This window comes from Coptis chinensis, chromosome 3 (assembly GCF_015680905.1).
Source record: "Coptis chinensis isolate HL-2020 chromosome 3, ASM1568090v1, whole genome shotgun sequence".
In the NCBI taxonomy this organism is placed as follows: Eukaryota; Viridiplantae; Streptophyta; class Magnoliopsida; order Ranunculales; family Ranunculaceae; genus Coptis; species Coptis chinensis.
In genome coordinates, this window is record NC_141458.1 from 10,447,825 (window position 1) to 10,519,913 (window position 72,089).

The 72,089-nt window shown below is 35.7% G+C and overlaps 4 protein-coding genes, 3 long non-coding RNA genes and 1 other non-coding gene across 13 annotated transcripts; 5 read left to right on the forward strand and 3 right to left on the reverse strand.

The window, feature by feature from the left end:
- Positions 1–789: 789 nt before the first annotated feature.
- Positions 790–949, reverse strand: LOC147507850 (U4 spliceosomal RNA). The gene has a single exon (XR_015219601.1). It is a non-coding gene; the product is annotated as a U4 spliceosomal RNA (small nuclear RNA).
- Positions 950–6,372: 5,423 nt separating this feature from the next.
- LOC147507851 (uncharacterized) lies at positions 6,373–8,468 on the forward strand. Its single transcript, XR_015216250.1, has 3 exons — positions 6,373–6,607; positions 8,147–8,219; positions 8,383–8,468. It is a non-coding gene; the product is annotated as an uncharacterized LOC147507851 (long non-coding RNA).
- A 3,778-nt stretch (positions 8,469–12,246) lies between these two features.
- Positions 12,247–14,200, reverse strand: LOC147507852 (uncharacterized). Its single transcript, XR_015216251.1, has 3 exons — positions 13,391–14,200; positions 13,038–13,241; positions 12,247–12,523 (listed from the first exon to the last, which is right to left on the reverse strand). It is a non-coding gene; the product is annotated as an uncharacterized LOC147507852 (long non-coding RNA).
- Positions 14,201–22,992: 8,792 nt separating this feature from the next.
- On the forward strand, positions 22,993–26,137 carry LOC147507853 (vesicle-associated membrane protein 711-like). The gene is made up of 4 exons (XM_086600520.1): positions 22,993–23,459; positions 25,188–25,378; positions 25,486–25,649; positions 25,816–26,137. Exons 1-4 carry the CDS (start codon positions 23,243–23,245, stop codon positions 25,904–25,906), a joined length of 663 nt encoding a protein of 220 aa, XP_086456646.1. The 5' UTR covers positions 22,993–23,242; the 3' UTR covers positions 25,907–26,137.
- Positions 26,138–26,829: 692 nt separating this feature from the next.
- On the forward strand, positions 26,830–37,384 carry LOC147507854 (uncharacterized). 5 transcript variants are annotated; one of them, XM_086600513.1, is made up of 6 exons: positions 26,830–27,310; positions 30,989–31,138; positions 32,030–33,394; positions 34,684–34,804; positions 35,596–35,655; positions 35,759–37,384. In XM_086600513.1, the coding sequence occupies exons 3-6, from the start codon at positions 32,103–32,105 to the stop codon at positions 36,059–36,061; spliced, it is 1,776 nt and encodes a 591-aa protein (XP_086456639.1). In that variant the 5' UTR covers positions 26,830–27,310; positions 30,989–31,138; positions 32,030–32,102; the 3' UTR covers positions 36,062–37,384. The 5 variants fall into 5 exon arrangements, with proteins under 5 accessions (XP_086456639.1, XP_086456640.1, XP_086456641.1 ...); XM_086600514.1 differs by having other exon boundaries at positions 31,025–31,138; XM_086600515.1 differs by lacking the exon at positions 30,989–31,138 and adding an exon at positions 34,950–34,986.
- Positions 37,385–38,361: 977 nt separating this feature from the next.
- On the forward strand, positions 38,362–40,141 carry LOC147507855 (GDSL esterase/lipase 5-like). Its single transcript, XM_086600519.1, is given in 6 exon segments — positions 38,362–38,679; positions 38,779–38,897; positions 38,989–39,009; positions 39,011–39,220; positions 39,305–39,563; positions 39,763–40,141. Coding segments are annotated over 6 exon segments (1,161 nt in total). The 5' UTR covers positions 38,362–38,411; the 3' UTR covers positions 40,047–40,141.
- Positions 40,142–57,836: 17,695 nt separating this feature from the next.
- On the reverse strand, positions 57,837–59,457 carry LOC147507856 (uncharacterized). 2 transcript variants are annotated; one of them, XR_015216253.1, is made up of 4 exons: positions 59,055–59,457; positions 58,829–58,916; positions 58,535–58,702; positions 57,837–58,421 (listed from the first exon to the last, which is right to left on the reverse strand). It is a non-coding gene; the product is annotated as an uncharacterized LOC147507856 (long non-coding RNA). The 2 variants fall into 2 exon arrangements; XR_015216252.1 differs by having other exon boundaries at positions 58,535–58,720; positions 59,055–59,168.
- Positions 59,458–65,302: 5,845 nt separating this feature from the next.
- LOC147507857 (GDSL esterase/lipase 5-like) lies at positions 65,303–67,116 on the forward strand. The gene is given in 7 exon segments (XM_086600521.1): positions 65,303–65,644; positions 65,744–65,862; positions 65,965–66,195; positions 66,280–66,322; positions 66,325–66,486; positions 66,489–66,536; positions 66,736–67,116. Coding segments are annotated over 7 exon segments (1,155 nt in total). The 5' UTR covers positions 65,303–65,376; the 3' UTR covers positions 67,020–67,116.
- The last annotated feature ends 4,973 nt before the right edge of the window (positions 67,117–72,089 follow it).

Genomic DNA, 72,089 nt, shown 5'->3' on the forward strand with positions numbered 1-72,089 from the left:
CTAATATCTCTATTTTTTAGCTAAACAGTTTTGCTGTAAAGGGTAATTCCATTTCGTATTATTTGCAAGAGAAGGTTACAACTTACAAGGGCAGAGAAAAGAAAAATAATGGCAAAAACTAAATGAATGGTCTGATAACTTTCGGCACATTTAAGTATTTATTTTTTCTTTTAAATTGAATTTGAGGTCGGGAAATATTGAATCTGAAGTTCCAAGTATTTGCCAAGGAACTAAACCTTTTTTTTAATTTCTTACTGTTTCATTTCAATTTTATATTACCAGGGAATGTTTAAACTTCAGAATTTTACCTCGGTATTTATGATGTATCAGAGTTTTCGAAAGAAACTAAAATAAAAAAAAAAAAAATTGTTACCTTTCTTTGCCTTGTATTATGTCTCCACATGAAGGAAAAGTGGAGGCTCAAATTTGTTCCAACTTCTAAGATCAAATCAATAGGATTTCTCTATGTGAAGGTTGTGGCTCTCAGTTAAAGATTGGATGGGAAGAGGATTTTTTTGATTTGGTGGTTCTGCACCTGTGCTTGCTCTATCACCCCTCTCCTATACGAGACCACTCAGGCACTGGATTTTTATTTTTGAGGTTGTGAACTTGTGATTTTGCACGGTGCAGAAATTCTACAGTACCGCAGTAGTAGGTCCATTATGCTATCCGTATGCGGTTGTGAACTAAAACGTTCCATAGTAAGTTTACATTCACAGATGCTATGCGTGTTCATGAGTCACTTACTTTGAAGTGGCAACTGCATTTTTTTTGAAACATGGTTTATGGGGCTTTACCCTTGCTTGTTTAGAGGGAGCCCCTCCAAAAATTCTCAATGGCACTAGGATGAACCCGGGCCAAAGAGGGGGTTTGGAAATAGTTTTCAACCAGCAATTGACGCGCCTCGGTTAGACCTCACTAGCTGCGTCATTGCCCCAAGCGCAATGATGCATTTCTTTGAAGCTAAATCTCCCTTCTTATTCTTTCACTACCGCCTCGTGCATCAAGTCTCTTTCCATATGGGACTAAAAGCTTCGTCGAAAATGTAGTTTTTTTACTTTGGATCAAGTCCATAAAATTATTTTCTTACTAGCAACAGTTACACATGTAGCGTCCTTACTATTAACATGAGACATGATTAAATTGTTCTCAACATTTGAAGCAATGTTTCTAACAGACTGGCTTATATGCACCTGTAATAGCAAGTCCAATTTCAATAGGACTGCTAAAAAGGTCTTAAATTTGGAAGCTTAGAGAATCCAGATATAAGAGAATTTTGTACCTCAATTTCCATAGAAAAGGCTTAAACATATTGGACCTAGAAAAGGCATGGAGTGACTGCCAAGACGCTGCCAACGTGACAATGTCTCGTGTTATTCAACTTTAAGTCTGCTGCTGCTGCTGCAACGTGGCAACCTTGCCGGAACAGTTAGTACATCACGTAGGTAGTGTACTCAAAATTTTTATTTTTATAATTTCACTTATTAATTTATGCAAGTCTCGTGCAAAGTAGTCTGTGCATTGAAGGTTGTTACTGTTACTGCAAAGCAAACTGTTCTGTCATTTTGTAGACTGCCGATCAGGGAACTTAATCCAGCCCGGGTGGTGCTTAACCCCTATTGTAACCTTATTATTATTATATATAATATTCACATTTTGCCTGAAAAAAAAAACCAGGAGACCACGAGTTCTTAAAGTTGCGTAACACCAAGCAAAATTTCCAAAATCCGTTGCCACATATAGCAGCAGTGGAGATTAAGCATTTAATCGTACTGACCTTAGCTAGGCACGCTGTTACAATAATTTAAAATGAACAAATTAAAATACCCTCCCTTCTCCCAAAAACAAGACACTACAAAATCCTGCATGACTCGACAACAGCAACAACACACTAACAATACACAACTCCACAATTCTGGTTCTAATTTTGACATTGAAAATTACACTACATTAATGAACTTGTTAGCATAACAAAACCTTCTAGGCACAATTGAAGCTTGGAGGGATAGACTTCCCGCAAGTGTCAATCAGCAACTTAATGCTCACGGACCATTGTATGTTGATACCAAGCAAGTTGGCCTTAAGAGCTTCACAAATGCATGTAACTGCACCTAAATCATCTAAACCATCAAACAATGCGCAACATTGGCTAGAAGGTTGACCTCCAACAACCAAGTTACGTAAGCCGCTATTCAGTAAGTTCCCACACATACCCAACTTCAATATGTCCATTGGACAGAAGAGGTCAGATGGAGGGCTAGAAGGAGAAACTTTTGATGGAGGTGAACTGGTTTTGCATGTGTTACAAGCACTTGTGAAAGTTGCTATGAAAATGAGAAATAGTAGAGCTATAGCCGAGATGTTGCTAGCCATGGTTTAATTGTATAGTTCAAAGGTTTTTTTTATGGTGGTGGGGGAGTTGAAGCTAGGGGAACTCCCCTTTTAAATATGTACTAACGTAGTAATGTGTGAAGAGAAAATTGTGGTTGGTAGGGACTAGGGTGAGAGGAATCAGTGAGCACTGAGCAGTACGTGATAATGTTGGTTATTTTTGTGGGTGGTTTTCTGCTTTATATTGAGGATCTTGTTTGGTAACGTGTTATGGAAAATATGTTGAATCATGAGGCGTCAGATGCTTGAGAATGATATGGGCGCAATATATCATAACGAATTTCATTCGTACAATAGCACTCCACCATATTCGACCACTATATAATAAGCATATATAATCAACAAGTTTATAAGTGTATTAACAGGCGCGATCGAATCCACATAATATAGTAGTCATCACTCATCAAAGGTGCAATGCAGCAGGAAAAAAAAAGGCTTGCATATTTGCAGCATCACATCGTCAATTTCAAGAGCCATGCCTTATGATTTACATTCAGAAGTGCTATAGCTGATCTATGAGAAACACCTTTTTGTCGTACACAAGGAATAAGTATAATATAATTCTTCTCTACCAGTGAGCTCCATCCTAATTCCCTACTTTCACAATTCCCTCGCAACAAGCAGATGAAATTTTCTCCCACGTTTACCACAAACTTGGTTAGAGCAAGTCCAATGGGAGGCTATATATATGGGTTGCTAAAGGCAAATATAATACCCCAACCACAAAAACATCATTCCAATAGGGCTGCTAAAAGGGTCTTAAATTTGGAATGAGCCAAAACCCCAGCTAAAGTCAAGACCTTGGCTAGCAGTTGCCATAATAAGTTCTGAGATACGGACGACATAGTTTTTGTCGTCTGTTTGTTATTTATGTACAGACGGCAGAAACTATGACGTCCGTATCCCATTTTAATTAAATGGATGGACGACAAAAACTCTGTCGTCTATACCTGGCAAACTTGAGAAACCAAGAAATTTATTTTCCACTAAAATTTATGTACAGAAAACCATTAAGTTTCATCGTTTTCTTGCTCAGCATTAAGTTTCATCGTTTTCTTGCTAATCACCATTAAATTTCATCGTTTTCTTACTAATCACCATTAAGTTTCATCGTTTTCTTACTAATAATCACCATTAAGTTTTATCGTTTTCTTGCTAATCACCATTAAATTTTCTTGTTTGTACAACTTTTTTGCTTATATAAACCATCCTCAAACTATATGAGATTAACTAAAAAAAACAATGTCTCCTCTCACATATTTCTTCGTTTCTTTAGTTGCTTTCATGGCTCTCCCCGAATGGCCTCACTGGTTGGATTGCCCTACCAGTGGCTTCGAGACCTATACTGTTATGAAAAGGATAATGACGAAACTGATGAAGATGAAGATGATGAGGCAGATGATGAGAATGAAGATGATGAAAATGAAGATGAAGATGATGAGGATGAAGATTGATCCTCTGTTTTAATGTTCTATTTTAATGTTAATGTTTTGTTTCTTTGTAAAAAGTTTTAATAATAAAACAATGTTAATGTCCAGTTTAATGTTCTGTTTAATGTTTTGTTAATGTTCTTAATGTCATGTTTAATGTTCTGGTAATGTTCTATTCTATTTTATTTTCCTAATAATATGGTGAGGAATTGAGGAATTGAAGGAGTCTTAATAATATGGTGAGGGATTGAATGAGGAATTGAAAGAGTGATGAATTGAGAAGAGATTCGTACGTTATAGCGTCTGAAGTGTACAGACGACAGAGTTTATGCCGTCCATTTCAATTTAACGTACAGACAGCAAAAACTTCACCGTCTGTCTCCCGAGCTAAAAAGTGTGATTAGAATGATTTTTTTTTGTTTTGGACTGCTAAATATGGCTGGGCCTGCTAAAAAACATATGTGGCACCTTTTAGCAGCCCTCCATTGGACTTGCTCTTACACATAAAACCATGGCTCAACATACATGATTGAATTACGCTAACTGTGGTGATGCCAGAGATTCTCTGTTTACTTACTAGACAAGTATGCAAACCTTGCTACGCATTGGTTTTTTTAAGTCTTGAAACCCGTCCCTCGATATCGATAGTTAGTATGGTTTTTTTGGATTCTAATTGTAAATGGTAATTGTAATTATATAGGAGAGACTCATCTATTTATTTATTTTTAAACAAAATGGGAGATAATTATGTTATTTAAGTGATATTAGGGAGGTTCTTTTAAATTATCAATAATAAAATAGGGTTTGTTTTAATTTTAATGTGGAAAATGGGGGTAATTATTTAATTTAAGTGACATTATAGAGGTGTTTCTAAATTATTAATAAAAAAGAGACCTTGTTCAAATTATATTAATAAAAGTGGGGCTTATTCTAAATTTAGTGAGGGAGGTGTTTCTAAATTAAATAAATAAGAAGAACTTAAATTGCCTATTCAATATTGGGAAGGGTATTCGGAAGACCCGGCTATCATATATAGTGTAGATATAGGTAATTTTTGTTCTAGCGGAGCTGATATATAGTATTCAGGGATTACAGCCCAATAATAGTTTCGCAATAAGTCCGAGACCGAATTGAATTTCGGCTCAAGGTTTGTCATAAATAGCAAAATGTATTTCAATTTTATGACATGAGCCCAATTGATTTCGGCTCAAGGATAAAACTAGGCTCACGTCAGCAATATTCACTAATAATTTCGATTTTATGGCAAATCTTCATGAATAATTTCGGCTTAAGGACAAACCTGATTGACATAATCATATGTAAATATGTATTTATATAGGGGTGTAAAACGGGCTGGGCCGTGCCAGGCCGACCCTCAAACCATGAAGGCCATATGACTTGAGGGTCGGGTTGGGCCGCCCTCTCATGTAGTGAAGGGCGAGCTTATGAGGGCCAATGCTAAAATTGTGAAGCCCTAACCCTCACCTGGTCAACCTTCTTTTTAGAGAATTGAGGGGTTGGCCCAGAGGGCTGGGTTTGATTAATTACTCTCTTAAACTCTTTATTTACAGTATAATCTTGCTAAATTGATACGCGATAAATTAATTATCACGTTTAAAAAATAGGTTTTCTCAATCTTGACTTTGTTTAATGTACTTAATTAATAAATTGGCTAAAATATGTAAGATGATAAAATTCAAAAGTTTCGTTCTTAGGTTTTATGTGTCGATGTATTCTACGAATCAATAAGAAATGTATATGAGACCAAAAATATGATGTGGTGTTGTAGGTTGTAGAATAACTTGTGTTTAATTTGCCACTAAATTACTATAAATCTAAGAAAACTATTATACAAGCTAGATCAAGTTTGAGGTAATTTTATTTGAAAATTATGGATTAATATCCTAAACCACAAAGTGAAGAGGCTATCTCAATTTGATCTCTTAGTTCCCAAGTACTTATGCACCATAATCGCTGCTCATTAACGTATTTTGGTTTATTTTCAATAAAAATATATTCTGATTCGAAAATTTGTATGTGACATTTTGTAAAGCCTTTTAAGCACACAAAATATTTAATAGATCCCGAGCGTATGCCCGGGTCCAAAATCTAGTATATATATATAAGGGTGGAACTCGGGCGGATTGGGTCGGGTTGAGATATAACCCGAGCCCGAGACCAAGCTCTAGTCGGTCCTTAAATTTTCAGCCCAAGCCTTAGCCCGACCAATTCGAGTTGGGTCGGGTTGGTCAAACTTCTCTAGTTTTTTTGGAACACTACACCATAACTGTATTTTTGTGACAGAGGCTTTTGGGGATTTGTGTCGCCAAAATGGCATCAGAAATTTTGTGACGCCAATTAGGCGTCAATATTCGGTGTTTAGCATCACAATAAATCAAAAAGTTGTTTTATTTTTTTCAAGAAAATACTGAAAAAAATAGTGACGACATATAAGCGTCAAAGGTATAAATATTTTAGCTAATAAAAAATTAAAACAAACGCACGTGTTCGCACATGAGGCGTCACACCCAAAAGACTTCGGTTTCTTCTCGATCTCAACTCTCTGTCTACACTTGACTTCTCAAATAAGCCCTAGGGCTTTTAGTAGAAGAATGGAAAATTGATTGTGCGAACATGAAAAGTTCAAACTCATATTCGTCGATCAGTTTGAAGCTAAGCTTCTATTATTATTTGCTCTCAAGCGTTCAATGATCTTCCCACTCATTGTAGCCCTCTCAATTTTTCAGGTGGGTTTCGTTGTGGATCATGGACAACAAGAGTTCAAGGTAACTATTTCTTCAATTTCCCCCAAATTTTCTTCAATCAGTTGTTGGGGTTTTCAATTAAGCTCAAGAAATAGCAAACGAAACCGAAAAACAAGTAATTTTTTTTGTATTTTTTGATTCGTAGAGTTATTTTTATAAATTGATTTGGTGTTATGAAATTCACTGAATTGGGGGGTTTTGCTTCACTGTGGGTTTGGCACTGCAAGTGGAATTGGATTTTGTATAGTTCTGAAAAAATTTCAATGTTATGTACTTCTATTGAAGAGTTTTATACTCTATATTTGGGAATATTTTTGAACTATATAATCACTTTGCTTGAACCTAGAGCTGCAAATCATATATCCAATTTTGGATCGATTATACAATTTTCAAGCTAGTGCACATGTAGGTATTATGAAAAAAATGTAACTATTTGAACTGCAACTTAAATGTTTATATTAATTAGGTGGAGATTGCTCTGTATTATGTAATAATCTACATTAATTAGGTGGAGATTACTCTGCTCATTTAGAGGTAGGGATGGTAAATTAGTAGAGCTACTCAAGCTTGGTCCCTTTGTTAGCTCGCTCAAACTCAACTCGACCGTGTTATGATATGCGCAGAGTATGAACATATTTTAAATCTTGTACGTCTAAAACAAGTCAAACACTCGAACCTGAAAATATTGAAACTCATCGACTACCATCCTACAACAATAGACTAACTGAGATACTTGAGCTCAGTCTAGCTCGGATACTATCTAGCTCACTTGAACTAGTGCCAATTACATAATGAGTCGAGAGCCTCAACATACTTGTGTCGTAAACCAAACAATAATTATATGGTTGTAAATCAGAATATGCCTGTAAATCATCGAATGATCTTTGTGGACCCAAAGCCTTTATTTATTTTTCAAAATTTTAGTTGCTTGAAGGTATGTTTTTTGAACTTCTAACATTACTTTTCTACTTAAAGCATGTTTCTTTATTATTATAATCTGATGTCTAGTTTCCTTTCTTCTATTTTGGTTTTTGTATAGTTTGTTTACTGTATAAGCATTGAGTTTGTGTTTTTCTTTACAGTGATATATTACAAGTTATTGATATTGTCCAACTAGTATTGTTCGATTGAGAATTATAGTTAGTTTTGATATCCTTTGTTTCAATGTGTGTTCATATCAATGTTGAAACCAGCCACTTTTGATTACTTCTTTTCCTTCAAAAATTGGAATCTTTAGCGGCATTTTCATTCGTGGGTGTGCATTATATTTTACGCAAATGAATCTATAGATAAGTATGCAGTTGATCATGTTGTGTAGTATGTTCATACTATGTAAATCTAGATCATTCCTAAAGGTTATCACTTAGAACTTATATAATTTGGCATTAAGATGACCTAAATGGCATAAATATGGTATTGAGGTAATAGGCACAAATTGTCTATTGTTATTGGATTGCTTCAAGTTTAGTTGTTTCATTGACGATGCTTAGTGTAGTGGCTGTTTACGGATTTCAAACTTTGGTTAGATATTGTTCTTTTAATCCTTTATTTTTTGGTCAGGATGCTAAAGGAGATAATGTGTATTTAAGCTTTTGGAAGGGATAGGTGTTATTAATTGTCAATGTTTTTCAAGGTACTTCATATTCTTATTTATGTCTGTATTAAGAAAATTTTCTCCATGTAGTTGATTGGGCTTGGTCATATTACAAGTGTACGTACAACTTGATTCTACCAATACTTGGATGACATCCGTGAAAGTTATATATTTTAAAATCAAGTTGTGTTTATAAATTCAGATTTTTGGTGACACACATCTACTAAGGAAGTCTCGACATATCCAGTGGCTACAATGTGTTGATTGGGTTTGGTCAGTTGCACAAGGTATATATTTCTTATTGCAAAATTTAGGTTCAGTTCGGGGCTTACCACTCGAATATGTAGACCAGTTTGTCATTTAATGTTTACTACTTAAAATGTTTTTATTGTGATGACATCCATGTATCTTTAAGTTCAATAACATTGAACAAAAAAAAAAGGAAAAGAGAAAGGGAGAGAATACGCTCGGCCTCCTCTCTCGCTCTCGGTCTCTCAATCTCTCTCCGGAAATTGGGGAGGTTTCTCTTCCTTGGTCTTCCTCTCACAATTTTGAGGGTACACTCATCCACCTCGTACAATACAAGCTAGGGTTTTTAGTGGGGTGTTGAATTGGAAGTGAATTATAAGGAATTTCATGAAATTGGAGTAATTAAGCACCGCAGGAGTTAAGTTAAGTAATCTTTACCAATATTTTTTTTATTGGTAAGCCTGTTTTTAAATGAGATCAGTAACTCTTTGATGCTGGTGTGGTCCGAGCCCCAGACCTCTGGTATCATCACCTAAAGGTTTTACCGACTTTGCTAGTCGGCACCTACAAGTAATCTCTACCATAAATCCTCTTAAATTTAATCAGAATTTGATATTGTTAAGGGTAGGAATATAGTTATGTATATATTACTTATTATTTGTCGCAGGTTAAGTATTTAACCTTTGTTGTTATTTTATTAACGTTCATGACGTGATTTGTATTAATATGTAAATTGCTAAGATTAGCAAATTGTTTCTATTAGTATCAAATGAATTTTGGGGTTTGGTGTAGGCTATATAGGTATACGTTATATGAAGAATTTGGAAGAACTACGTATGGATTGATCCCTTTAAGGATACGTAGGCAACCACTCGGCACAACCACTTTATGATAAGAAGTATTGGTTGTCTTTGTAGATATTTAATCATTGTTTGATTTTAGTTGCATTGTATAAGACGTGTATTAGGGTTCTTGGGATGTTGTTTGTATATTTATAGTTTTCTTATTTTAGTAGTTGGGTTTAGGACTGAGGTATCTTTTAGCAGTTGTTTGTATCTTTTAGTAGTTTGGTTTAGGACTGAGGTATGAAGTTTTATATTTGGTTGGGATGTATTATTATTAAATTTTCAGGTTATGACAGGTTTTATATTTATAAAATGTCGATAATACAGAGGAGACTTTGTCGAATTTTTTTCCAGAAAAAATCACATATCTTAGGTATATATTTGTTTGGGATTTGGGGCGTTACATCTACTTAGATCTAATTTCACATGTTCCTTTTTATTGAGTACCATTATTGACATAGCTAGAACCTTAGGTAACAATGCATAAAATAAGTCAACGTTTTTGCGTATTGTTATTTTTTGTTACTCATTTATTTTATCTGTTTTTATGCATATATGAACAGTTTCTCCAAATAGTTAATTATGTCTTTTCATGTTGTGTCACTAACTATTTAATTCACCTGCCTTTTAATTTTGTAGTTATATAGTTTGGTAGTTTATCTGTTTTAGTCCTTTTTTATATGGTGGGTACTTATATCGGTTTGAAGTTGACTGAAAAAACGATATGATTAGGTCTTTCATATCATTTTTTAGCCGATATAAAAGGGTGTTTTTTTTTAGTAGTGAGTCTTTCTAAACTCTCTTGTTAAATGAAATAGGCAACGTATATGACATTTGTTTGTTGCCTTGAAGAATGGAGGTAGTCCATACTGCAACAACTTGAAAACTTTCTAACACAATTTTCTTTTTAGGTAGTTGTAAGCTCAATGTAATGTATTTTTTGTATTGTACTTTTTGTTTGGAAAATGTAAGTACTTTGTTTACTAGTGACTAGAGAACTTTAACAGTGATAGAATGAATGTTATATTTTTGAATAAGAATTATGGTGTACTTGTGCATTTTATGAAGTAATTTGTTTTTTAAATTTGTTGTCTTCGCCAGTTCTACAGGGGTATATGTATGAATAGCAAATAATAATATATATTTTTTAAAATCTAAAATCAGATTAGTGACGCCAAAATGATGTCACAATTATTTGTGCCGCCAAAATGATGTCACAAATTTGTGATGCCAAAATGCCGTCACAAAAAATAGTGACGCCAAAATGTCGTTACAAAAAGTAGTGACGCCACAAAAAAAAATGACGCCAAATTGTGACACCATATTTGTGATGCCAAAATAACGTCACAAAAATTATTTGTGACGCCAAAATGGCGTCACAAAAAGGCTGTTATGGTGTTATAACAATCCTATTTTTCATTCCCATTTTTATTAAATATATATAAAATTAAATAATAATAAAAAGAAAAGATAAAGATAGAGATAAAGATAGAATCATAAAAACGGGGGAAGTGGGATTAGTAGTTGCTGGAAATAAGGGATGGGGGTTTCGGGTGTTTTGGTTTTACCAAATACTCGTTCTTGTTTTTGGAGAGAGTTTTTTTTAAAAGAAAAAGAAAATAAAAAGAGAAGAGACGTGCTCTAAAAGGGAGAGAGAGTTCTAGGTTTAAAAACAAAGAGAAAAGAAAATGGAAGAAGAAGAGGTATTGGCGGCCTCGGTGCGGCATCACTTTCCGATTTTCTTTACCAGACTCTAACTAATGTTTTTGCAATCTCGGATGAGTAGCCTAAACTCTAAACCGTATCTCTTTAAAACCTTGATATTGATTAATATATATTTTTCTATTAGTAATTTAGTTCGTTGATTTATTGGAACCTTAAGATGGAACCAAGTATTGTTAGTTTGATCGATCATATCGTGTTACTAAACTTCTATCGTGTTTCCTTTCTCTTTACATACAATATGTGTTTCGTGGGGTATATGCATGTGTAGATGCTAACTGTTGGTCATTCATTGACTTAGAATCTTAGAGGTGTACTATCATAACTTTTTATACCAAAGCGAAGTTGTGCACTATCCTTTCAAACCCTCTCCTGATATTACAAATCCGCTGATAATAAGTTAATAATCGAGAGTTCGAGACTATAAATAAAAGAGTTGTACAACCAACACTAAACAACGATTCAGCCACTACAAGAAAAGTGTTGCGACCTTTGCGTTTTTTTTTTTTGTGGTCATGTAATCATGTAGGTACTGTTTATATATATGATAGTAGCTTCAGCCTTCAAGTACCTTTTTCTTTTATTACTAGGGTTTGCCCGTGCCCTCCGGCACACATGAACCGACCACACCTGTGGCACCACCTTCGAGCTTCTGATAGAGGGCTAGTGTACCACAACGTATCAAGTATAAAAACTTTGTTGCAATCTTTTATCAGTTTCCAGAATTTTGGAGACACCTAGAAATTTATAAACCTTTCAGAAGATATAAATTTGAAAGAGAATTTGTAAACAAAAAATTACTGATCAGTGCAATAAAAATGGGTCATACTTGATTCAAAACCTGACTAACCCACAATTAAAGTTTCACGGAAATGGGTCATCCTTCAACTGAACCTAAGGCTGTGATTGTTAACTTTGTGAATTTATTTCAGCTAAAACAGGGGATAATGGAAGGACTTGTAGGTGGTTCTACAATCAAAACCTGTATCAAAGTAGAAGTATACATATCCAGTGAAACTTTTGGTGTTTATCTGAATTTGCATCTTCTTTCTAGAGATTTTGGTGGTGGAACCACCTACCAAGCAAAAATAGGATATTACAGTCACCATAATAAAGGGCAGGTCATTTACAAAGGTTTTGGTAGAATATGGATTTAACTTTAAAGGAGGCAATCCTTTATGGCTGGTTACAAGTATCTTCAGATTTTCTTTTGATAATAGAAAAAGCATGCAATATGTATCAAATCATTACGCTAAAATAAGGTGCCGGTGAAACTCACTGGCAATACTTCATTAGCCATGTCAAGTACGACAGCATTTGCATCTGCAAAAGGTAATAGACCCGCCTAAGAACCCCTCCCTGCCATGCGAAAACGCCTTGAGTTGTACATGACTATCAAATCTACCCCACCTGCTTCCTCAAACTTTGCAGATATGCCCGTCCCTGCACCAGCCCCTATTATCGGCATTCCTTTATTTATTTGATGTCTCAATTGTTGAAGTATTTCCCTAGTTCTTTGTAGTGTTTCTGTTAGGACAATTAACACTATAGTTGGCAAGTATTGAAACTAATTTCTTCTTTACACACAGCACAAACACAAAAAATAAAAAATAAAAAAGATGACATGACCAGGTTATATGGTAGACTGAAAAAATATTTAAACAGGCAACCAACATGATGCAAACCACCTTCCAAGACTGGTACTAGCAATGCATTTAATAGACAGAGTTGTTGTCACCGAAGCTAAAATAATAAAGAAATAGACAAGCCAAATAGACCAAATTTTTTTTTTACAAACATACTAACAGCCAGCCACCTCTTCACCAAAAGGAATATTAGAAGCAATCAAAAAGATGGTAGGGACAAACGGAAGAATATATGTAAGCGTGAAAGTAGCTCGTTATAGTCATTTATCATAGTGTTTCACAAAATAAACATAAAGATTTTAAAGGTGCACCACGAGTAAACTTTATCAGGTTATCTTTCCAATATCTTTACCAGGAGAGAATATAAAATTTCCCAAACTGAAAAAGAAGATAACCTGGTCTTGCTTCAGGAAAGTTCACTGGGGTTGAAGAAATGGTTCCACCCCCAGAAAAATCCTTTCGAGAAATGCATTCCCCACAAAGATCTTGATCAGATCGTGGATGCTCTTCCGTCAGAGGATCAAAATCTTTGGAAATATTGGGGCTTATCTTTAAGAATGAGTCTACCAATGCGTTTGCAAACTCTGGAACGCCTTGATCTAATAAAATAATAAACACAAGTATCTTTAGGAAATGACAGACATGATGGAGATAATTGAATTTGAAAACACATAAAACAGCCATGCATGACATAAAAGGAAAAAAAAAAAAACACAATAAATGCTTTAGGATGAGCAGTTAGTTTTACCTGGCGATCTTCGTTTGTCTCCACAAGCCTCTCCAATTCATTTAAAAGAGTAGAAGTAGCCTCAGGATCGTAAAAGGGCTTTCCTAATTCATCCAGAGCAGAGATACCACTCTGTGGAAGGCACACACGTACCTTTGACGTTGACTTGTTTAGTTTTTCTGCTATAAAGGCGACAAATTTCTTGTTTTCATCTGCTGTAGTGCGCATGAGCGAAACCTGTGGAGATTCAATTTAGTTTCACATACAAATAGGAATGTCAACAAACTTTCTGGAGGTCAAGATGAACTTAATTTCTTCATTGAGGAGAAAAATAACTCAATTTTTTTTACTTTGGTAATTGAACTAGTAAAAGGTACATCACTGTTTATATCAACTTTTGTTTTTTTTATAACATAAATGATGGAAGGCTAATTATTTATTGTAGCAGAAGGCAATTTTGACACAAATCAGGCAATAGAAGAATAAAAGAATTGAATTCAGAGCATCATATCCCTTAGCATATTCAGGGTTTAGTTTTGAACTCTGAATGGGTCACACCAAAGATATTAATATTTTGGGCGAAAAGTTGTCTTATTAAGACGAAACTGTCCGCCAAATTAAAATATTAAATAGACCAGACTCATATCTGGTATTGCCGAGTTTTCTCTATTGAGTAAATTGAGAAAGAAAATAGAGTAACGCGAAAAATGAAGCTTTATGCACCTCCTCATTATGGATATAAATGTTTCTTTGGTGAAACTCGGAAGGAATTGTATGCTCCAAAGTTCACCATATCCAAAGCACCTACACTGAGAACTAATAGAACCTTCTTTTCTATGATACTATTGAAGGGGAATCATCGAGGGCCATGACACCTCCAACTACATAATCTGCAACTTCTGTTGTTGTGATATCCAAAACACCCTAATAAAATACAATAAAAAATCAGTGTTTTGAATGAATAAAGAACCACAAGGAGAAAGCATAAAAAATTCTTGGAAGCCATGAAAAGCTTAATTTGAGTCGAAGTCAGAATTGCTAAATGAGCCACCATGCTAGACTTGACTCAGGTTCCAAATATGATAAGGTAACTACTTACCATACACATAATGGGAAGTTGAAAAGATAATCTACAACAATTCTGAACACTAAAAATAGGTTGAATGAGTGTTAGCTTGTAACTCCTCAAGTCATATAGATGTGCAAAGCCAAATCCTTGTACGTGCACAAAAAACAAAGTTAACCAATAAAGAACTCCAAGCAAGTAAGTTCTCAAGTCCGATTTTCATATCAAAGAGAAAATAATCTAGAAAACTTAATAATCTAGTTAAACAGAGCTGATAAAATTTGAAGTCAAATATGTTTTAGAGCACTAGGTCCGAGAAATAGGAAGAGAAAGATAAACTAACTGAATCTCACCCTGTTACGAAAAAGGAAGAGGAAGATAAGAAGAGGAGAGAGTAGCATACTTGACATGGGTCTGAGAGTGGCGGTTGGAGATCTGAGAAGAGAAGAAGTGAATGAAATCTAAAAGTTTTTACCCTTTAAAATGATATTGTAGAACTGTACCTAAAGTAGAAAATAGCACACCACTTATGATAGTTTGAAACTGCCATGTCACAACTTGTGAAATACAAAGACAACCATAGGATAGAGACCCTACGGGCCCCACACCATTGCTTTTTATTAGATAGATATTAGATATGTGGCTACTTAGTACTATTTAATTCTACACATGATATAGCTACATGTGAAGTAAATTACTATTCAATTGAAGGATATGTGGTTAAAAGTGGAGATGTTTGATTGAGATACATGAATATATTTTTCTCTGTTTCATGATTAAATACTAAGTGTTGTCGCTGGTCTGATTTCGAACTAAATTTTGATTTAGTTTTAGTTTGAACTAGATTTTTATGAAAACATGAAAAAGTAAGGTCTGGAAGTCTGCTTTCCAACCCAATTGACCTCGTTGCATTCCGAAGTTTGTGGATATGGTTACGGTGTTCGGAAGTTGGCACGTCAGAATTTTCTGACTGCAGAAATCTGGTCTGTGCCTGGTTTGGAATCGAGTTTTCACATAGTTAGAGTCAGATTCAAACTCTCGCCAAAGCATGAAAAAATAAGTTTTATGTGTCTGATTTCCAACCCAATTGGTCTCGTTGCATTCCGAGGTCTGTGGTGATAGATATGATGTCCGGAAGTTTGGTCGACAGAAAATAGTGCGTCAGAAATCAGTTTCTACGCACTGTGTTCAAGTCCAGTTTTAATTTAGTTTGAGTTTGAACTAGATTTTTATGAAAACATGAAAAAGTAATATTTGGAAGTCTGCTTTCTATTCCAATTAGCCTCATCGCATTCAGAGGTCTGTGGAATTAATTATGGTGTTTAGAAGTTTGACTGGCAGAAAATAGTGCGTCAGAAATCAGTTTTTGCGCACTGTGTTCGAACTTAGTTATCGAACATTTAGAATGAGATTGGGTTTTTTTGTAAAACAGAAGAAAGTAAGTTCTGTGTGTGAGCTTTTCAACGCAAAAAGCCTCAATGCATTTAGACACCTGTGGAAAGAGTTGTGTCATTCGAAAGATAGTCTGTCAGAAATCTAGTTTGCTAAAAAATTAGAATTTTTACCGTTTTCAACTTAAGTTTTCTTCTAGATGGGCTTAGGTTGGGACTTCGAGTTCTACATGAAAAAGTATGTCTACATACCCTAGTTTCTAAATATTTAAGTTACATGTCATTTGGATGAATGTAGGAAAAACTATAGCATTGACTATGTGGCTGGTAAGAACTACGAAGGCTTGATTCCAATCTTGAAAGATTTGGATACGTAGGCAGCTTTGAGCAAAATTACAGCCACTACACTACACTATATCTATAATATATATATTAGTTTGTGTGATAACTATGTGATTGTGTTAGAAATTACTGTTGTTTTGAGACTACATAAATATATATGTGTGAGATAGAAGTTGTATATGAATATAGACTTTAGTATATGTGGATCTGTTTTGGACATTAGTGTGTGTGGACTTGAATTTGGGCTAATGAACTATTTGTTTATGATATTGTGTATATGAGTGTGGTTATGTAAATTATATTTGTTTGATTATAAGTCTGTTTACATTCAATGATATTTAAGTGCTTAATTTGCCTTGACGCGCGAAAATGACTCTCTGCATGTGTGGTCTGTTTTGACATAAGTAATACTAGTATAATTATAAGTGATAATAATATTTTAATGTGTCGCCCACATCTTTAGAACTTTCCACGCCTCAGGATTTGGTAATGAAATATTATGACTTGTGATGTCATGTGATAGATGGGTATTCATTAAATGTGCCATGAATGACCCAATAGTTTGGACTGCCCTAGAGAGGAACTAAGGTATTCACCTTGCGGGTTAGTCGTATTCCTTGAATGTACGGGAATGTAGGTTTGGGTATTCCTTGAATGTGGCGGGAATGACTCAGGGCATTCATTGAATGTGCCATAAATGACCCGTTAGTGTTATGATGGGTATTTCTTGAATGTGGCGGGAATGACCCAAGGTATTCATTGAATGTGGCGGGAATGACCCAAGGTATTCATTGAATGTGCCATGAATGACCTGAGATTTTATGGCCAAAGAGGCTGTGATTATGTGTATGGAAAGCCCAGAGATGGCTGTGATATAGTAATACTCGGTGGGAGAGAGGCACACGTGTATGTGTGATTTGGCAAATGTGTGGAGTGCAAATCGTGGAGTAGGAACTAAAGGTTGGGTTGAGTCTGTTTATAAATGAGTCAACAAGATAATTAATAAGCAAAGTGAAATATTGATTTTACGTATGAGTGAGTTATTACCTATAAATATTTATGTATTATGATGTATATGCTTTCTTACAAATAAATATAGAGGTGGTTTGTGTGAGGTTATGGATGTGAAGTGTGAATGGGAATAATATTATTGAATGCTTGTGATCTTTTCTGTGATTGTGGAATGATTCTAAAATGATATGTTATTATGAAAGCATTAATGACTTGTAATAGTCTGAGATATATAGTTATGCACTTGGAAACTTTATGACGTAATGATGTCATGTGAATGACTACCCTTGATATAGGTGGTATGATAAGTAGTATTCCCCGAATATGCGGGACGAACTATGTTGTATTAATTAGACTTCAATGTGTTAAATGAGGTTTGATTATGAATGGAAATTTGAGTGGCTGAGATAAATTCTTTTATAGTCTTTGTCTAACTCTGTTTTTGCAGGAGGGTAGGATCTGTTAATCTTTTATGCAGGGACGTAAATATTCTACCCTGAGACGACGTGTTGGCTTAAAGGTAATGTGTATCAAACCAATATTTAATTAAGTTATCATATGTGTATGTAATAAGTGGTATTTCTGTTGTGAGTTATCTTGGAAATGTATATTGGGATTGAAATCTTACTTGGGAAGAAACTGCACGCCGTTTTGGAAAATGGAACTATATTGTCTTCCAAGTTGAAATAGTTGGTAATGTTATATTTATTAATTTGAAAGGTTATTATATATATTTTGTTGTTAGTCTACTCATAACATCAAATTCAATTTGCTGACCCATGTTTGCTTTGTTTTGCAACGTGGGTGTGTTCTTGAGAACATAGATGGTGGAATGCAACGGATGAAGACGCTTGATTAGGATTCGCTCTTGGAGTCTTACTGGTATAAGTTTTATGAAGTATAAAGTCTTGATTTGAAACAGATGTAATAGAGTGGTTTAGTAAATTCTTGAATTTGTACATTAAGAGTTGTTCGTTTGGTTTTAATTTGATATCATATTTTAATATCGTGGTTGATAATGGGTTATTAGGGTTTTGTTTCATCTTGGATTTTCAGAAGATGGAATAGGGTGTGGAAAATTCTCTATTTTTAATTTCTGGAAATTTGGGGTGTGACAGGTGTAGTATTTGATTAGTTGAAGTTGATTAAAAACTTCATTATCATATACCAAGGATCATATCACATCACTCTAATTTCTATTTTATTCTTGTTTATACATGGAGAAGTGACTCGGGTTCATATCCTGACAATGGAACAATTTGTTATTTTGAACTAGATTTTTCATATAACGTTGGAGGAGCCTACACAAAACACTAACTTATATAAAACATAATTTTCATTTTGTTATTTATATAATTATGTATTTTTTAACAAAATATAAATAAAATTACATAGAAAAGTTGTGAAGGCCTTAATGCGGGCCTTTGAGGGTCCGGCTGAGGGCCGCCCTTATGCTTTCACATCTTGGCCCTTATCTTCATCTCAAAATGTGAGGGTCGGCCCGACCTTCAAATTGCATGAGAGCTTAAATTTGAGAGCTTTTTCTTCCCATGGGCCAGGCCGAGGGCTTGAGGGCATTTATTACACCCCTATATCAATATAACATAACACAACAGGTGCTAAGTGGTGGTCTGGATTAAATCTTGCAAAAGCAATGTGATGCCTGAGATTTCTTACGTTGCCTCAAGATTTGTATTGCTATTTAATAAGGAATTAAACACTTAAAAAAGAATTTAATAAGAGTTTGTTTAATTAGGAATTGATGTCCTGGACATTTAATTAGGACTGAAAACCTGAAATAATAATAATAAAAAAAAACTTCTCAAATATGTTAAAACCTTGTCTCTTTTTTATGCAAAAAAAAAAAAAAACTCCTCAAATAACGTGTTAAAACCTTGCCTTTTGTTTATACAACCGTACATAGCAATAACTTGAGCCAATTCATACCATTTAATACCATACACTATAATTATATATTAACTAAAATCATTCAGTACCAAAAAGAAACTTCATCTACCTTATTTTTCCATTAAAAATAAATAAAAATATGTTATTTTATTTCTATTACTACCAAGTGAAAATTTTAATTTTAAAGTTGAACTACAAACATATTTGATATTACAGTAGTCAAATGTATCTCAACCGAGCAGGGTATGAAATGGATTCAAATAACATGAAGCATAGTCACAAACAACAACTAAATATATATGCACGTATATTAGGCATATAGGGTGACAAGGAGCATAAACATCGAGTCATGTGAACGTTAATGTTAGGATAATATAAGAACATGTAAGTATAATAACGTTAGGGTGACAAGGAGCATTATTCAATTTTTAATACTTAAAAGAACATAAGTTGGAAATTAACTCTTTGCCTAATTCTATTGATCGTGGTTAGTTGAGCTTCAATGTTTGGGTAAAGTAAAATAAAGATGTATACTTATCCAAAAAAAAATGTTCATCATCTATAATCTCATATACCGTAACAATTAAGTGCAATTAGGAGAACAATTATTTTTAAAAGCTTCGTGACAAAGTCACGGGCAATTTCTAGTATATTTACATATGACAACATAAATTTACATAGTTTTTTTTTAACCTATGTAAATTTACACAATATTTAATATTTTACGTATATACATTTGTATTTACATATGACAATGAACATTTACATGTAAAAATTTAAATTTACACAATATTTTTTCGCAATTGAAGAAGTCTGTAAAATTATATATATATATATATATATATATATATATATATATATATATATATATATATATATATATATATATAAATATAAATTTACATTGCTGACATTAGTCCTAGTTTTTGCCTTAAATCCGTAATTAAAATTGGTACTCGCTATGGGCACCTTCCATTTTGTGTTTGGCAGACTAAAAAAAAAAAAATTATTACAAATTTGCCATTGTCCTAAAAAAAACATATTTTATGTTGGGCACCCCCAACTACATCAAGAATAACTTGTTGCAACCTCCGATTGCCAGTAGACATCTAATCTTGTCTGATTCCCTTACATTCAAAGACTCCACACATTCTTCTTTGTCTTATGATATAAATGTATTTGTTTTAATTGAAAACAACTTTACCATTTAATTGAGGGGTGTTTTGGATCTCTTGTTTAAATGCCAGTAGACATCTAATCTTGTCTGATTCCCCCTCCTTTACAAAAATTGAACAACTAAATGAAAGGGTGAACAACAAAAGTAAAATAACAATAGATTTAAAAGCCATGTCGGCTTCAGCTACGTATTGGGCGTGTAATTGCCTCCCGCGAGTTGCGAGTTGGATGAGTCAAACCTGATCAAGATTAGAAACTGAATTTATATTATAAAACCATTCAATAATACGGAAGGACAATTTTAAGAATCAACACTGTACAGTAAACATATCTGTATTTAGGAGTGATAACAAAATTTACATAATTATCCCCATGTTGTCCACATGGCCAGTTAAAAGTTTCAACGGTTTGTTTAGTTTCTAATGAATATATACGAAACAAAATTAAAAAGATGTTGAATGGCCGAATTGATCTAATTAAAAAAATGTAAATTTAAATGTCTATTTGGCTAGGTCTCTTTTGCCCATTAAAACTAGAAACTAATTTGGAATAGCTTCGTATCATCGAAAAAAAACAAAATGGAATAGCTTCTGATAAAATTCAATTGATTGAATGTAATTGCAGAGTAAAAAAGATAGGGCGCCACTACAGTCTACACCACATGATCCAACACACCCAAACCTAAAAGTCACATACTATGTGGTCCACGTGGCAAAAAATAAAATAAAAAAATAATCGAAACAAAAAATACGCAGGTGTCATTTTCTCTCTTCTTTTACTCTATTTTCTTTCTTCTCGAAAGTTCAAAGTGTCCAAACACAGTTAGCTTCTCCCCATAACAAGCTTCTAACTTCTTTCTCCGGCCTCTTCATATCGTCATCTCCCTCTCTTAAAAATTTCGTAATGAAAAAGTATTTTCCCTCTTTCAAGGGTAAAACTCGTTTCTTGTACCATGGCCAGCAGGTTACTTGATCTGAGCAAAGCGTATGACTTCAACTGTACATGGAGGAAAATGTATTTGCATACCTAAGATATGATGATTTTGTTGAGTGTATTTGTAACCAATTCATGTAAATCGGGCCACTGGAATTTTTGAAAACGAGGTAATTTAACTTAATTTTATTTCGAAAAATATAAAGAGTGTGTATTTTTCCAACACACTTCAGTTTGGTTAATTTTACCATAAGTGGTGCAGCAATATAGTTGATTCAGCAAGTATTAATTTTTTAGAGGGAGATGGGGATATGAAGAGGAGAAAGAAGTTAGAAGCTTGGTGCACTTTGGGCTTTGGAGAGAATTGAAGGACCAACAAAGAAAGAGAAAAACACTTGCGTTGAAGCAAGCATACCTGATCAACTACAGTTCCAATCCTTTGTTATTGTACAAGCCACCTATGTGTAATCTGTTTAGAAGCAAGAGAAGAAGACCAGTTTTCATTGGTTTTTCCGGTTTCATTTGAAAATAAGTTTTTTTTTTGGAAAGGGGGTGTTTTTAGAAGCAAGAGAAGACCAGTTTTCATTGGTTTTTTCGGTTTCATTTGTGTTTTTTTTTTTGTGTGTGTGTGGGTATTGAATTCTATGTTGTGCCCAATATAATTATGTTGTGCCCAATATTTAATTAGGACTCCTAAAATTTAGGATAGACTTGAAAAAAACTGGAAAATTTAAGCTTGAGTATCGATGTTCTGGGTGGGGTCTGCTAGTGCCAACACAATTTAAGGTCGTAGGACTCCTAAAATTATAGGATAATACTATACTACAAAAAAATAAAGAAAAAACCATAATTCAAAAAAAAGTTGAAGGGCTATAAAACATCTTTGTTATAGTGACATAATTTACATTAGACTTAAGTATTTTAAACTCATTTACGGGCTTTTATTTTTCGACATTTAATCATTTTGTTCAAGCTCGGTCTTGCAAGAATTTGGACGCCCGCGGCCGCCTAGACCGATTTTTAGAACAGTGCTTGGTATTAGATAATTGTTCAAGCCCGGTCTTGCAAGAATTTGGATGGGCTGCCAAGACCTATCGCCCCAGAGGAATATGCCATGCCCTGTGCAGAATTGCTTTGGGCTTATTATTTGAAAAAATAAAAATTGCTTTGGGCTCGAGTTATGTACGTTTCTAGTTGCTGTCAAAATTTAAAAACATCCAAAAGGAAAAATCTAAAAGGGCAGGAGCACAGGACGAGAAAGTTGTTTAAAAAACTCCAACATACAAACAGTTAAGATTACGATTTTCAATACTCAATTCAAAACCTAAAGAAAAGCAATTTAAAATTAGGGAAATAATATAATTCCCCATTACATTTTCTCTGTAGCGGGCCTAAAAAACATTGCTCAATGTAGCCATGCAGGCCAACATTTCATTGGTGCCTCGGTGGCCATACTTCGTTTGTAGCACGCTGAGAGAACCTTGAACGGTCCCATCCGCCTTTCGATCACCGTGTTTTTAAAGTACAATAAGAAGACTGTGAAAACCAAGTACGATCCACATTCGTACAACGGTACAAGGTATAAACTAAATTCTGTCTTCCTGGTGTTGCAGTGTCTACTTGGATGACATCAAAGTTTGTGCATAGACAGATCAGAGATTCAGAACTAATATAATTTGTTTTTTTTGGTAAAGAACTAATATAATTTGTCAAATTTCAGTTTTAATAATAAAGAAGATTATCTAGCAAAACTTGAGTATTAGAAGAGTGCACGTACTCGCCTATACACGTGTAGCAGTCCAGTTGGAGTAGGAAGCTTTTGGAACTCCCAGAAGTATTCGATCAAAAATAACAATAATTTGAAGTCTTCCTCTTTCTCTCTGTCTTCCACAGCTCAACAAAGATAAAAAAAAAACATTCCCCTGTTTTCTAGATCCTCTTTTCTCTAAATTTAGCCAAACTGTCAAAACAATTCAAAGCCCAGAAACCCAATATGAAATCTTAATACTTTGGTAATACTGTGATCCATTGAGAGAGAGAGAGAATATGGCTATATTGTATGCTTTGGTTGCTAGAGGATCTGTTATATTAGCTGAATTTAGCGCCACGTCAACAAACGCAAGCGCGATAGCTAGACAGATATTGGAGAAGATACCTGGGAATGATGATAGTAATGTTTCGTATTCACAAGATCGGTTTATATTCCATGTTAAAAGAACTGATGGTCTTTCTGTTCTTTGTATGGCTGATGATGCTGCTGGAAGTAAGTTTCATTACTTCCCTTTTATATTTGTCTTATTTTTATCATTTTTTTATGAAATGTATGAATGAATGGTCTTAAATTTGATATGTTTTGTTGGATAAAGTTTTAAACTTTTTGTTGGATAAATAAAAAGCTGGGCATTTATTATTGTTATTTTTATTTAGAACTGATGAGTTTCTAGCCCAAGTAAAAAAAGAAAATGGTCTATCACTTAAAGCTGCTAATTCAATGTGAAAGTGCATAGTAGCTCCATTTTTTGTTCGAAGTTTTTAAAACTCCTCAAAAGCCTGAACTGTCAAGGAGTAGAAAGCTAATTACTTATCATCCCTAACATTGTGCCAAGGAGTGGATAGCTAATTACTTGACTTAGGATCCTAACATTCCACCACACTTCCGAAATTGATGTCCTTGTCAGCACACTCCTTCCACACTAACCCAATGCTAGTCCGTTTCACCTACCTATTAGTGTTCAATGACTTGGCACCATGCCCATACATAGTAATACAAAGCCTATTTAATATTGACTATAGGTTTGTAACTTGGAGGCAATGAGGATTTTTTTCGTATCATTGGAATTTTCAGGTGTTCAAGGGATTGTATTTCTATTATTTGACGTTTTCATAAGCGGCCGTGAAAGTGGATTTTTGACATCACTGGTGTGGATATGATCATGGCTGGTTAAGATATGAAAATGTTAATGTTCTCTTTGAATGAACTTATATTTATCTTTCCGTTGTTACCTACATTAGGAATACATAATCCACGTCTGTGAGATGCTATCAAGCTGGAATAGCAGATATGAGCTAAGTAATAAAAAGCTGAATACTGTGAAAATTTTAGAACAAGGAGAAAACCCCCAATGTCACAGAAATTCCACCATGTTTGAAAATTATGGGTAGAGTTACATGGACTAATCTCAATCCAAAGATACGTAGGCTTACATGAAAAAAAAACAGGAAGTATAAGGAGTTTCCATAAAAGTTAAACGTCTTGAGGGCAACGGCCTCGTACCCATGCCCTGCCTGGCACTTCCGTGCCAATCTACAATTTCTATGCTGGAAGTAGCCAGCAACATAGTTTGTAATACCTGGGGATATAATGGCCAAGATGTTAGGCCCTACATTCATTTAACCAAATACTGTGTTCTAGTTATTGCGTCAACATTGAAAAAGTCCAAAGGCATATTTGAGGCCGTTCCTCTTTATGAGACGAGGCGTTAAGGTGGTATGTGGCTTTTCGATTAGCAAATATAGCCTCTCTGCTTCCAGGGCAAAATCTCTGTACATCTGACTGTCCCCAGACCCCGAGAAGAAACTGTATATTTGAGTACGTGGAGGTGTTATGCAAGGTCTCTTTGACATTAATTTGGATGTTGCCATAATTTTGTTGGCACAAGAATGGCTGTTGTCATAGTTGTTATAAGCTTCAGAAGGCTTTTGAAAAACTGTAGGACAGTACGAGTATTGAATTCAACTCTTTTGTTGAATTAGTTAAGTGGGAAGTTGGATGGTTGATCTTGGTTTCTAGCTTTCATGGAGACGGGTTTTAGCTTAACGTACATAGGTTACCTTTTAGAAATAGGGGGAAATTGAATTAATTGGTTGTCATACCTGTGAAACTTGGCTAGGTCTCTGCACACACGTGTGTGTGTGTGTGTGTCAACTAAGATCAACTTCACTGTCCCTATCTGTCACAATTTGTAGCCTAACGTCTGTATGCTTTTTGCAGGGAGAATTCCTTTTGCCTTTCTCGAAGATATCCATGGAAGATTTGTGAAGACTTATGGCCGTGCTGTTCATACTGCTCTTGCTTATGGCATGAACGATGAGTTTTCGAGAATCTTGAGTCAGCAAATGGATTTCTACTCTAATGACCCCAATGCCGATAGATTAAACCGGTTGAAAGGTGAAATGAGTCAAGTAAGTTTTTGATGCATTCCATCCATTTTACTTGATACAGTTTTCATTTACTATTGGTTGTACTGAGTTCTAGTTTTCTCTAATGCCATGGTTGTATAACTTCATAGGTTCGCAATGTCATGATTGAGAATATTGATAAAGTTTTAGAGAGAGGAGATAGATTGGAATTGCTGGTTGATAAAACTTCTACAATGCAAGGAAACACATTTCGCTTTAGAAAGCAAACTCGACGATTCAAAAACTCTGTGTGGTGGAGAAATGTCAAGCTCACGTATGTACTCTAATCCCTAACCATTTTGATCTATTATACTCTCTCTCTTCCCCATCCATATACATTCCAAAGATATATATCTGACACGTTTGATGAGTGTGAATTATCATGTTAACTCTCATGCCACCACTTTCTAAGGCTTATTCTCACTTGTTTTTATTTACAGAGTCGCAGCAATAGTCCTCCTCTTGATCATTATATATGTGGTGCTCGCTTTTGTATGTCATGGGCCTTTGCTCCCTTCCTGCAGACCGTGAACAATTACCATTGGTGTTGATTTAGACATGCTTGCTTTGGGGTGGAGGTGGTGTGTATCATTTTAAAAGTTATTGTGTTGTGTGCTATTCCAAGTCTTGATTAAATATGACATATTCGGGAAGTATTCCTTTCTTGGCCCTTCTCTTTCCCCTTATCTTATAACTTATCTTTTGTTGTCGGCTTGACGACTTTTTTAAAGTTTTTACTCAATATGTTTGTTTCCCTTGGTTTGTTGCACAATGGCTTCTGGATGTACTTTTCAGGTAATTGTTTTTTTGATCGGTTAAATTAGTATGGGTCGTAGATGATGTTGTCAGTGTGAATAAACCCAAGGGTAGAATTCATCTGGTCTAGAAGAAATCATTTCTAGAAGAAATCTTTAACTATTAACTACTGTACTTTCCATTATAGTTGGAGAAAGTTTGGCACCGAATTACAAGATCCAGATGTGTTCAATTGAGTGGTGTTTACTTTAAGTGTGCGCCAGATTTTATGTATACTTGCATCCAGCTTACCAAAATGCTGGTATTGGCAATTTGAAAATGAGTTAGGCCCCAGATCTGCATGTGTAGTGGTTGACTGGTTGCATGCGAGATCCACTAATTCTGGTTCCTGTGTGTAAGAAACATACTGAAATTTACCAATTAAAACTCTGTTCTGGCCAGGCATGCAATATGATAATAGGGAGCACCACTCCATGCAATAAATATACAGGCTGGTAGTCTGAGATCTCTTTATGGTGCATCAGACTGCACTTGCAATGATGCAAGTGATTAGTAGTTGACAGATCTCAGCATGATGAATCAGGTGAGGTAACTGGGATTTGAGATTTGGAGCTGGAGCAACTTCCAAATTCTAGCAGGCTGTGGACGCAGACATCACTTTGAGAGGAAGTCCAGGTACTTAAAACAGAAATCAAACAAGAGAAAAATAATATCTCAGCGCGCGATCAACACAGAATTGGGTTCTAGTTACTTTTCCATAATTTTTTTTGAAATTGAGCCTAGAACGGCTACAAGGGCAGAAAATCAGCACTCAACATTTGTACGATAGTACTATACACGAACAAACATTGTCAGCAACTCAGAACGACATTCAAAATGCCACGTCCCCAATATATCTAGCAGCTTTTGCCTCATCATCACTTTCACTTTTCACTTTTCACTTTTCAAGGACATTAAAAACCTCGAACAGTACAGATTCCCTCTTTTATTAACAGAAAAAGGGGACGCCAAAGACTGCTGTGTGTGTTTTTTTTTTCAAATGATACCAAACCCAAATAAGTAAATAAATAAAAAATCTAGGGTTTCTCTTCGGTTTTCTCTCTCAATTGGGATTTCAGCTGGAAGAAAAAAGAAGAAGAAAACGGGAAATTTCTGAGGAGTCTATTGCTTTCAATCAAGGTAATTTACAACAATCCAACTTTCCCTCTCTTCATTTCAATTTGACCTGAAATACTACTGTATGTGTGTTTTGGGTATATATATATAGAGAGAGAGAGTAATTACCATGATTTACTATAGGCTTTAGTAAACGATCATATGTGGCTGGGAAATTGATAAATGTACCTTGTTTGATGATTTTTTTTTTAAAAGATTTGTGCATTACCATCTTAAGCTTTGGAGCATTATTTAACTCAATAACCAATTGGCAACGAGTAGAGCGGGTTAGATATTTAACATGGACATGGGGTCACTGTAGATTTGCAGTTTGAAACGTTTTGTTCTAGTGACAGCCGAATTTGATAGTAATGTATGCATATTTTTATATGTTTGAAATACTCCCAAGCACTTTTCAACAGATGCAAATTTTAAAACCATTTAACTTTGGAGCCAAATCCATATGGTACTTCCAAGTTCTAATATTGAAACTATAGGACATATTAGTCTTACATTGGGGATTTAACTTCTTGGATCATAATATGTAAGACCTGGGACCACTGGACTTATTGCTGATTGGTTTTTGAGTTGGATGCTCCAATTTTAAGAGAAGAAGTCTGTCGCTTAGCGACTTTGTTTGCCAGAAGTAATGTATGTGTAGTTTATGTAATTTGCAAGAGCTCAATTTACAATGCAGTGTTCATATTCAACGTCCTATCTGGTGTCCATGATACTCTGTGTTGTAATTTGTGATTTTTTTATTTTTTTATTTATCTATTATTTTTTTCTTACTGGGAAATGAACTCATCCCGAAAACACCATCTATGCTCTTTGTGAACCTCAAGTTAGCATGTTAGCTAATGATGGTCAATTTGTTTGATAATACACTGAAGCACTTCTGTAGTTCTATGGAAGAAAGACCATAGACAGATGTAGACAAGAAGGCACACAGACCAGTCACCAATTAGCTAACCAACAATGAACACAGTTGTGAAACTCAACAGGAAGATATCAGGAAATTTTGTGATTAACATTCTCACCAGTTTTGATTTGAAACAGGCACTCCCATGGTGAGTAAGATTTAGGTAACTAGTAAGATAGTCTGAAAAGCATAAATGGATATTTGGGACTATGAAGCACGGATACTTCAGCAGAGCCGCAGAGGCAAAGAGTCTGTATCGGACACCGATGCCCACGGATACGCCTTGGACAGGTGTCGGATATTCCATTTAGAGTATCCCATTTATTTAATACATTTTATAATTTAGGACACCCTTGGGACATGCTGGGGACACGTTTGGGATTTGCCTGTGACATACCACATGGTTTTTTCTTTAGTTTTTTTTTATGCAATAAAAGATTAAAACAAAACAGGAACCATATAGGGTTTTATTCAGTCATGAAAACAAACTCCTGTCTCCACTCTCCTTCATCTCCTGATTCCTGACTTGCTGTCCTTTATCACTAAACACCATCAACGTGTCTCCATCTCTCATCTTGTTAGGTCTTCAATATGTCTCCTTTCTCTCATTTTTCTGACCTTCTATCTCATCCGTATTTTCTGAAAATGTCATTTTTTCAAATTATATAAATATATTTACAATTTTTTATTAACCGTGTCCTTCACGTACCCATATCCTTATTTTCTGAAAATTGCCGTATCCGCGTGTCCATGTCAGGATCCATGTCACTTGTCAGAGTCCGTGCTTCATAGATTTGGGACACAAACTCTTACAACCTTTATTACCTTTATCACACACAACAATAGAGGCAGAATCCTATGTGAACTTTATGAAGCACAGGGGTGACCAGATCAATGAGCTGACTTAACCATTTTGCACTGAAGGGAAAATTTCTAAAAGTACTGTGTTAAAACAAAGGAGCTCCAGTCAGATATATGACATAACCTTGCAATATGAAGCTTCACATGAAATATTTTTCATATTAAGTTGAACTTTTGAACAGGAGCAATACTATTTCCTATATCAGTGCTTTCGAAAAATCTTCCCTACCTTTCCAAAGTCAATTAATTGCTTTATAAGGATTGGCTTACTAATACTAGTCTTCCATTGTTTCGATTTGAGAAGCCTTCTCTACATCATAGTTCTGGACAAGCAGTTTAACATTGTTGATTTTGCTAATTATAAAAGAACAGGAAAATCAGATAAAGCCGAGACCATATGTTTGGCCACCATATGTCTCTAATCTAATGTAAGACTTGTCCTTGCTGCTAAACTGTAGCTGTTAATTTGTAGTCAAATATAGCAATTACTACTAAAATTATACTTTACAGGTCCAAAAAATAAAAAATAAAAAATACTAAACATGTATGGCAACTGATCATCATATACTTCAAGTATAGTGGACTATTCTGTATGAATACTGAATATCATTTACTGACTTAAACACTGTTGCCAAGCAAATACATACATTCAAACTTGAAATGCAATGAAGAAAACAAGAAGAATCTGATCAGAAAGTAAATGTGTTAACATTACTTCCAAATCAGTCTTCAGGCAAGAAAGAACCGCAAAAAAATAAAATAAAATAAAAATAAATGCAGCTGCAGGATCCGGCATATATTAATATCTTAAAGCTGCAACCAAATTCATCATCTTCAAAGCAACATGGTTGCAGCAGTGGACTTGATGTCAAACAAGGTTGCCTTCTTAATGCTTGTCTACCAAGCAACATATTTTGTGAACAAAAGTTACCAATGAATATATGAATGGCAGATAAAGTAGAGTTTCATTGAATGAATAGAGTTGGTCATGAAAACCTACTAATAAAAGAAGCAAATAGAAATCAAGACAACCAAGCAAAACCCTCTCTACAAGAAACCCTTGCTGAACATCCCAAAAAATAATCAAGGCCCAACTAGTGCTTCACGGGATTATCCTAAGGAATTTGTTCTGATGATATGGTATACCACACCCATAAAAAAAATAAGGAAAATAACATTCTAGTAGGAATTTTTGAACTCCCAAATGAAAGAAATTTGAAAATTAGAGATCAGCAAATTATTGTTGGGAGTTGAGAACAGTATAAGAACTGCAAAAACAAAAGAAGAATGAAGTACATTTGTAGAATTTAAATATAAAAAAGAAACAATACAAACTAAATTCGTAGAATTTTTTACTCCATTAGATTGAAAAAACAATATTTGTTGTCACAAAATAAAGGTTATTAGTAACTATAATTTGCAACAGATCTTTGTTATATTTCCAATATTTGATTAAGATGACATCTGACATCCCATCTGAACTGGTGTACTCTCACTAGGAAGTCTATGAAAAGTAGTTGTATTTTATCCAACTCCAGATCAAGATGAAGCATATCATTCTCAGAACCTGAAATCAATTGTTTTGGAGTATAGATTTCCTTCTGTTAGATGTCATTTTAGGAACTGACTGCTGCCTCATGCATGTCCTACATCACTGGATATTGACTTATAAGGACGACTGAAAAGTACCAAACCAATATTATATAAGGTTAATGTGGTAGTTCATCTTACCTTAAATGCCAATTGCAATGAGTATTATGAAGCGCGTCTACGATGTAGAACTTTAAAAACCTAAACACAACTACAACTTAAAAGATCAATGTGGGATCTCTAAGAAATTTTATTGCGTATTATGTTTTGGCTGATCCACATGTTATGGTGATTGATAAGAGATTAATTTTCATAAACTTGTTTCGCAGAGAAAGCAGCTAAATATTTGCAATATATGTTCACAGTGAAAATGCATGAACAGAGATGATATCTCAATACTAGCAGTTGTATATTCTGAAGACCTATATTCATTCTGAGATTTTGAACCAAAGAAAGAATTGTAAAAACTCAAATTGGGGGTACTTATGTAGTATAAATAGTCTGCTTTATTTATTTATTTATTTATTATTATTATTATTATTATTGTTATTGTTGTTGTTGTTGTTGCTGTTGTTGTTGTTGTTTGGTTTTTGTTTGTGATAGATAAATATTATGATTTGCTGGTATGTTTGATTATAATGCATCACTTAAAATTGGTTAAATAGTATGTATTCCAAATGAATTAGCATCTATATTAGAATGAAAGAAAATATATATCAAAGGCATTCTCATGAAATCAGAAACACCCTCGCAAGAAGTATTATTGGGAAAAAGCATCAGGACCAGATGCGTTCTCTCCACCATGACTATTTAGGAGCACCAAGGATCTCCTTTTAAAAGTTTCTCAATCCTTTTAATAGGATGCTGCAATTTCTTGTCACATATATACACACACACAAAAATATATATATATATATATATATATATATATATATATATATATATATATATATATATATATTTTTTTTTTCTCTTCAACCATCACCCAAGAGTATGGGATTGTTGTTTCTTTCTTTTGAATTCTGAATATATCTATTATTCTATTGCAACAACAATAAGTGTTTATCGTAGAGGTAATGTGGATATATGAAGCGTAATAAATTGTAATTGGGGTAAGATGGATCATATAAGGAGCCTTTAGTCCATTGAGTTCCTAGCGTAGTATGATTATGTGTAGACAGAGCTTTAGCTGCTTCATAGTGTGAAATATGGTACTATTTCATATTTGGCCGGTCTTGCGTATTACTAGTCTTCGTTAAACCAGGTGGAATCTCTGATTATGTTTTCGATGTGTTTGAGCTCTTTTATAATACCTACTTGGTGGAAGTTCTCTCTTTTCACTTTTTTTCCCGATCCCAATTGTTGTTCAGGTTGTAAATGTTCTCCTTGTAGAACTATGGTTTGATATGCTTATAGAGGCCCACAGAGAATCAGCCTGACTGAATGTGGCACCAAAAGCAGAACAATGAGATGTTTTCAAGTCGGGTGATGGGTCCTTTGCAGTATAATGATCCCCATGATGGAAACAGTAAATTACCAGCTCCCTCTGGTGTTTCTGACAGGGACTTTCTGGCTGAGTCGTCCAGAAAAAGGAAAGCGGAAGCCATGGATTATGCTGGCAATGCCACACCTGATGTCATTTATCAGTCAGTTATAGAAAATTGTTGGCCTAATGAGTCAAATCAACCCCATAGATTTGGTGATTTTGCAAGAATGAATGAGCCAGGGAATGCTATGAGAAGGTTCTCAAATCAAACTCCGTCGTCAGAATCTGGCGTGAAGGTATTTCAATCAGAAAGAGACCAATCTCAGGGTGTAAATAGTTATTCACTGAATTTACAGATTAATGACGAGAAAATGATCGATTCACATTCAAGTACACAACCACAAGCTTTCCATCAGATAGGGCGTTCAGCTTTACTCAGACCACCGGTTCGTATGATCCCTACCTTATCTGGTCCACAATCCATATCTTATAACATCTTCAGCCAGATTGAAGCACATATGCATCCTTATCGTGATCCAAATGATACAAGTGTGGAAAAGGCTTTCTCAGGTCTTGGTAAGGATAGCATGAACTTTGGGAACACAAATCATATTCCAAATGACAATTCATTACTAGATTTTCGTATGAAGTCTTCTGATCTTTCAAGTTCTTTGGAGGTCTCACAGCCCAACGATGAGGTATTTAAACATGATGTAAATTTGGATAGGGGAACCTGCATTGATGATGTCTTAAAAAACGGGCCTGCCATTGATATGAAACAACGTGGTCAAGCTTTAGAAGTTGAAAAAAGTACAGGTGTCTCAATAATAAGCAGCTCTTTGGGAAGTGCTTGTGCTGAAGAAAATAAAACTGAACAATTTATTCGAAGTTACAACTCTGAGGTGAGAACCGGTAGTCCTATTAATCGTGGTGCGAGTTCTCAAATGAAACTCAATAATCATAATGGTGGAGATAGTGATAGCCAGATTATGGAAAGAAAAGAAGGCTCACATGTAGAGAATGAAAATCATTCCTTAAGGAAGGACATTTTGCCCAAAAATGCTGACACCCCAACTCAAGTTCTCACTGGGCATGGACATGGAGATGATTTACAACTTGTTTCTCACAATCTGGATGGAAACAGTAAGTCACTTGCAGAAAAAGTAAATTCAATCACTGAAAAGCTCTGGGATGGGTCCCTTCAATTGAGTGCGTCTGTGACTGTATCAGCAGTTTCATTCTTTAAAAGGTTTCATCTCTAATACACCATATACAATGTTTTGTACACTTCATATTGAACTGAATCTGATGTTGTATGCTTGTATGTTGTTGTTCTTGCTCAAATTCTCAAATATTACACAGAATTGATTCCCGAGAGAAATTTCATTTGTGGAATCGAGATTTGAAATTAGTATTTGTAGACCGCACCTTTTCAAATCACACCATAAAACGAATAAGAAGAAAGATTCGCACATCTCTTCCATTTGTGATTACTTACTTCAAACGAATATTTAGCAGGGAATGTATTAAACACAACGAACCTAGTGCTTGACATACTTACGATGTATACTGTTATTTATTTTCCTATTCATCTATTGAAACAGTTCTTTATAGGAAAAAATAATTATTTTTGATTTTTTGTTAGTATTATCTTGTGATTACTTACTCCCAGAGTTCTGAGTTGTATTGTAATGGATGGTTGTAATTATGTAAATTTTATTCTTGTTCAGTTACCTGGCCGCAACTAATTCAAGGACCCCTCCTCAGACGCGATAATTCCTTCTAAATATTTTCTAGATATAAAAATATGTGTGAGTCATAATAACTTTGTACCAGCCAAAAATAAAATTTGAAGGCACTTTCTATTCTAAGGAACATATGACTTGTCACTTGTTTATGCGTAAAATTTGAAAAAAGGTAATTTCCTAGCAAGAAGGACTAAGAGAAGATCAACAGGTAGTTTGTATCCCCCTTGAGAAGTGTGGAGTCCGGTTCTAATGATTTTCAAATCAATTAAATTTCATGATAGAAATTCCCTGCCTGAACTGTGGAGTCCGGTAGTTATCTTCTTATGCTTCTGCATTGTAGGATATCTCATCCTATTGTTTTCTTGTTTAGACATATCAAGGGGGGGGGGAAAAAAAAAATCTTTGGATGATTCTTACTACATCTGATATACTTGGCATGCTTAATTCTGTATGAAATTACTTTTATCTGAGCGAATTCAAATGTGTTTATGCGGTTATATGAACTCCACCAATAACACACTAGTACAATCCAAAAAACGCCACGACTAAAAATAGTGATCAAAGGCTGATTTTTGGTGAAGATTATCTCCCTACAATAGTTGTCTGCAATATGTATCTGTTCAGTTTTCTTTCATTTCGAAACAACTTTTGATGGTGTGAAGTTCTTTTGGTGTCTACATAAGTTGGAGTTAATGGTCACCTGTATTATATTGTGGTTCAAAGAAATTCGAAAACCAAATTAGAAGAAGGTTTTTCATATCCTGTTTTATGTTGCGGTATATTTATGCAGTGGTGAGAAAGCTCCAGATGTCAAGTGGTCTAAATCCATTGTAGTAAAAGGGAAAGTGAGATTAGAGGCATTTGAAAAATTTATTCAAGAGCTTCCTCGTTCACGCAGCCGTGGATTAATGGTTAGTTTTCTTATAAACTTTCATAATGTCATAATTAAGTAGGTATTATTATGTAATAAAGCACTATTTACTTTTTCTTATTAAAGCCACAAATTGTGTACCTTGGTGGTGGAAAATGATAGATATTGACATTACTAAGTAATAGCAGGTGAACTGCAACCATTCGACTGTAATCGATTCAGGTGAACATCTCCTATAAATTTTCTTGGAAATGATGTTTCTTTGGTGTTTCATATGTATTTACTTTAAAATTTTGCTGGAAGCCTAGAACCCTTGTTCTGAGATATCCTACAATGCAGAAGAATGAGCTTTCTTATCGAATTGGTAAATGGTGAAACTGACTGATCATAAAATACAATGGTGAATATCTCTGTTTGCAAAATACATGTAAACCAGTTCTATTATATCAAGACAGGCAGAGAAGTTTCTCAGTCCTTATGTTGTTATCATTAATTCTGCTGAAATAACATGAAATCGAATCTAGAAAAGACGGTGATTAATCTTTTCACATTTTGATGGAAACTCTTACAACCCTTTTTCGAGTTACTTTCGATAGTGTCCTAAACCACCATATTGATTTTTTTAAATCAGGAATTCTCATGTATTTTTTGTAAGAAAATCTTTTATCGTACTGTTCTCGAAGTCTTTGTATGAATGAAAGTCTACTTACTTTGTAATTTGCCTCTATTGCAGTCTCAGATGCATAAAAATGTCATTTCTGTTGCATATGCTTGTATAGTTCCTCTGTTGGCCAACATATCATGTTGTTTTGAGATTATCATTTTCTTCAGGTGATATCACTTTGTTGGAAAGTCGGGTCTTCTAAAACTGCGCTCTCGGGCATGAAAGAGGTGAGAGTAAGACCAGAAGAGAATAAAATTATATTGGCAAGAGCATTACACATTAGTGGTTGATGAATTATTGTTTGTGACATGTTACTGGCTCAACTTACAGGTTGCAAAGGGATATAAAGAAGAGGAAAAAGTAGGGTTTGCTCAACCGTCACGGGGTATAGATCTTTATGTTTGTCCTCGCAGTGACATTATAATTACAATCCTTGCAAAGTATGGTTTCTTTAAGGGCATGGCAGCACTGGAAGGTGACCAAGATTCATTAATTGGTTGTGTTGTGTGTATGGAGGAATCACCCATCTTCATATTCAGATACAAAGAGGAACAAGAACAAGATTTCTCCCTCACCAGAGCAGCCTCTCAACTTGACTTCCAACCCCGTGATCCCATTAACTGCAAAAGATAATACTCCAACTATACATCTGGGTGAAAACTCTAGCCCACTTAGTTCAAAAGTTTCTTCTGCACCTCTTGATATTCCAGTAAGCAAGGGTACAGAAAACAGACCTGTTTCTGGTGATGATGACAATAATGAGGATGAAGATCTTCCCGAATTTGATTTTGGTAATTCTTGTGCTGTTTCTCAGCATGGGGTCAGCAAATCTCCAGTACCAAGTAGTAGCACTCATGTTTCAAATGCTGTCCCATTGGAAATGAAAGTTTCTGCTGAAGGAGTACAGCCGATGGGAATTGCCAACCAACAAAGATCGCAGGCAATGACATTTTCAGTTGTATCAGGTGCCAGTCCCTCAAAAGGTTTTGGTGAAGGGTTATCCCTTCGTCCGGCGCTCTCGTACTCTGATGAAAAGCTTTTGGCCCAAGGCAAGGAGCCGTCAGTTCAACCTGTTGTTGGCAATCCAGCTCCCAGCATAGCATTACCAGCCCCAAACAATCTTTGGGATGATGGTGATGACATGCCTGAGTGGTGTCCTCCAAATCTGTGCCACCAGAGTCGACCAGCAACTATGTCAACCACACGGCCCTCCATTCCTTGCACTCCATCTTCAGTTATCAACCCAAAATCAGAAAACAAATTACCAGGTCAACCACCAACAATGGCAACCACGATGCCTGCTGTTCCATATATATCGCCTCCAGTTTTCAATCACAACTCAGGATACATTCGACCAGGTCTACCACCAAGAATGGCAACTACGAGGCCATCCTTCACATATATGCTATCACCAGTTCCTCGAAAGTTAGAACACATGCTACCAGGTCCACCTCCACTCCCACCTCTTCCCCCACCTCCACCTCCTCTAGTGTTTGTTCGTCCACAATTTCAAAACCAAGGATTATCTCATGGTTATCAGAGCTCCAAAATCATCAGTACGAAGCCAGCACAAATTGGATCAGTTGATGGGCTTGCTCATGTTGGTCTAAGGTCTTCAATGGGATTCACATCTAACTCAAATTTGAGACCTCAAGTCAACAGGTTTGATATGAAACCACCTATTAGGCCAGCGGGTTGGAGTGGTTGGAGACCTTGACATCCAAAATGCAAAAATTGAGGATACAGGTTGAGGGAAATGTTCTTTAATGGTGTCACAACATGTGGTACAAATTATGCTTCTGCAAAGACATGTAGCTTGCATAGGATAAAGTCCTTGTTCAAGTGAATTTCCAGTGTAAATAAACATGCAGGTTAGAGATTTAGAATTCTGAGTTGGTTTTATATGTTTGTAGACAGTTGGCGGTGTATATAATCTTGATGTCAGTTGTACCAAAATCTGTTACAAGTGACAAAATTGACAGTAGTCAATCTGTTGTGCGTTGAGAGCAACTGGAAATTGCAAAATGATAGTGCTCTGAGCAGTTTATCAGATCTTCGAAGTTTAAGGGATGGACCGCTTGTTGATTCCAGATTTGATCCAAGAAAGAAAGATTAAAAGGAGTTATGCTGCCGCGCCTGCTCCTCTTGAAAATTTGAACAAAGAAGACTAGGTTTGGAGTTTCTCATTTTCTGTTTCTCAAGTAACTTGCAGATCTCATTATCGAAGGAAAGATCATTGATGAGTGATGAGTCTCTAAATGACTCTGGAGGATCCGGACTAACATTAGTAATATCTGTGATTCTATGATGATGTACATGTACTGTGGGCGCAGTTTGGAAGGTCACCTGAGCAAGTTTTTAAGTTTACGTAAGTTATTACGGGAAACACACACACACACGTACACGCACACAACTGTGTTTGTTACTATGTGTGTAAGGTTGGTGATATAGAAGCTAATTAAGCAAAAGTATCTCGGGGTCAAAATAGAGGTGTTCGAGGGTTTTGACTGTGCCTTGGTCGGTGGCATCTCTGTTGAAGTTGATGAGAATTCAATTTATACAAAGAAAATTTGATTGAATCTAGTACCGATAGCCTGAATTTATGACAGGAAATGACCACACTGGCCGAGCCATTCAAAGGCCGTAACCAAATTCAAGTTAGTAAGATGTTGGCTTTCGTTTTGTACCAAACGGGTGAGAGCAGACTCTTTTGGTGCGGCAGAGGGCAGCATTTTTTCTCTTCTTTGAGCTTTTCAAATGTACCGACCCAGTCACCCAGTGACCTGCAAGAAGCATATAAATCGTACATATATTTCCATTTGGGTACTTCCAAAATATTATATCAGTTTCAATCTAGTATTCAAATTTTTATAACTCCAATTATTTTTATACATAGATCACGTCGAAAGAATCGCCAATAAAACCACGGAAGTGCACAACAAAAGATAGGCAATTGACTAACTGCTAGCTAGTACTAACGAAAATGTTGATACACCATTTTGATTTCCTCATTACTCTTCTCATTCTCTTGTCATTTAATTTAACATGTAACACTGCAAGTCCACTCAACAAAATTACTAGTAGTAGTGCATTCTTCATCTTTGGCGACTCTTCCGTTGATCCTGGCAACAACAATTACATCAACACCATTCCAGAAAATCGCGCAAATTATGAACCATATGGGCAAAATGGTTTCTTCCAGGAACCAACTGGACGCTTCTCTGATGGTCGTGTTGTTGTAGATTATATTGGTACTAACAAGTTTCATATTTCCATGACTATCTCGTAGGCTAGCTAGTTTTTTTATTTATTGAACTGAAGTTGTAATTAGTAACTGATTCATGATGCAGCTGAATATGCAAATCTACCAATAATTCCCCCATTTTTACTACCTTCTGCTGAATTCACGCACGGAGCCAACTTCGCTTCTGGGGGAGCTGGTATTCTGTCTGAGACCAATCGAGGAGTCGTAGTTTTTTTTTTTTTTTATTACGCGCCTAGTTTCGTTGTTATAGAATTTGTCCGTTATTTGAGTATTTGGACTTTGTCAATGTTTTTAGGTGATTGATCTTAAAACGCAGCTTAAAAAACTTTGAAGAGGTGCAGAAAACATTGAGAGAAAATTTGGGTGATGAGAAAACAAATGAGTTGATATCAGAAGCTGTTTATTTCTTTAGTATAGGAAGCAACGACTATATGGGCGGTTATTTAGGCAATCCTGTAATGCAACAAAACTATCTTCCTGAAGAATATGTTGGGATGGTAATTGGGAACTTGACGAATGCCATCCAAGTAAGTCGGTGATCAGTACTGTCTTTGATTTTATTTCTTTTATTGAATAAAGGTGTTCGTAATGTGTAGCTTGTGTTTATGCAGGTGCTATATGAGAAAGGAGGTAGAAAATTTGGCTTTATTAGTTTGCCCCCTTTAGGATGTTTACCAGCGCTTAGAGCCTTGAACACTAAGGACAACGAAGATGGTTGCTTTCAAGACGCTTGTGCACTTGGTCTAGCCCATAATAATGCACTGTCAGCTGTTCTTACAAGTTTAGAACATATATTCAAAGGGTTCAAATATTGCAACTCCAATTTTTACAACTGGCTCAACAATATTATACAGAATCCCTCTTTGTTTGGTATGTTCACCATCTCTCTTGATCTCTTGTATCTCAGAGTCGTAAATTATACATCAGCTGTTTTAACATACGCATTGTATATACACACCGTAACAACACTAATTCGGAGGTTTTAGAGTTTCTTCAAGTATGAAGTATCTAATGTACCATTACAAGGTAATGTATATCATGATTCATGGATACATTTTGCTGTTGATAGGGTTCAAGGATGGAGTAAATGCTTGTTGTGGGACAGGACCCTTTGGGGGTATTTTCAGTTGTGGAGGGACCAAAGCAGTAGTTGAGTACCAGGTATGCGAGAATGCTGATGGGCATGTATGGTGGGATTCATTTCATCCAACTGAAAAGATTCATAAAGAATTCGCGAAGGCACTTTGGAATAGTAACTCCGTACAACCATACAACTTAGAAGACCTGTTCTTCGACAGGGAGAAAAGTACCATTGGAGATATAGTAGATGATCAAGAGGCAATGCAGTATTAGTTCATTTACTGCGCATGCGTACTTAACTTGCAATCTAGTCATCATTTTAGTTTATTGTCCATAATAATCTTTGCTACTGGCGAAACTTTTTCCAACTGCTTTTTGGGGGTCCTGAAACACCATTTCACCTTGGCCTCAAGAGTCCAAAGTGCAACTAAATGAATTAAATTCACCTTATATACGTACTTAATTTTTTCAAGAACTCAAAAATATATCTACTATGAGTAGACCTAATTACATTAGTTGCCCCCAAGAATTCGTGGATTATATGAATCCTTGGCGATGACCTAACGGAACAGGAACAGGAACAGGAACAGGAACAGGACCAGCTATGATGTTTATGAGTTTTATACACCATTGATATGACAAAGGACAACATTTGCCGATTGTGTTTTCAGTTCAGATCACACTTATCCTCCTTGGCTCCTTTGACTAATTTATGAATCTCTATCCAGTTGCTGGCCGATCTAAACTGTTGTGATCGTTGTTTTCCCCATCCATGTCTCTTTAAGAATTATATTTCACTTCTTTTATACGTGAAAATCTTTGGTATGATACAAAATGTAAATGCAATAACCCCGGCCGCCTCATTAACTTGTTAAGGATTATCGGCTACAAGTTTGGATGGCTAACAGATTCCATATACATTAGCTTCTTGGTTTTCTCACCATTTTACTTAATTGCTTAAACTTATTATCCATATACATTAGCTTCTTGGTTTTCTCACCATTTTACTTAATTGCTTAAACTTATTATCGTGTTATAAAAATGGTATGTAACTGTTGGAACCACACTTCAACAATGAAAAAATTGAACAAAACAAAAATTTATAGATAACAGTATGAATAAAGAAGATAATGGTTTATAGAATAAAACAAACAACAATAAAAGAAATTACTCTTGATGATTGAGGATTGTAAGTGCAAATGTCCTAAAGGCAATTTCACCCATGTCCGAAAGTGCTCACAATTCTTCAAGTGTCGTCTTCTCAAAATACAACAATCAATTACTTCGAAATCATAGCACCACAATTTTGAAACCCTAGCGAATATTTTAATAGATTTTTGTACTCTTAATGAAAAATTCAGAAAATCAAAATGAATTAAAAGATGATGATGATTTTTAAGTCTTTCTATTGGATTTTGAGATCTTTCTCTTCATTTGGAATGAACAAGACAAGGCTTTAGATAAAACGAAAGTGTCTTCAAACAGCCACCATATTTGTTCCAAGAGTCACTTTGTCTCTTCAAGCATGTCTTTCTACTATAGTTAGAGTTTTATAACAGACAGAAAAGAGAATCACAATTATCAATAAAGTAAACGTCAGTAACTTCTTGATAACTGTCTATGACATCCCAAAATAAAAACTAAGTCCTAACCATACAAATCCAAGTCCAAGTCCAATACCCCCAAGGCCCCGCCTTAATCATAGACGACCATAGAATATTTAATATATTCCTATGTCTATTTTGTTAGGGAGTGGGTTTGAACCTTCCATATCCATCTTGGAGTCCAAAATGTGAAATCCTAAACCCTAAATCTTTTTGAAATTGTTCGTATGCACCATCTTTTATATATAAGACCACTTTCTATTCACACTTGGATTTCCAATAGTAACATGTTGGAGGAAATTAATGAAAATTATCAACTTTACGTGTGTTTGTGTGTATATATATACAATAATAGGGAGAAGATTCATGTTCTTTGGACTAGGCGTAGTGAAAACTGAAAAGTGCAAGGCATTCCAAGTACAAAGAAGATCACATAACAAAATCACTTTCGTCTTACTTATGGACTCTATCTCTGACTAGTGAATACAAATGTGTTGGAATCTCCAAGTGTATTTCAAAACACTTGTGTGTTGTTTAGTCCCACATTGGTGAATCACCACTAGCAAGTGAGGTATATGAGGTGATCCTCTAGCATAAGGGCGTGCCCTTAGGGTACAAAGGCTTTTGTGTTAGGAGGGAGGACTCACCCAAAGCCACACGCCGCCGACCGAACCGAACCGAGGCAGTCGCTAAGTCGTTGGCCGGGCTAAGGCCGCTTTGTTGTCTAGTGGGTAGTGAATTACCAATTGCCTAAACTTTTCTTAGCAGTGTTCATAGAGAGTAGAGAGAGAGATCAATCATAGAACAGAGAGAGAGAGAACTCGTGTATACCAGAAGTCGTGCTGCTGCTGCCTCTGTATTGAGAGAGTCAAAAGTCGTGCTGCTGTCTCTATACACCAGCAAAACAGAAACAGAACTCGTGGATACTATCCCTTCATCCCACCCTACACGAATCAGAGAAACAGATAAGTCTTTATTCTTCTTCTCTTCTCTTCTTCCTGTCAGCCGCCAGAGAGAGTTATATTGCTGTTCTAGAGGGTAGTCTGTTCTAGTGCAAAGTCAGGCTACTGTTAACCATTGAATCTGTGAGGAAGGCATGCTTGTTGCCTTTCGCACCATTGGAAGGGGCGAAATCTTTCCTTAAGGATGACCCTAATCCGCCTTTGGTTATTACCTATTATTACGTCCTTGTCTTCTATTGTTTTCTTTTATCGCATACAACAATCTTAAGGAAAGATCAAGATGTCTACACTGTTGACACCACGCCCGATCAAAGAAATCAATTTCGAGTCATGGAAGTAACTTCGTCTATGAGAGATCTTTGCACCTCTCTTGAATGCTCACAACTTACCCAATGTGTCAAAGATTGAATCCTTCCGGGTTCACACTTGGCGATGGAGAGAAAGGGTGTTCACGACCCCTAGATGTACTCAACTATGCAAAATATCTCACTAATACAAAGCACCCATGGAGGGTTCTAATGATTTCGAAAAGAAATCAAGCCGCTTTGGCTCAATGGGAATAAGGTATGTCGTCATGCTATTTTGAGTACCTTGTCAATGAAATTTTGATATTTATTGTTCAAATAAGAATGCACATGATATATGGGAGAGTTTGAACAAGAAATACATAATAGAGGATCTTTGGTACTTTCGAAATATGCTATTGGGACTTTTCTAAAGTTCCATATGAGAGAGGATAGAGATGTAACGCCTCAAATCCATGATTTTCATGTCTTGATTAATGATTTGAAAACGAGGGTATTAATTTATCCAAACCTTTGTTCTTTGGATGTTTGATTGAGAAACTCCACGAGTCTTGGAAACACTATAAGAATATTATGAAGCATAAGCGCAAGCAGATGACTCTTGAGGATGTGATCATTCACATTCACATAGAGGAAAAGAACAAGACTCGGGATGAGGTGTTGTCTAAGGAATTCCATTCTAAAGCCAATATCATTGAAGGTAATCCCAGCAAATCTAACAAAACCTCTAAGAAGCAGAAGTCCAACAAAAATAAGAATTTCAAGGTCAAAGGCACTTCTTTTAAAAGGAGTGGTACTGGCAATGGAAATTGTTATGTTTGTGGTAAACCTAGACATAGGGCTTTTCAGTGCAGACACAAGAAAGACACTGATGATCCTTCCAATGCTAATCTAGTTGAGGGAGATGATATTGTTGCTGCTGTTGTGTCACAAGTGTTCATAGCCACTGGGAAGAGGAACTGGGTACTAGATTCTGGTGCCACCCGCCACGTTTGTGGTGATGTTGAAGCCTTCTCAGACTACATACTAGTGAAAGATGAAAAGGTCTATATGGGTGACTCTAGGTCTGTTCCTGTTGAGGGAACATGCAATGTTCTTCTGAAGTTAACTTCAGGGAAAACCCTTTCACTTAGTAATGTTCTTCATGTTCCTGAGATTAAATGCCGGAATCTGATTTTCGTGTCCCTCTTGGGAAAAGTCAAGCGTCAAGGTGACTTTTTGAGAGTGACAAGTTTGTTCGACAAAGAATGAGGGTTTTGTTGGTAAAGGTTATTGTAATAACAATTGGTCTTTTCATGTTGAATGTACTTGACAACATTATTATTAATAAGAATGAATGCATACGCTTTACTTGACTCTTTTAATATATGGCATGGTAGACTAGGACATGTGAATGTTCAGTATATGAAAAGGATGAAAGCATGTGGTTTATTGTCTAATATTTCTGATTTTTCTAATGATAAATGTGAGATATGTGCTGAGACTAAAGCCACGAAGAAACCCTGCAGAACTGTGTCTAGAGATAAAACTGGATTACTAACTCTTATTCATACGGATTTGGGTGAATTCAGAAGTACCATGTCTAGAGGGGGGAAGTTTTATTATATTACATTCATAGATGACTTCTCTAGGTACACCATGGTATATTTACTTAGACACAAGCATGAGGCAGGTGAGATGTTTCTCAAGTACAAAGCTGAAGTTGAAAACCAGCTTAACTGTAAGATTAAGAGACTTCGGTCTGATAGGGGTGGAGAATATGAGTCTAACCCCTTCCAGGACTTTTGTGACAAGAGTGACATTATTCATAAGACTACTCCACCATACTCTCCTGAGTCTAATGGAGTAGCCGAAAGGAAAAACAGAACACTAAAAGAGATGATGAATGCTATGCTTGTAAGTTCTGAAGGTTCCCTAAACTTGTGGGGGGAAGCAATCCTATCTGCTTGCCATATACAGAATAAGATACCCAACAAGAAAACAGGGAATAAGACACCATATGAGTTATGGAAAGGTCATGTACCTAACCTGACATACTTAAAAATGTGGGGGTGTCTTGCTAAGGTTCTAGTGAATGAACCTAAAAAGAGAAAATTGGGACCTAGAACTGTTGATTGTATGTTCATTGGTTATGCTCATAATAGTGCTGCATATAGATTTTTAGTAGTAAAATCTGATAATAACCTTGTCGATGCTAGCACTATTATAGAGAGTAAAAATGCTGATTTCTTTGAGAATTTGTTTCCTTTGAAAATTGGCATTGAGAGGTTAGTAGCTCTAGTGAACAACAATCAACGAGATCCACGAAATTTTCGAACAAGAAATTCGGAAGAGTAAAAGAGACAAAAAATCCACCAATTTTGGTGATGACTTTTACACATTTCTTCTTGATGATGATCCTGTGACATATAATGAGGCAATCAGTTCTCGAGATGCACCTTTATGGAAGGATGCTATACACTCAGAACTAGATTCGATTATAGCTAATCACACATGGGAGATAGTGGATCTACCTCCTGGGGCGAAACCTATACGTTACAAGTGGATCTTCAAAAAGAAATTGAAACTAGATGGTTCCATTGAGAAATACAAGGCTAGACTTGTAGTCAAGGGATTCTCCCAGAAAAAAGGCATTGACTATTTTGATACTTATGCTCCTGTAACTAGGATTTCTTTTATAAGAGTTCTAATGGCTCTAGCTGCTATTCATAATTTATTTATTCATCAAATGGATGTAAAAACTGCATTTTTGAATGGTGATCTTGATGAAGAAATATATATGATGCGCCCTGAGAGGTCTGATAGTACCGGGGAAATGAGCATAAGGTATGCAAGTTAGTTAAGTCGTTATATGGGTTGAAACAAGCCAAAACAATGGCATGAAAAGTTTGATGATGTCATGATGTCTAATGGATATCACATAAATGATCTTTGATAAATGTATTTACTTTAAATCTTTTAATGCGAATACATATGTGATTATCTGTCTATATGTGGATGACATGTTAATCATGAGTCCTAGCCTTGATGTTGTGAGAAACACCAAGATGTTTTTATCCTCCCAATTTGAAATGAAGGATTTGGGAGAAGCTGATGTGATTCTTGGAATCAAAATCATCAGAAACAGTGATGGCATTATGTTGAGAAGTTTTTGAAGAAGTTTAACTTTTATGATAGTAAGCTTGTGTCGACACCTTATGAGGCAAATATTGAACTTCAGAAAAATGCTCAACATGGTGTACTTCAGTCTAGATATGCCCAAATTATTGGTAGTCTCATGTACTTGATGAATTGCACTAGACCTGACATTGCTTATGCAGTTAGCGAGGCTAAGCAGAGATACACTCATTGTCTAGCGGGGAACATTGGAGTGCCTTAGAGAGACTAGCCAAGTACTTGAGAGGAACAATGAATTACGGCATAAGGTTTAGACAAACTCCACCTGTGATAGAGGGTTATTGTGATGCAAACTGGATATCTGATTCTCATGATATCAAGTCCACTAGTGGTTATATTTTCACCCTAGGTGGAGGTGCAGTCGCTTGGAAATCTTCTAAGCAGACCTTGATAGCTCGTTCAACCATGGAGTCCGAGCTTATTGCTTTAGATAAATCAAGTGCTGATGCTGAGTGGCTTAGAAACCTCTTGGCAGATCTTCCTATTGGTACAAAACCGCCTCCAGCTGTACCTATGCATTGTGACTGTCAGGCCGCAATAGCAAAGGCAAAGAGCAAATTGTATAATGGGAAAAGCAGGCATATTCGTCTGAGACTACAGTCTATAAAGCAGCTGCTGGAATCTGGAGTTGTGGCTCTAGATTATGTGAGGTCAGAGTTAAATTTGGCCGATCCTCTGACAAAACCACTTAACAGGAGATAAGTGGTTGATACGTCGAGGGGGATGGGACTTTTGCCTTAGATAGAGGGCGACACTGACGGCAACCCCACCTATGTGATTGGAGATCCCATGAAGTAGGTTCAAAGGGAAAAACAAGTCACCTCGTCGCTCTGGTATGCTATTGTCTTTCTTTGAGACATCCCACCCTATGACTAGATAGCATTATTGTATACTTTGTATAACTTGAATAGCAATGAGAAAAAGGATGAGTTATTTTACTCTTAATGGAATCCATAGTCCATTATTTTTATGAGATAGTGTATTTTAACTGCTATGTACACTTTATGGATATCCACCTACGTGAATGTAGAACTGGGTCGGTTCTTATGAGTATTCAAACAAGTACTCTAGAGCATTCACATAACAGGCGTAAGAAGGGCCAAAAAAAGCCAACACCGCTAACGGGCATATAATGAAGGAGCAATGTGGGTGCATGTCCTCTATTTTACTACAAGGGAATGTTGGTTCAAAGATTTTTTAATCCACCACTTTCACGTATTATAAGACATGTTACTCTATGACTGGTTCAAGCCCGAAAAACACCAGTATCTTATGCATTGTTTTTTCGATTCTCTCTGGCATTTCGTTAACCCATTTCTTTTGTAATATCCTATTCCAAAATAGTGGGGGACTATTAGTATTTTGAAATAGTGGGGGATTGTTGGAATCTCCAAGTATATTTCAAAACACTTGTGTGTTGTTTAGTCCCACATTGGTGAATCACCACTAGCAAGTGAGGTATATGAGGTGATCCTCTAGCATAAGGGCGTGCCCTTAGGGTACAAAGGCTTTTGTGTTAGGAGGGAGGACTCACCCAAAGCCACTCACGCGCGCGCCTGCCCGCACCGAACCGAACCGAGCCGAGTCGCATTCGGGCTGGGGCTGGGGCTATTTGTTGTCTAGTGGGTAGTGAATTACCAATTGCCTAAACTTTTCTTAGCAGTGTTCATAGAGAGAGATCAGTCATAGAACAGAGAGAGAGAGAACTCGTGTATACCAGAAGTCGTGCTGCTGCTGCCTCTGTATTGAGAGAGTCAAAAGTCGTGCTGCTGTCTCTATACACCAGCGAAACAGAAACATAACTCGTGGATACTATCCCTTCATCCCACCCTACATGAATCAGAGAAACAGATAAGTCTTTATTCTTCTTCTCTTCTCTTCTTCCTGTCAGCCGCCAGAGAGAGTTATATTGCTGTTCTAGAGGGTAGTCTGTTCTAGTGCAAAGTCAGGCTACTGTTAACCATTGAATCTGTGAGGAAGGCGCACTTTGTTGCCTTCTCGCACCATTGGAAGGGGCGAAATCTTTCCTTAAAGACAGCCTAATCCGCGCCTTGGTTATTACCTATTATTCTGTCCTTGTCTTCTATTGTTTTCTTTTATCTGCATACAACAAAATGCTGATTGTTAATTTGCTGATTCTCATTGCCAAAATGTGGAAAAACATTTAATGATATATATCTATAATTCTAGGAACGTTATCTAAGATATCGGAATAAACTACTACATTATGAAATACTGAAATCTTGATTTTTAAGAAATTATATACTACAAACGAAAACAATAAAATCGAAACATGCCCCTAACAATTAATTGAAATGAACAATTGAGATTGTCTATGCAGAGACGAATAAACTCTTAGACTTGATTTAAAAGTCACCCTAATTGACAAAAAAAACTTACCCAAGCCATTACGTCAAGGCCAATAATCACCAAATTTAACATTCAAACTCCCCTTAAACCAAAGCTTTCAAATCAACTAGGGACAGAATCTCTGCCCGTAATGTTTCGTAGACTACAACCATATAGTAGCCAATCAAACCGTCTTTCTTTGCATAGAATCAAACCTTTGAATAGGAGCAATCAGTCTTTTCGTGTGGCGGTATATTAAAAACCAATTCGCCTTTTGAATTATGCGCCTGACTATAAATGTCATTTAATTAGTAATAATGTGGTTATTTAATAAGACGTAAATTTAATTAGTAATAATTTGGTTATTTAATAAGACATTAAGAAAAGGAAAGGTCTAACGAGAGAATACCAAGCGATTCTTTTCCCTCCTCTCCCATCTCTATCTCTTCTGTTTCTCATATATATATATTTTTCTTATTACAATGAAATTACTACTCTCATTCTTTTAATTTTGGTTTCTCCCCATAAAACCAAAGAAAAAAAAAGTAACCATCTATCGCTGGTGATCCGAATGGATTAGAAGCATTGAGTTAAATCAGCAGAGCACATGCGCATTGGAAGGAATGCACTATTTTCTACTTTGTCAAGTTGCATATTCTCTTCCTTACATTTTATCAATCTTTGATTGATGAAGTTCGTCATCACGTTACACGTTTTTTATATTATAGAAAACATTGTAAGTGTCAATTTTATTTTTGATTTTTCTTCTTTCTACTATTTCCGCAATCATGAAGAGGATCTTGCTGCTTTAAAGTTGGAAATTGGGTATCATAAAAAAAAAATGATAATCGAGAATATGACATGAAGCTTGATTTGATTGAAGTGTTTTGATTGTCCGAACATTCTGAAATGAGTTTGATAAATCTTGAGAAGTTTTTATTTTCTTTTTGATTTTTTTTTTGTTGAGATGTATAGTAGAATTGAAGTTCTACATTTGCTAAGGAAGAAGTTACTCAATCCTTTTAGGTGCTTTGAATTTTGTCCCTACTATAATTGGACTTTGGCTCTCTTAGAGGATGGTTGAAGAGGATGAATCATGGACTCGGCAATTGCGAGTCAACTGGCTCAATCATGGTATAATTTTAGGACATCTTAATGTTTTCGTAACGTCCTCAATGTATTCTTTCATCATTAGCATTTTAGTATACTTTTGGATTTCTGAAGTCTGAAATTTCTAGAATGTTTTGAAACATATTTGACACTGAATTCTAATGTTGTATGTTGTAAAACTATACATGATCCAAGACTGAATGGCATTATGTATGTTGAAAGCAGAGTAGGAAGCGCAAGGTTTTTTTCCCAAAGTATAATGGGATGAGATCGTGGGAACACTGAATCATACCCATTTCTAGGCACAAAGAAATGGAGCAATGGGTGCTTAGGTGAGTTTCTTATTTTGGCTTGATGAATTTATTTGTGTCCCCTGTTCAATTAAGGACTGGAAATTAAAATGGTATACATAATCCGTTAAATAGCTTAGGCAATAATGAAGTTGAATAATGAAAATTAAAAGTGAGTTGATGGTAAATTAAATTGGTGGCTTTACTTTCTACGTTTGTATGATGAAGAACATTGAATTTTGTGTTTTTTAAACCTAACTAAATTATTACGCTCAAAACATATATGAGATTAGGCAGATTTTTGTGTAATTATTGATTGGAGTGGAAAATCGAGAACGTGAGAAAATGCCAGCGATGTATTTACAAGTTTACGGTTTCTGTTTTTCTTCCATGCATAGGATTTATGTGTTTCTATGAAACATAAATGTCATGTCAAGAACTAGGATATAAGGAAGTTTCTAGACGATATCTATGTGAGTGAGAAGGGACTGTTGCTACTGAAGAATGAGAAAGCAAGGAAGGTGATATTTCTCTCATCCTTTTCAAATTGTTTAGTGGTAGAGGAAAAATGGGGCTTCTATTTAGTGGGTTTTAATCAATCAATCATTGTATTTGTGATCTCTTATTGGAATTGATATTTTTTGTAATGGTTCTTATTTTCATTAACGTTATTGTTGAATTGGTAGTGTTATAGCATTTATGTGACTTGCGAAAATTGGTTTCTTTTATGTGGAGTGTGTTAATACCCCCCACCCAATTTTCCTTTTGCAGTTCTGCCGGTACCTGTTTTATCTGGGGAAGATTCACACCAGAGTACACAGATGCAAAAGAAAGTCTTTTGCAAGCAGCTTCATAAAGCATTCCGCCAAAGACTTGGCTTCCGAGTCAAAGGCAACAAATGGGCTGTGATAGTTCGACCATCTTTGGGGAAATTCACGAGAGGATTGTGTTCATGCAGAAAGGAATGAAGAAGGCTTTGAGGCCATACTTTGAGCTTACAAATGTAAGTCGGGAGTCATTTAAGATATTCTTTCCTCTTAAACACAAACATGCATGCTTAATTTTTTATTCTGTATTTCTAAGCATGAAGTCTTTCGAGTGGTCTAACGACTTATTATTTATTATTAATAATTTTTTGTGTATTCTAAAAACTTTCTGCCTTGTGATATTGGAGTTTGAGAGGTGCGGGGACTCCCCCTTCCAAAAGAGTAACTTCAAGTCTGGCATGCATTGATTCCTTCCGTCGATGGGATGTGTTTGCCTTTTCATTTTTCCAACTTTTCTAAAATTTAAAAGAACATATCCATATTGGCAAATGGATGACATGTACTGTCTTAGTTAGGATCTTGACATATTATACCCTGGATCTGAACCCTTCAATTGTTTGTAAAAGTTTGGTGTGTCTACTGAGGAGTCATTAGTTATATGTCTTACCTTTATAAGTGTGATTCTTGTGGAGCTAACCGATGTGGAATGTATTTTTCAGGCTATTAGTGTGGGAGACTTGGAGCTGTTCAGAAATGTTGCAGACAAGTTTGCAAGCACTTTCAATTCAGATCAAACCCACAACTTGATTGTTAGGCTGCGATATAATGTCATAAGGACAGGGTTATGTAACATCGATCAGCATCTCTTATTCACATATCTCACTAAAAGATGTTGCTGAAAAATTGAGGGTGAAATTCGAGAATCATTTGCCGATCTTTGAGAGCATTGTGGCTAAGGCGATTCGAGATGGTGCAATTGATGCTACAATAGATCATGCAAATGGGTGGATGGTATCAAAGGAAACTGGAGATGTATACTCTACAAATGAGCCTCAATTTGCATTCAACTCGAGAATTGCCTTCTGCCTCAACATGCACAATGAGGCCGTGTGTTCCCTGAGGTTCCTGCCGAACAACCAAAAAAAGGAGAAGGAAAGCGTTGAGAAGAGGAGAGAGAGAGACTACAACAGCGGGGAACTTGCAAAGCACACATTGCGGAGGGTGATGACGATTTTTAGTCATTTGGGCCTTTGCCATCACCTTGATGTTTCCTTTAGCCATTTAATTTGTACCAGCTTAATTTGTGGTGAGGATGCACTGTTTCTTTGGATTAATTACTATGATGGAATTACCCTTTTTGCTGTTTTTATGTTGGTCTAATATTGTTACTGTATTATTTAGGATTAGGCACTAAATATTTTGTGAGGTTTCAACTTGATTTTCTAAAATTTGTCAAATTGGTGGTGTTTCATTCCTCTCCTTCCTATGCTTCTTTTGGTTGGGAATGTTTTTATTGATGCAATTTTAAAGTTCTGCAGTATTGGTGGTCATACATAAGGGACGGCAAATGGCTTCCACAACGTCATATTCTCCACAGCATTTATGTAAACCATTTTTCGTAAACAATTACAACGGTGTTGCCCAACACTTGGCTAGGAATAGGGTTGTAGGAATTGAAACGGAAACCTTTTGAAGATTGATAAATTCTGGTGGTACTGAGTAGAAAGTAGAAAGTAGAAAGCATCATTCCGATAGGGGTAATTATGTATCATTTTATATGTAACTAATTGTTTTTTCTCCTATTCCAATTGAATGATGCATGTAACTAAAATTTATCCCCCTCCCATTTTTTTTTACCTCTTAATAGTAAATTGGATGTAGATGAATCATGACTGCAAATCCTGATATTTTTTTTGTTTTATTAAATCCAACATTTATTTGAGAGAATTTTTTTTTAGTTATGCAGATTGCGGAACTAAAGATCCTTAAAAGAAATTTCATTAACAGAGTGAGTTGAGAGCTTTTATCAAAGTTCTTTGGACAAATAAAAGGGTGAGTCCATCACAAGTAGAATCTTTGTGTTAATGTGTTGATAGGTTGGAGGTCACTATCTAAATCCAACTTTTATATGAACTGCAGGTTTCCAAACGTTATGGAGTTGCAACATAAAACTCAACACCACCACTTCTGCCTTGCTTAGACTTTGGATTCTTCAGTTACTATACGTTGGACAGATGCACAGAGTCTCACTCTTATTTGTGTGCACTACATGCACATAGTGTACTACAATTTGTGTACTGCAGAAATATTATGTAATCTTGAAGTGTTAGGGATGTGAACCCGAGGAGTTTGTTGATGACTATAGAAGAGAGAAGGTCACTGTTGATGGGATTATTTGACCCGCATGCATATAGTCTAATGTGTATTAAACTGGAATACTATGAATTTTTTTATTATATTATATATCCATTTGCATATGAATATTGTAGTAGTTTAGTGTTCATTTATCCATATTATCACTTAAAATTATAGCGATAAAAAAAAGACGGTGAATATGTAGACAAAATAAATGATTTTGTTTTAACTGATAAATAAATTATGTTGTTTCAAAATTTTCTCCCATACTAAGTGCTAAGAAGATGGTACAGTTACTAGACAATTACAAGGATCTTAGATAAGTTGCATGTTAACATTAAACAAACACATCCCAATACTTTGAGATTTTGACGCCCAGAAGGCGTGCATATTAGCTAGTATAAGTAAGGGATGATTGGATTTTCATTTTCTTGGACTGATTTAGTGGTGTGGTAGATTTGTATGCCCTTTTGGAATTAATTTATAACCGAATTTTGTTATGTTAGATTAGGAAATTAAAAAAAAAAAAGTGTTGTTTCAAATTTGATTTCGAGTATTCTTCTTTCTTATATCAAAAGTTGCCAAAAGTAAAAAGTTCCAATAATATTAATAAAGTACCAAAATAATATTATCGTATAAACCTGGAATACCAAATTTAGGGTATATTTTCGTTAAGATATACGTATATTCTATCTTCGATTTTGGGTGTTAATATTTTCCCTTAATTATTCACCGCCTAGAAGAATAAATGCCTATTATATCCATTCATGCCCCATTGCCCCCAATCCACCTCCAGAATCCACATGAAGATGAATCTTGTTTTTCCAGCGAACACATGTTTTACCCTCTCTTCAGAAGAACTATTGCACAAAATAAAAGTCTTCTTCTCTTCCATCACCAAAGCTTGAGTTTTCTGGAATTATAATACTGGTCTACCAAAATATTACTTTCTTACAATAGTTGTTTATTGAGCTAATCATTCTTATTTTTTACCATGTAAATTTACAACCCAAGAAGTATTGAAGCCATTGGTAAAATACCGAAATTGTTGTTTATTACTTGGGAGAGACAAATAAAATTCTTCAAAGGCTTATTATTAGTAAAAGATAATAATAATGGACAAACTCATTTTTATTAATACCCATACCGTTACACCAAATTAAACATTTTTAAAATCAAGTAGGGTCAAGCTCCCGTCGGGAAAATTCTTACGAACTGTAACCAAATAATTGCCAATCAAACCGTCTTTCTTTGCTCCAATAAGAAGTCGATAAATAAAACCATAATGTTGATCCGGCGGATCTACTGAATGATCTTGTTTTTCACCCATCCGGACAGTGTCAAAAATCAGATTTGTTTTGGCTTCTTCATTGTGTTGTGATACTGCAAATTCAGCAATAATTTGGATACGTCGATCTTTCACATCTTCGATTGGTTCAAATGGTGTGTCATTGGGAGCTATGGCATAGACACTATCAAATATGAATTTGGAACTAACAAAAAATAAAACGAGAAAAATAACTTTCATTTTTTTCAACTGATTTAGTGGTGTGGTAGGTTCCTTTGGAATGAATTTATAGTCAACTTTTTGTTATACGAGTGTTGTTTCATATCTGATTTGGACTATTTTCATTATCCAAAGTTTCCATAACTAAAAGTCTACATTAAATGAATTAGTACCAAATTTGAAGTGTTAGTGGTGATACCATAGCAAGAAAATGAAAAATAAAAATCCATATAGCAAGTCATCATATACCTAACATACCAAATTTAGGCCACTCAATATTTTTATTAAGGTAAACATTTGTATTTGCTTTTAGGGGTGATTTCGGATTGGGGATTTCGGAAAATGTTATAATTTTTTTTCGGATGGCAATATTCTTTCCAAATCTGATTTAATTATTTTTGGATGACAATTTCTTTTCAGAATTGGTAAAATTTGGAAGTAAATCGGAAATTTGAATTATATAATAGGATTCTCTTCTAGGATAACCATTTTATATTCAGTTAATACATTAATTTAGCAATCATTTTAAAATATATTAATTCAGTAAACAACTTAGACCTTTTAACACGTTCATTCATCAAACTTTTTCTTCATGTTAATTTATTAATTAAGTAAATAGGAAGATTGGAGAAAAAAAGACATGTACTAGAATGCCAATATTGATTTCTTGAAGTTGTGAGAGAGACAATGTCTACTTCTCTAGGGTTTTTATTTGGTTTACAAAGTATATGTAGTTTTAATTTGGTAACTATATAAAATATACGGCTATATGTTAAAAACTAGTTTTCGAACCCGTCCTACGAACGGGTGCTATTATATTAAATTATTATGAAACATATTGGTAACTATGTAGAGTTATGAGATATAAATATTATATTGATCACTTATCTAAATTTTCTCCCTCTCCATAATTAAAAAGAAAAAACTCTCATTTGATAAATCTCTTGGACTTTTTTTTTTGCTTAATAATAGAATTTTGATTGAAGTTATGTGAAAATGTTGAATAAAAGGGCTTAAGATGATATTGAAGCTACTTGAAAATCAAGAAATACCCAAACATAGGAAAAGAAATATGATAAATACCATTTTCAATGCAAAATTATACTTGTAGAGACATCCCCACTACATATAATACAACTATGTTATTTTTTAGATTAGCTCAATGTATTTATAAAAAATTTCGATTTCCTATTAATTATTCTTTGAGTTAAGTTAAGTATAGTTGCATCCAATTTAATTAACTTTTTTAGGTTAGTTCAATGCATTTGATCAGGTTTACAATTTTTTTGGTTATCCATACCTTGAATTTCTTAGAATGAATGCATCCTTCTTATCGAGGTTTGACGCTTCCATTACAATGGGATTTGGATGGGCTAGTCTTTGGGAGCATAGTATGGAATAGCCGAATAGTGAAGACAAAGTACTGGAACAACAGTTAGGAGGTTTAGAGCTAGGAATGTAGAAAAAGCTTAAATGTAGCGGCAGAAATGGCAGTAAAGATAGTTTGGACAGTTAGGAGGAACTTAATTCACTTTTGAGTGGAGGTCATTAAGCCTTTTAAGTAACTATTAACAGAAAAATGGTTCATTTCGAGGTTAAATTTCTTGCATTTGGTATCTGCCCTAATGTTTGAAATGAGGTAATAGCCCTCGAAGTTTATCATGTATGTATTGCCCAACTGATGAAAAAATTGGCTTAAGTTCAGATTTTGTGGTGAACCTAGTCTGCAGTAATACTAAAATGCATGTATTCATGATCAATTCTTGTACAATATATAATTCAAAATAGTGTATATAGTATATGTCATATACCTTGCGTTTCAGGCTTTCAACTGCTCGATCCATATATTTACTCACCACCATATCATATCTCAGCAAAATGTGGCAGATTGTGTCATACTGGCAAGTGGCAAGGCAAGTTTTTTTTTGTCTGTAATATACATAGCTATAGCAATTTCTCTGTTTAGAGATATTTGTCATTCTTTTCCCTGTGGTTTGATGGTAGGGATAGCTCTTAAAAGTCATTTGTACACAAAATCTTGGCTAAAAAAATGATTACATTTACTCACTTCTTTTGGAAGGTCACCAAACAAAACAAAGCTATGATACGACTACCTACTCCAAAGGTGACAAATAACTTTTATTTTTTTCAATAACGAACAAAATATAACTTGAAGTAGTCGGATCGGAAAAGCAAATGTTTTGAGTCATAACAAACCTCTTGAGCATTCACCACAACTGCGAACCCTTAATTGCCATGATACTTGTACATCACAATATAGTCTAGAAAGTTAATCTAGGAAAGTGCTTAAAATCCTTTGATTGAAATTTTATGTCCACTCAAAATTTGTCATGTTTGATCATCGAAAGTATTCCTGCAACTCTAGCATCCATATTCTATAATATTAAGCAAATAGTGAGATTGGTGAATGGACCAATATCTCTAAAAGGTCATTTGCTAGAATTATGAAATGTCGATGATAAGAAATAAAATTAGTGCATATAAACATGAAGAGATTATCACTAAACATAGTTGTAAATCATATATGAAATTTAAGCTAATATTATAAATTTAAACTAAAAATTAAAGAATGACTCAATAGTGACAAACTTTCATAAATAAGAAACGTTAAACCTCGGTATTAATTGTGAGGATTTCCTTTTCTTTATTTTCAAATCCTTCTTCTCGTCTTTGCTGCTAATATATAAATGGCGATTCCTTCATCAAACTTGAATCCTGTGTGGAAACCCTGCCTAGGGTGCTTATGCATGGAACTGAAGATATCTTACTCAAATCAAGGAAGCAATGGATTCAATGTATTGAAGTTATGTTGCCAAAAAAAAAATATAAGAGAAGCATTTTGCACACGGATCGGTTTGCTTCCTCGAGGTCCCCATTTTAAATGGCTTATTTGGAGATGACGAAGCATTAGAGAAAACTAAAGAACAAAGATTCTTGGACATACTGAAGCATGCTTTGGGAGGAGCTCAAGATCCTCAGATATATGAAACTCTTCTAGAATCAATTGCAGAAATTATGAATGTCGGGGGATTACCATGGGCAGCTTTAGGGACTGCTATTATATATATATAAAGAAAGCCCGCTCTTCTCAAATTCCACTTGCACTACTGACTGGCGATGATATGCTTTTGTTGATTTTTCTCTTTATCTTCCTTGTATCATGCTAATGAAGATTTAGCAAAGAATCAGTTGAAGAGCACCACTTTCCATGCATCATTTACCTCTTTCCAAGTACGGTAGAACCATAATTGAGGTATTGGTTTCATTCAAAAAGTGTCTTCTTTGCATGATGGTGGAACCGGCAGTGGAGACGGGTTGTAGTAGTATTTAGATTTCAGATATTTCAAGAAAAGAATATTAACACCCAAAGTTATACCCACAGCCATAATATTCAAATTGTGAGGGCTACCCCGCTTTAAATTCAATAGAACTCAAGTGCAAGAAATTAAATATTATGAACAGAAAGTGAAGCTAACAAACGCCACTAACACATAACTAAAGTACTAAACTGTTTTAACATCTTGACATTGCCATGCAATGTTGCAATGTTGCTTGATTAGAACGAGGTTACGTGCTTAGATCTCTAGTTTCACATTGGAACAGTGACACTTATACATGCTACAAAAGATCTGTATTTAACTAATATCTGAGTCTTACATCCTTGCACAACCCCATAATAAAATGTTATTACAGGGTAGAAACACCAAAAACTATGCTTTGTCCAATCATAGAAACTACATGAGTGTATAAAAGGCAAGCCCACTTCTGCAGAGTAGATTCCCATAATGCCTCCTAATCCAGAATGACTGGTTTCGATGGCATTCAATTCCTCTAATCAAAACTTTGGAAGATCAATGCTATGCCTCATCAGAAGCATGGTCGGGTGATGGAGGATGCTCTCCACTCTCAATATTTTCTGCAGGTCGATCGGTGAAGGGGCCTGCTCCCTCCGTTCTCATTGGTTTGGGATGGAAATTGATAGGGAACTTTGTCACTCGTGGCTTGTCACCCAATATGTTTCTCTGGATCCTATCAATCAACACCTTCGGGGAGGTTCTTCTCTCAACTGTTCATCATCATAATCATTGTTCACATAGTATCCCACTGATGAACTCCTCGTCCCAGATAAGAGCAAGGCAAGAAGTACTGGTCACCCCAATGATATCTTCTTGGCGTATCTTTGAGGGATCCGGAGGGTCCGCTGGCCAAAAGTAAAAGAACATTTGCATATCAGTTTCCATGTTCACGAAAAATATTAGCATAAACCCAACTTACAGTGAAACAAAAAAAGAAAGAAGATAGTCAAAAATTTACCTGGAATTGCAGATGTCCTTCATTGGTCAAACAGATGTCCTAGCTAGCTCATGCAAGTAGATGTGAAGGCAGCAACCACCTTGTTAGCTTATCAGTGAAAACGTGTGACTGCAAAATCATCGTGTGTTGTTCACGTGTTTAATTTGTTCAATCACACCTTTAAACCACCTATCGAGGAATTTGCATCTGTTAACCAAAAAAAAAGGAAATTGCATCTAATAGTTAAAAAATGTCTTAAATGCGATATGAAAATCCCAAGGTATGTAACCAAGGATAAACAAAGTACTGCCATACCCAAGAATCACCAAAATACACCATTCGGAACCGAACCGCTCTGTCGTGTTCAGCAACTTGACCACACGATTTAACTCCGGTTTCGAACCTGCAAAAGGTAAACCCAAAAAATAAAAGTTAATATCAATCAAATACAGCTAACAATAAAGTAAAATATGATCTTACTTAGATACATCAAAAGGTTTGATGTACTTTATCATCTGAGGTTGTAAAATAACAACATCACCTTAGATGCTTGAAATTTTCCCATTGCTTGATCATCACCATTAGTATAAATTGTCACCTATCCGTGATTCCCATAATATGCTCTAGATTTTTATTCCCATATCCAAGTAAGTATTCAACCAAGAAAACTATAAATTAGGAAAGACAAATCAAATCTCAAATTTGCTCAACCAAGTAAAACAAATTATACAAAGTTATCAAATAAAACATATGTAATCAAAGTTGGTAAGCAAATTCGGAAGAAACATCAACTATATAGATGAAAATGAATAATTTCTAATCTGAACCAAAAATGAGACATAGCCAATCCTAGAATGATTAGAAGGGCCTTTTGTATTATCTCTAATGATCGAACATACCAGGCCATCAATCTTAGTGTGTAGCACAAACTTAAAACAATGAGCAGATCATATATAGTTGGCCAGCTACCAATTTAAATGGTCTCGGTCCACAAAATTCCATTTTAAAGAGAATTATAATCTATCTTGATTAGGCGAACAATAATATATAATATCATTAAAATGAGAAGCAATGCTCTGAAATGAAAAGTTGGAGCAGAACTTACTGGGCATCCAAATCGACCACATGCCCATTAGTATCCATGTATCGGGTTCATTTGAGGGGAAGAACAGTTTGAAAGAACACCTCATGATATTGAGGCATAGGCTTCAAAAATAGTGTAGGAAAAGGTTCGAGAACAAAGACGGTTACGTTCATACTTTCGAAGTGGAACCCTTACAACAAAAAGTTTGCGATGAGTCTATCGAACAACTTGTTCACGAAGAGGATCTTAGATGCACTACTGAATTGTGGAAGCCAATATAAGACAGAAAGGAGGAGAGAGGATCTCAGATCCACACCCAATTCAAGATAAACCCCAAAAACCAAAACCCAATAACTCAAACTTCAGGAAAAAAAATAAACAGTCTAAAGAAAGAAAAGTACACCAGGGCTTTGTGGTAAATAAGGTGGTACTTCGGGATAGATCCATGAAGAAGCCAATGAAGATGAGCACATCTATATTCGATGAAAGAAATACCTATGACTCTATGAAACTGGCAATTTTCTAGAAAACAAACAATAGTTAGTTTAATACGAACTCAAACCAAACGAAATAGTTAATTTAATACGAACAATAGTTGTGCACTTGATCAACCAGCGACAAAACTGAACTCGAATATTTACTCCAACCATCGAGGCAAATTAGGCGAATCTTGTACATCTAGATGCGTAGACAAATGATCTACATTGTTCCCCTTTGGAAAAATCAGCACTCTCTAACAAAAACACGATTGATCGAGAACGAAAAGAACTGATTATAACATATATTTCCAATGACCTAAAGATATTAAATGGAGGGAGAGAAAATAACATACCATTTAAAACCGCCCAGCTAGAAAGATGTTAGAATAATACTTTCTATTATTCAAGCGAGAAAAGTTTCTAACAATCCATGTGAATCTTGACAATGGAAGATCAATAGTGTGCCGAATGACCACATGTGCTAGCGGTTATTTGCAGCTTGCACTATCCATCAATCAAGAAAAACTGACAAATCAAAACACGAAAACCCTTCTCGATTGTCTAAACTCTTCGATCTATGAGAAAATATTTAGCTTGAATCAAAGTTTAATATGAATCAACAAAAGCGTACCATCAAAAACTTCATGACCTTAACCTCCACCTCGAGAATTGAAGTATCATCAAGAAGAAACTCTCTGTCGGGTCCCCTTAGCTCACTAAGAGGAATAAAATTCCAAAATCCCCAATCGGGATGTTTTGCACTAAATTGGTGTTGTGTTCTACATGAAGAGTAAGATTCAATTTATTAAACATAGACATGCTATATCTTATCCTAAACTGAAATAAGTTATACTAAGCAAGTATAAAGCCGCTTACCTTGGCGACTCTCACAATTGACATAGATTAGTGTGGACACAGAACTTGCTTGAGCAAAGGCGACATTTGGGTAAAATGATATTAGAACGTATGAAGTTACGATGGAAGAAGAAGTTTCGTTTCTCTAAATTGCACTGCACACCCATCATTTGGAGATCTAGTAAACCTAAGACCATTTTAGCCAATAAGAGTAATAGACATGTGTCCTTCGCCCTTAGACCAACACATTCCCTTCTTAGACTTATTACCTTTGTTGATTTCTGGATTTACCCCCGCTTTGCGTTTCTTTGCTCCACGAATTTTTTTCCTCTGCATTGGCATATACTTCACTCTTCTGGCCAAACGTTTGGGTCGTCCATTTGTTATAGCCGTTTTACTCTTCTGCGCTTTTGCTTTCCCTTTTTTAGGTTTTGACTTTACATTGCCAGATGCCCAGAGCCCCAGATGGTTTTATACTTGTAGCATAGCCATGAACAAAAAATAAGTGGTAAATTATATTATATACAACACATATATATCTACTCTACTATACTGGAAAACCCTAGATTAGCAAACTTTACTCTAGACCTAGTATTGTTGGTCTAGATTAAAGTTAACTATACAAACCACATCTCCATTGCAACTTCAACATTTTTTGCAATGCTAAAATTTATTATTCTTTTGAAGATATCAAAGCGTTCTTACCTTCATCATCAATGAGAGTTCCTTCTTCGTCTCATTGAGAGCTCTTCAAAATTTTTTTTCAACCGATCATTCAAAACCAAAGAAAACCCTTTATAATTGGATCATCAAGCCCTCCAAGGAAAGTGGAGAAACGATAGAAAAGTAGGGGTGCGTTTTTTTGTGAAGAATAGAGGAAATTGTTTTGTTGGGGTTTAGTGTTTTGTTCTCGGCGAAAGTTTTATTCGTATTTATGAGTAGAGGAATTTATTGGGAGACATCTATCGCAGTTTTTTTCTCCACTTTACTTTTTAAGTGGTTCGGCCAGTTTTTTCTCCAGTTTTTTAAGTTTTATTCGTATTTATGAGTAGAGGAATTTATTGGGAGACATCTATCGCAGTTTTTTTCTCCACTTTACTTTTTAAGTGGTTCGGCCAGTTTTTTCTCCAGTTTTTTCTCAATCCATCCTGATTTCTCGTGAGTAAAAAGGGTACTTAAAATTTGCCTACGTGGACACCCTCAGAGAGCAGGAAAAGGGACTGCTATTATATATATATATAAAGATTTGGAAATTAATCAAAAATCGGATCGGATCGGATTTTGAAAACATATTCAATTCTGATCCAATTATTTTTTAGAAAAATCCGATATTGGAACACATATATTATTGTCAAATTCGGATATCATATTAAAATTCAGAAAATTCGGGTTTTCGGAAAAAAGTGGCGCCCCTAGCTCAAACCGTTGTCCCTGATCCTTGATTTAATTTGCAACGTTAAGAAGTTGCAACAATGGATGGGTATGACCGTATGACTGGTGAAGTTGTTTTAAGTATCATATATTTCTTTCATTTACTTCAGTAGATTTCACATATCTCCAGAATATCCCCTCATTCCATCGAACAAGAAACTTCATAAACGCCATGGATTCAGTAATGAGTGTTGGAAATTTTAGAAACATGTTTACCAATTGAAAACTGAAGGGTTCAAGGCAATCACTTGGAAGTTGCTTTCATATGCCGTATGTTAGTCGGTAGGCTATATTCCATAACAAAAACATTTATATGGAGAAGTTGATTTCTTGTTTATGAAGAGAGACGAGCCCCTCATATCTCTGAGTTGGTTTTTGATTGGGTGAATCTGATCACTGAAACTTAGCTTCGGGTATTGGCGCGTCTTCTACATTTCGGTTCCATATATATAGTTGCGTTACAAAAAACTGATAGAAAAGTTACCAAAATGTTGTATTGAAAGCACAAATATTGGCCTCGGATTTGATGCAGCCATAAAACAACGATCTTAAGAATATTATTCTGAAGCGAAAAAAGATCTGGTTCCATATCTAGTGTGGGCGTGTGGCTCCACTTTGAGCAGGTACTTGTTTGAAACTTAGATGAAATGACTGTACTCTGCTTCTCCAAAACATTTCTAATCACCATTAGTTCGTGCATTACATCAAGTTTGACCACGAAAGTAAAGGTCAAAGAAAATGGAGATAGATTTTGAGCCATCAGTTCCTACTTCCTACCGTTGGTTTTGCCACAAACAAAGGGACATGTACATAAGAAACAATCAAAATGTGGCCCATTAATCACAACGATTCACATTCTTCTCCGCTTAACTTGTTCAGACTCAAAACTCCATTCTCTTTATAATTTAAATGGATCACCAATTATAACGAACTTGCTTTTTTCTTGGACTTGCTTTCTTTTCTCCCTTCACCGGGTATTCCTGATATCTCTCAAGCTCCTCTTGTTGTCAATGCTACAGTAGCGGCTGCCTCTCCATGGAGTTCTTTATTTAAAGGTCCATCAGCACTCACAAATACTGCCTTGAAGAGCTTTACTCCTGTTATGCAAGACGGAGTTGCGGAAGTGCCCTCAGAATATAATCGATCAAGGTAAATCCCAATGGAAAGACTACTTAATTGAATTTCTTCTAGAAAAACGCTTTTCCTTTCCAATGGTAAAGGAATTTCTTACAAAAAACTGGAAATTGAAAGCTTCTTTCAAAATCACAACTGATAAGTAGCTGTTCTATTTCAAGTGGTGAGGATAGAAAAATGATTCTTGAGGTTGGGCCAGTGTTCATTGCAGGTCGTGTTTTTGTTCTTAAACATTGGACAGTTGAGATAGAAAAATATAGGAGTAAGATTGCTACAGTTCCAATCTGGGTTAAGCTTAATGATGTTCCAAAAGAGATGTGGACACTAGATGGGATCTCTTATGTGGCAAGCTTAGTTAGGGGACCTATGTTCATGGATGGAGCTACAACGAAAAGGAAAAGACTTTTGAGATTCGAATTAAATCGTGAAAGTATGAACCGGCCGGTCAAGCTAAAGGTTGAGGAAAGGGAAGTGGTGGTTGGAGTAGAATACACATGGAAACCATCGTCTTGTGAGAAATGCAAGACTTTTGGGCATAACAATCGCTAAATGTGTGAATCAAAATTTCGAGTTTGGGCGGTGAGAAGGCATGCAACTGAGAGAGGTGTAACAAGTGCGTGGTACACCAAATGATTGTCTAATAGTACAAGTAACAAGAGTTGATGCGATTGTCGACCACTCTTTTTGGGGAGTCGATTACCCGATGGTTTGTGTGGGTCTTTCCTTTGTTAGAACGAAGAAGTAAAAGTAGTCGTGATTAGGGGAATGGAACGAGAGGTTGAAGAGTTCAATCTCGGGCATTACATGATAATCGGGCCGATCCTTCCATTGAACTTCAACTAGCACTTTATGTGTGGCTGAGATAACAAATCCTATAGTAAATAGGATTGGTGAAACTATGGATACTCCTCAATCGCAAAGGGGAACTTCAAGTAACCAGAGAGATAAGAACAATATGGTTACACCAACCCAAAGTCATCAGCCTAGAGTTATTCCAATTAACCAACTACCAAGTAGTAGAGAACGAAGCATGTATGAAGGGCTAGTTGCTGGATATGAGGATGAAGATGATGATCTCTCAGAGAATGAGACTGAGTTCTTTACGGATGCTACTACAGTAGCCCCAACTATTGTTTTGCATAAGAGTTCATCAAGGTATGTTGCGCCTTCTAAGGGTCAACATCAATGGACTATTGTGAAACCAAAAAGAAGCAAAATAATACACGAGAGTTCTTCAGGAGAAATAAAGCCTACGCTTGCAATGATGAAGAAGGTAAAGTCGCTAACGAAAAACAAAAAGATGAGAAATCTTGAGGACTACACCAAAGAGTTTTAGAATGATATTTTGGCACTCACTTATGTGTGTTGTGCTTGCGAAGGCTTTTTGCAACTATGAAAAAGCAATGACTCATCTTAGGAAGGATCGTCCTAAAATTGTTAACGAAATTATGACTAGGAAGTAAAGCTACTATCTCTACTTTCTTAGGCTCGACTGTAGGCTGACTAGGATGTTATCTTATGTATGTTAGGAGTGTGGTTGTGTTCCTCTTTTTAATGATCTAACTCTTAGAGAGGCTTGTAAGGTTTAACCTTTTGCAATAATAACATGTGGGGGTCTGCCTTAACCCCAGCTTAATTTATAAAAAAAAAAAAATGTAGTGACCCAGTCACCCAGTGACCTGCAAGAAGCATATAAATCGTACATATATTTCCATTTGGGTACTTCCAAAATATTATATCAGTTTCAATCTAGTATTCAAATTTTTATAACTCCAATTATTTTTATACATAGATCACGTCGAAAGAATCGCCAATAAAAACCACGGAAGTGCACAACAAAAGATAGGCAATTGACTAACTGCTAGCTAGTACTAACGAAAATGTTGATACACCATTTTGATTTCCTCATTACTCTTCTCATTCTCTTGTCATTTAATTTAACATGTAACACTGCAAGTCCACTCAACAAAATTACTAGTAGTAGTGCATTCTTCATCTTTGGCGACTCTTCCGTTGATCCTGGCAACAACAATTACATCAACACCATTCCAGAAAATCGCGCAAATTATGAACCATATGGGCAAAATGGTTTCTTCCAGGAACCAACTGGACGCTTCTCTGATGGTCGTGTTGTTGTAGATTATATTGGTACTAACAAGTTTCATATTTCCATGACTATCTCGTAGGCTAGCTAGTTTTTTTATTTATTGAACTGAAGTTGTAATTAGTAACTGATTCATGATGCAGCTGAATATGCAAATCTACCAATAATTCCCCCATTTTTACTACCTTCTGCTGAATTCACGCACGGAGCCAACTTCGCTTCTGGGGGAGCTGGTATTCTGTCTGAGACCAATCGAGGAGTCGTAAGTTTTTTTTTTTTTTTTTTTTTTTTTATTACGCGCCTAGTTTCGTTGTTATAGAATTTGTCCGTTATTTGAGTATTTGGACTTTGTCAATGTTTTTAGGTGATTGATCTTAAAACGCAGCTTAAAAACTTTGAAGAGGTGCAGAAAACATTGAGAGAAAATTTGGGTGATGAGAAAACAAATGAGTTGATATCAGAAGCTGTTTATTTCTTTAGTATAGGAAGCAACGACTATATGGGCGGTTATTTAGGCAATCCTGTAATGCAACAAAACTATCTTCCTGAAGAATATGTTGGGATGGTAATTGGGAACTTGACGAATGCCATCCAAGTAAGTCGGTGATCAGTACTGTCTTTGATTTTATTTCTTTTATTGAATAAAGGTGTTCGTAATGTGTAGCTTGTGTTTATGCAGGTGCTATATGAGAAAGGAGGTAGAAAATTTGGCTTTATTAGTTTGCCCCTTTAGGATGTTTACCAGCGCTTAGAGCCTTGAACACTAAGGACAACGAAGATGGTTGCTTTCAAGACGCTTGTGCACTTGGTCTAGCCCATAATAATGCACTGTCAGCTGTTCTTACAAGTTTAGAACATATATTCAAAGGGTTCAAATATTGCAACTCCAATTTTACAACTGGCTCAACAATATTATACAGAATCCCTCTTTGTTTGGTATGTTCACCATCTCTCTTGATCTCTTGTATCTCAGAGTCGTAAATTATACATCAGCTGTTTTAACATACGCATTGTATATACACACCGTAACAACACTAATTCGGAGGTTTTAGAGTTTCTTCAAGTATGAAGTATCTAATGTACCATTACAAGGTAATGTATATCATGATTCATGGATACATTTTGCTGTTGATAGGGTTCAAGGATGGAGTAAATGCTTGTTGTGGGACAGGACCCTTTGGGGGTATTTTCAGTTGTGGAGGGACCAAAGCAGTAGTTGAGTACCAGGTATGCGAGAATGCTGATGGGCATGTATGGTGGGATTCATTTCATCCAACTGAAAAGATTCATAAAGAATTCGCGAAGGCACTTTGGAATAGTAACTCCGTACAACCATACAACTTAGAAGACCTGTTCTTCGACAGGGAGAAAAGTACCATTGGAGATATAGTAGATGATCAAGAGGCAATGCAGTATTAGTTCATTTACTGCGCATGCGTACTTAACTTGCAATCTAGTCATCATTTTAGTTTATTGTCCATAATAATCTTTGCTACTGGCGAAACTTTTTCCAACTGCTTTTGGGGGTCCTGAAACACCATTTCACCTTGGCCTCAAGAGTCCAAAGTGCAACTAAATGAATTAAATTCACCTTATATACGTACTTAATTTTTTCAAGAACTCAAAAATATATCTACTATGAGTAGACCTAATTACATTAGTTGCCCCCAAGAATTCGTGGATTATATGAATCCTTGGCGATGACCTAACGGAACAGGAACAGGAACAGGAACAGGACCAGCTATGATGTTTATGAGTTTTATACACCATTGATATGACAAAGGACAACATTTGCCGATTGTGTTTTCAGTTCAGATCACACTTATCCTCCTTGGCTCCTTTGACTAATTTATGAATCTCTATCCAGTTGCTGGCCGATCTAAACTGTTGTGATCGTTGTTTTCCCCATCCATGTCTCTTTAAGAATTATATTTCACTTCTTTTATACGTGAAAATCTTTGGTATGATACAAAATGTAAATGCAATAACCCCAGCCGCCTCATTAACTTGTTAAGGATTATCGGCTACAAGTTTGGATGGCTAACAGATTCCATATACATTAGCTTCTTGGTTTTTCTCACCATTTTACTTAATTGCTTAAACTTATTATCCATATACATTAGCTTCTTGGTTTTCTCACCATTTTACTTAATTGCTTAAACTTATTATCGTGTTATAAAAATGGTATGTAACTGTTGGAACCACACTTCAACAATGAAAAAATTGAACAAAACAAAAATTTATAGATAACAGTATGAATAAAGAAGATAATGGTTTATAGAATAAAACAAACAACAATAAAAGAAATTACTCTTGATGATTGAGGATTGTAAGTGCAAATGTCCTAAAGACCTAATTTCACCCATGTCCGAGTGCTCACAATTCTTCAAGTGTCGTCTTCTCAAAATACAACAATCAATTACTTCGAAATCATAGCACCACAATTTTGAAACCCTAGCGAATATTTTAATAGATTTTTGTACTCTTAATGAAAAATTCAGAAAATCAAAATGAATTAAAAGATGATGATGATTTTTAAGTCTTTCTATTGGATTTTGAGATCTTTCTCTTCATTTGGAATGAACAAGACAAGGGTTTAGATAAAACGAAAGTGTCTTCAAACAGCCACCATATTTGTTCCAAGAGTCACTTTGTCTCTTCAAGCATGTCTTTCTACTATAGTTAGAGTTTTATAACAGATAGAAAAGAGAATCACAATTATCAATAAAGTAAACGTCAGTAACTTCTTGATAACTGTCTATGACATCTGAAAATAAAAACTAAGTCCTAACTATACAAATCCAAGTCTAAAACCCCCAAGGCCCCGAAGCGCAATCATAGACGACCATAGAATATTTAATATATTCCTATGTCTATTTTGTTAGGGAGTGGGTTTGAACCTTCCATATCCATCTTGGAGTCCAAAATGTGAAATCCTAAACCCTAAATCTTTTTGAAATTGTTCGTATGCACCATCTTTTATATATAAGACCACTTTCTATTCACACTTGGATTTCCAATAGTAACATGTTGGAGGAAATTAATGAAAATTATCAACTTTACGTGTGTTTGTGTGTATATATATACAATAATAGGGGAGAAGATTCATGTTCTTCAGACTAGACGTAGTGAAAACTGAAAAGTGCAAGGCATTCCAAGTACAAAGAAGATCACATAACAAAATCACTCGTCTTACTTATGGACCCTATCTCTGACTAGTGAATACAAATGTGTTGGAATCTCCAAGTGTATTTCAAAACACTTGTGTGTTGTTTAGTCCCACATTGGTGAATCACCACTAGCAAGTGAGGTATATGAGGTGATCCTCTAGCATAAGGGCGTGCCCTTAGGGTACAAAGGCTTTTGTGTTAGGAGGGAGGACTCACCCAAATCCACACACGCCCGCCCCGCACCGAACCGAACCGAGCCGAGTCGCGTTCGGGCTGGGGCTGGGGCTGTTTGTTGTCTAGTGGGTAGTGAATTACCAATTGCCTAAACTTTTCTTAGCAGTGTTCATAGAGAGAGATCAATCATAGAACAGAGAGAGAGAACTTCGTGTATACCGAAGTTGTCTTGGCGGCGCCCTGTATTGAGAGAGTCAAAAGTCGTGCTGCTGTCTCTATACACCAGCGAAATAGAAACAGAACTCGTGGATACTATCCGTTCATCCCACCCTACACGAATCAGAGAAATAGATAAGTCTTTATTCTTCTTCTCTTCTCTTCTTCCTGTCAGCCGCCAGAGAGAGTTATATTGCTGTTCTAGAGGGTAGTCTGTTCTAGTGCAAAGTCGCTCTTGTTAACCATTGAATCTGTGAGGAAGACGCCATTGTTGCCTTTCGCACCATTGAAAGGGCTTAAATCTTTCCTTAAGGACAGCCTAATCCGCGCCTTGGTTATTACCTATTATTCTGTCCTTGTCTTCTATTGTTTTCTTTTATCTGCATACAACAATCTTAAGGAAAGATCAAGATGTCTACACCTGTTGACACCACGCCGATCAAAGAAATCAATTCTGGAGTCATGGAAGTAACTTCGTCTATGAGAGATGTTGCACCTCTACTGAATGCTCGCAACTTACCCAATGTGTCAAAGATTGAATCCTTCAGCGGTTCACACTTCAAGCGATGGAGAGAAAGGGTGTTCATAGCCCTAGATGTACTCAACTATGCAAAATATCTCACTAATACAGCACCCATGGAGGGTTCTAATGATTTCGAAAGAAATCAAGCTGCTTGGCTCAATGGGAATAAGGTATGTCGTCATGCTATTTTGAGTACCTTGTCCAATGAAATTTTTGATATTTATTGTTCAAATAAGAATGCACATGATATATGGGAGAGTTTGAACAAGAAATACATAATAGAGGATCTTTGGTACTTTCGGAAATATGCTATTGGGACTTTTCTAAAGTTCCATATGAGAGAGGATAGAGATGTAACGCCTCAAATCCATGATTTTCATGTCTTTGATTAATGATTTGAAAACGAGGGTATTAATTTATCCAAACCTTTGTTCTTTGGATGTTTGATTGAGAAACTCCACGAGTCTTGGAAACACTATAAGAATAGTATGAAGCATAAAGCATAGCGATGACTCTTGAGGATGTGATCATTCACATTCACATAGAGGAAAAGAACAAGACTTCGGGATGAGGTGTTGTCTAAGGAATTCCATTCTAAAGCCAATATCATTGAAGGTAATCCCAACAAATCTAACAAAACCTCTAAGAAGCGAAGTCCAACAAAAATAAGAATTTCAAGGTCAAAGGCACTTCTTTAAAAAGGAGTGAATCTTGCAATGGAAATTGTTATGTTTGTGGTAAACCTAGACATAGGGCTTTTCAAGGTCTGGACACAAGAAAGACAATCGATGATCCTCCCAATGCTAATCTAGTTGAGGGAGATGATATTATTGTTCTTTGTTGTGTCACAAGTGTTCATAGCCAATTGGGAAGAGGAACTGGGTACTAGATTCGGTGCCACCCGCCACGTTTGTGGTGATGTTGAAGCCTTCTCGGACTACATACTAGTAAAAGATGAAAAGGTCTATATGGGTGACTCTAGGTTCATTTCTGTTGAGGGAACATGCAAGGTTCTTCCGAAGTTAACTTCGGGGAAAACCCTTTCACTTAGTAATGTTGTTCTTCATGTTCCCGAGATTCGGTGAGGAATCTGATTTTTGCGGTCCCTACCGGGAAAAGCCGGCCAAGGTGACTTTTGAGAGTGACAAGTTTGTTCTAACAAAGAATGAGGGTTTTGTTGGTAAAGGTTATTGTAATAATAAGTGGTCTTTTCATGTTGAATGTACTTGACAACATTATTATTAATAAGAATGAATCATACGCTTACTTGCTTGACTCTTTTAATATATGGCATGGTAGACTAGGACATGTGAATGTTGATTTATATGAAAAGGATGAAAGCATGTGGTTTATTGTCTAATATTTCTGATTTTTCTAATGATAAATGTGAGATATGTCTTTGAGACTAAAGCCCCGCGAAGAAACCCCGCAGAGGCGTGTCTAGAGATAAAACTGGATTACTAACTCTTATTCATAATGGATTTGGGTGAATTCGGAAGTACCATGTCTAGAGGGGGGAAGTTTTATTATATTACATTCATAGATGACTTCTCTAGGTACACCATGGTATATTTACTTAGACACAAGCATGAGGCAGGTGAGATGTTTCTCAAGTACAAAGCTGAAGTTGAAAACCAGCTTAACTGTAAGATTAAGAGACTTCGATCTGATAGGGGTGGAGAATATGAGTCTAACCCCTTCCAGAACTTTTGTGACAAGAGTGGCATTATTCATGAGACTACTCCACCATACTCTCCTGAGTCTAATGGAGTAGCCGAAAGGAAAAATAGAACACTAAAAGAGATGATGAATGCTATGCTTGTAAGTTCTGGAGGTTCCCTAAACTTGTGGGGGGAAGCAATCCTATCTGCTTGCCATATACAGAATAAGATACCCAACAAGAAAACAGGGAATAAGACACCATATGAGTTATGGAAAGGTCATGTACCTAACCTGACATACTTAAAAATGTGGGGGTGTCTTGCTAAGGTTCTAGTGAATGAACCTAAAAAGAGAAAATTGGGACCTAGAACTGTTGATTGTATGTTCATTGGTTATGCTCATAATAGTCTTTGCATATAGATTTTTAGTAGTAAAAATCGATAATAACCTTGTCGATGCTAGCACTATTATAGAGAGTAAAAATGTTGATTTCTTTGAGAATTTGTTTCCTTTGAAAATTGGCATTGAGAGGTTAGTAGCTCTAGTGAACAACAATCGAGATCCCGAAATTTGAACAAGAAATTCGGAAGAGTAAAAGAGACAGAAAATCCACCAATTTTGGTGATGACTTTTACACATTTCTTCTTGATGATGATCCTGTGACGTATAATGAGGCAATCAGTTCTCGAGATGCACCTTTCTGGAAGGATGCTATACACTCAGAACTAGATTCGATTATAGCTA

Excerpts from the sequence above, each read along its gene's own strand:
- LOC147507853 (XM_086600520.1), top strand. The coding sequence starts at position 23,243 with ATGGCTATATTGTATGCTTTGGTTGCTAGAGGATCTGTTATATTAGCT. Across the intron at positions 23,460-25,187 it reads GGCTGATGATGCTGCTGGAA|GGAGAATTCCTTTTGCCTTT; the intron begins GTAAGTTTCATT and ends TGCTTTTTGCAG. Across the intron at positions 25,379-25,485 it reads TGAAAGGTGAAATGAGTCAA|GTTCGCAATGTCATGATTGA; the intron begins GTAAGTTTTTGA and ends ATAACTTCATAG.
- LOC147507854 (XM_086600513.1), top strand. The coding sequence starts at position 32,103 with ATGTGGCACCAAAAGCAGAACAATGAGATGTTTTCAAGTCGGGTGATG. Across the intron at positions 33,395-34,683 it reads GCAGTTTCATTCTTTAAAAG|TGGTGAGAAAGCTCCAGATG; the intron begins GTTTCATCTCTA and ends ATATTTATGCAG. Across the intron at positions 35,656-35,758 it reads CGCTCTCGGGCATGAAAGAG|GTTGCAAAGGGATATAAAGA; the intron begins GTGAGAGTAAGA and ends CTCAACTTACAG.